Source organism: Anabrus simplex, chromosome 2 (genome assembly GCF_040414725.1).
Source record: "Anabrus simplex isolate iqAnaSimp1 chromosome 2, ASM4041472v1, whole genome shotgun sequence".
Taxonomy (NCBI): Eukaryota; Metazoa; Arthropoda; class Insecta; order Orthoptera; family Tettigoniidae; genus Anabrus; species Anabrus simplex.
This window is the reverse complement of record NC_090266.1, coordinates 581122800-581194888: the sequence shown is the minus strand read 5'-3', so window position 1 is coordinate 581194888 and position 72089 is coordinate 581122800.

The window sequence follows — 72089 nt, the reverse complement described above, 5'->3', positions numbered from 1 at the left end:
ACAGACATTACGGAAAAGTAAAAAATGCATTTTCTTGTTACTGTGGACTTGACCGATACAGAAATACCATTCTTTTCAAATTCTGAGCAATGTACAGACAAAACTCTTAATTTTTTATATATAGATGGTGTGTGGCCTCCGGAGAGACGTGGTGCGTAAGTCACTGCACACCTCATCCCTCCTGCGGTCAACGCAGGCACGCGCTGTCCGGATTCGTGAATTTTGAGACTCATTAGAATGTTTATTTATCTGCCAGTTTGTATTCGAGTTTTGATACTATTTGCTATTTATTTTAGCCCGTGACTTTTAGGAATCGTGAGTATTGAGACGTTACCGTTTCATTCAAATATTTGTCAGTTTATTATTTTTAAATAATTTATTTAATATATCGGTGCACTTATACTCCAAGATACGTTTTGTGCAATGTATCACTCATTTACACATATCTCAGGGACTATTCACTCTAGAAGGCTGTGGTTTAGCGTGTTTTGAAGAGAAATATATGTTTTATTAGTTGGTCACCCTGCTTGAGCAGCAGTCGCAAGATGCAGTGTTGTTTTGGTGGAGGATTTTAAAGCTTCTCTTCTGCAGTAAGTGACATTTACCGAAAGTTTTACTTTTAAAGGCAATTTACTCAGAATCACTTTTCCCGAAATAAATGCTCACTTTTGTAGTAGGTGTGCCGTACGTAGTAGATTAATGGCGCAGTAAACAAATACAGAGCAAGTATGGGACGCAGAGAGCAGGTGAGGTGCCCAGAGGATACAAAGGTTGGAATAGAGAGGAGTAGAATATTAACAGAACAGATAAGTAAATTTAATGATCAACAAGAAATATAAGTTTATGTTAAGATTAGGACACCAACATAATGAAGCGAGCAATGAAAATTGTAGGATCATCTCTGAAATCAATAGTTACGAAACAAGAATATGCCACATTTACACTGCCAAACGCGTTAAGAAATCTCAAGGAAACGTGTTAATTTGCCTTTAACAGATGATCCGTAACAAATATTGGAAATGAGATCGTGAAACATCCGATAAGTAAATATAAATTTAGTTGTGACACAGATTTAATTACAGACTCGTAAATATCTATATATATATAAAATAGGAGTTTTGTCTGCACATTGCTCAGAATTTGAAAAGAATGGTATTTCTGTATCGGTCGTCTCCACAGTAACCACGAAATGCATTTCTTTTACTTTTCCGTAATGTCTGTCTGTCTGTCTGTCTGTCTGTCTGTCTGTCTGTCTGTCTGTCTGTCTGTACATCCACCACGAGAAAACGGCTGAAGAGGATTTAATGAAAATCGGCATGTAGAGGAAGGACTGAAATTTAATTCTCAAATATTTATGTTATTAGTGGTCGTGCCTTAATGAAAATCGGTATGCAAAGTCGGGGTAATATGTCGATATAATCTAGGCCATAAATAATTGTATTCACGCTGAGTGAAATGGCAGTTTAGGGGAATGCCTAAAATTTAATTTTCAAATATTTATGTTATTCGTGGTCTATCTTAATGGAAATCTGTAGACAAAGACGGTAAATAAGCTGCTACAATATAGGCTATACATAATTGTATTTTCATGCTGAGATAAATGGTAGTTTAGGGGAAGGCCTGAAGTGTAATCTATATATATAAAAAAAGAGTTTTGTCTGTACATTGCTCAGAATTTAAAAAGGATGGCATTTCTGTATCGGTCGTGTCCACAGTAACCACGAAATGCATTTTTTACTTTTCCGTAATTTTTGTCTGTCTGTCTGTCTGTCTGTCTGTCTGTCTGTCTGTCTGTCTGTCTGTCTGTATGTACACGCATCACGAGAAAACGGCTGAAGAGAATTTATTGAAAATCGGTTTGCAAAGTCCCGGAATAAGTCGCTACAATCTAGGCCATACATAATTGTATTCACGCTGAGTGAAATAGTAGTTTAGGGAAAGGCCTAGAATTTAATTCTCAAATATTTACGTTATTAGTGGTCGTATGTTAACGGAAATCGGTAGGTGAAATCGGAGAATAAGTCGCTACAATCTAGGCTACAAATAATTGTATTCAGGCTGAGAAAAATGGTAGTTTAGGGGAAGGCCTAGAATTTATTTCTCAAATACTTATGTTATTAGTGGTCCTATCTTAATGACAATCGGTACAAATGTAGGGGAATAAGTAGCTGTGATCTAGGCCGTAAATAATTGTATTCACGCTGAGTGAAATGGTAGTTTATGGGAAGGCCTAAAATTTATTTCTCAAATATTTCTGTTATTAGTGGTCATATCGATAAATACCACATAACTAAAGTTATATAGTATTACATTTCCAATCGTCTTATACATTGCTACCGTATCGGCTATTATCACAGATATATTCATGAATTTGGATTTTTGTTACTAAGTCCATATCAGCACCGAGCCGCGAGAAAATGGGTAAACAAAGTTTAATGAAAATCGGTATGTAAATTCGTAGAATAAGGAACTACAGTCCACGCTACAAATAATTTTATGAGAAGCCCTAATCTCACATAGTCCAAAGAAAATCAAATGTGAAGGCCTACAATGTATAACAATACGTTGACTATTGTTTGTTTTGATGTGCTTTGCGTCTTCTGTTGCCACTCATCTTCGATATATAGGATTACTGCTGCGTACCGAGTATTTTTTAATTTGCCTGGAGGGTAAACAGATAAAGAAGAAGTTTTATGTTCAACCAGTAACAACCGAGCTCGATAGCTGCAGTCGCTTAAGTGCGGCCAGTATCCAGTATTCGGGAGATAGTGGGTTCGAGCACCACTGTCGGCAGCCATGAAGATGGTTTCCCTTGGTTTTCCATTTCCTGGTCATCCCTTTTACACATTTTCTTTTGCTAGGGGCTTTACGTCGCACCGACACAGATAGGTCTTATGGCGACGATGGGATAGGAAAGGCCTAGGAGTTGGAAGGAAGCGGCCGTGGCCTTAATTAAGGTACAGCCCCAGCATTTGCCTGGTGTGAAAATGGGAAACCACGGAAAACCATCTTCAGGGCTGCCGATAGTGGGATTCGAACCTACTATCTCCCGGATGCAAGCTCACAGCCGCGCGCCTCTACACGCACGGCCAACTCGCCCGGTCTTTTACACAATTAAAGGTGAAAAATGTTACTCGTATGTCATATTATAACACTTAAAAGAACTCAGTTTTACATGCGAAAGTACTAACATTGAAGATCTAATAATAAATTACCATTCTCTTCTTCTCTGATCTTCCTTAAGCGCTCCGACGCGTACCATTTGCGTAAGATTTCGGAAATATACGTTTTTAGAACGAATCTCCTCCCAAGCAAGGAAAACTGAGCGAGTAGTCCCTGTCAGTACGTTGTTTAGGGGGTGAAAGTTTACCTGTTCTGTACAATGACATGGGTTTTGAATGGTGTATGTGTGGCATGCCGGGCTGTGTGGGTCAGACGGTTGAGGCTCTTGGCTTCTGATCCGAACTTGGCATGTTCGATCCTGGCTCAGACCGGTTGCTTTTGTAGGTGCTCAAATACGTCAGCGTCGCGTCGGAAGATTTACTGGCACGTAAAAAGGACTCCTGAGGGACTAAATTCCGGCACCTCGGCGTCTCCGAAAACTGTAATGTGGTTAGTGAGACGTAAATACAATAACATTATTATTATTATTATTATTATTATTATTATTATTATTATTATTATTAATATTATTATTATGATTATTATTATTATTATTAATATTATTATTATGATTATTATATGTAAGTAGTCTGCTGATAAACATATACAAATTCACGAGGTACTAATAGGAATAATGATTTTTTTAGGAAATATTATATTGCAATATAGCCTCCGTGGATCAGCCAGCAGCGCCCCGGCCTCTCACCACTGAGTTCCATGGTTCAAATTACGGTCACTCCATGTGAGATTTGTGCTGGACAAAGCAGATGCGGGACAGCTTTTTCTCCAGGTACTCCGGTTTTCTCGGTCATATTTCATTCCAGCAGCACTCTCCAGTATCATTTCATTTCACCTGTCGTTCATTAATCGTTGCCCCAGAGGAGTGCGACAGGCTTCGGCAGCCAGCACAGTTCCTATCCTCGCCGGCAGATGGGGCTTCATCCATTCCATTCCTGACCCGGTCAAATGACTGGAAACAGGCTGTGGATTTTCATTATATTGCATTATATTATATTATACATACAGTACATATATCGTCATTATAGACCGTTATACCTTTCAGCGTTTAGCCTGCAAGCCTCCGTGAATTTACTAAATGTCGCCATAATGCTTTATTTGCAACTAGTGTGTGGCCTCATGTAGTTCTATACCTCTTATCCTTAAACCGTTAGAAACTGAGTCTAACCATCGTCGTCTTTGTCTCCCTCTACTTCTCTTGCCCTCTGTAACCGAGTCCATTATTCTCATTGGTAACCTATCCTCCTCCATTCACCTCACATGATCCCACCACCGAAGCCAGATTATGCATTCAGCTTCATCCATCGAGTTCATTTCTAACTTAGCCTTTATCTCATCATTCCGAGTACTCTCCTGCCATTCTTCCCACCTGTTTGTACCAGCAATCATTCTAGCTACTTTCATGTCTGTTACTTCTAACTTACTAATAAGATAACCAGAGTCCACCCAGTTTTCGCTTCCATAAAACAAAGTTGGTCTGAAAACAGACCTATGTAAAGATAGTTTCGTCCGGGAGTGACCTCATTATATTATATTATATTATATTATATTATATTATATTATATTATATTATATTATATTATATTATATTATATTATATTATATTATATTATATTATATTATATTATATTATATTACGCAAACATCTTTCTTTCATAATCTGTTTACCCTCCAATGTCGGATTTTCCCACGGACTCAGCCAGGGATCAAACCCCTACCACATCAATGGCAGTTCCTGGTGCGCGAGACATTGGATCGGGGGACACATAGGGAGGAGGACCAGTACATCGCACAGGCGGCCTCACCTACTATGTTGAACAGGGGCGTATGGGAAGATTGGAAGGGACAGGCAAGGAAGAGGAAAGGAGGTGGCTGTGGCCTTATGTTAGATACAATCCCGTCATTTGCCTGGAGGAGAAGTGGGAAACGACGGAAAACCACTTCGAGGATGGCTGAGATGGGAATGGAACCCACTTCTACTCAGTTGGCCACCCGAGGCTTAGTGGACCCTGTTCCAGCCCTCATACCGCTTTCTAAATTTCGTGGCAGAGGCGGGAATCGAATCTAGGCCCCCGGGGGTTGGCAGATAATCACGCTAACCACTACACCACGGGGGCGTACATTACGTAAACATATTTACTTTATAATGCTTTGGCTAGTAGAGAGAAGGATCTCGAAAATAAAATCATCTTTCGGTTTGTTATCGTTCGGTGAAATACATTTAATGCCCTGGCTCTGTGTTTCAAGACATCATTAACTTTAATGAATATACCCAAGTTCACGCACTCACTTCATATATTCCTTAATTATGTCCTATTTAACGTTTGTGGAATGAGGTACATCATGGAAAACCTCATCATCCGTTTTAGCAGTTCCAGAGAACGCGAAACAATCGTATAAGGGTAGTGCTCTCTTTGGAAATACAATTCTCTCTCACCGATTCACGAATGAACTCATCATACTGGCGAAGCGAACTTGTTTTGAGTGCGGAATTTCCACATGGGTAATTCCACGCCATTAAAATTTCCTTTTCCCTTTGCTTGTGGTTAATCACCTAAGTCCGGCTGCCTCATAATTCAAACCCCACCTCTAAAACTCACGCAATACGCACATTTGTGGTCGTTTATGTGATTGAGTTTTATCCGACTTTCTGGTCAGAAGACACAGCTTTAATTAATCCTACCAAACGGTCAAGAATTTGATAAAGGGTATGTACTATTCCTTACGTCCTATCTTGCGTGAAATATAATATGCCATTCCATTAAATACCTTTAGGCCTATTATTGCACTATATTAATTATGCAATAAACCTATAACACCACACATACTGTAGATCAATTAGTTCCTCTTTTACATTATATACCGTCCCATCGTCCTTCATTGCACAGTGATGTTTTTTCTTTGCGAAATTGACTCTTCAGGCGATTAACGCATAAATTACGTAGTCAAACTGATTTGAGGTTTCATTTGAAGTCATGTTTGTAGATGACCTTCTGAAATCAGTAAATAATAATAATAATAATAATAATAATAATAATAATAATAATAATAATAATAATAATAATCAGCGGGCCCTGCATCAGCGGGAAAACGGCAGGAAGAGGAAGAATACAATTAATATAATACAATGAGCTTTATGTCCCAACGTCGGAGGTTGAAATAGCGGACGGAGAGTTCACGGGCGCAGTTACTATGGAACAGAAGATAATATCTCGGAAATAGCCTATTCTGTGTCGTGGCCCTTCTTTTGTGCGAGGCTGAGTGGCTTGGACGGTTAAGGCGTTGGTTTTCTGAGCCCAAGTTGGCAGGTTTGGTGCTTAAATACGTCAGCCCCATGTCTATAAATTTAATACTACGTAAATAGAACTCCTGTGAGACAAACTTCCGGCACTTCGGCGTCTCCAAAAACCGTAACAGTAGTTATAGTGACTTAAAAGAAATATTATTACTTTCATTACCTTCTTGTGTTCAGGTGGCTAGGACTACCCAATCGACTATTGGTCCCAAAAGCCATAGATAGGAAATTCTTGCTGGGACATTGTATATTTAGGACTAGTACCATACTTCACAGCATTTTACCGAGCACCTATGGGAATGATAGAATCAAGGAACAACTTTATTCTGGGGGCACAGAGGCATAACCGTCTACAATGAAAACGTATCTATACCTGGTATATATTATACGTTACTAGCAAGATACCCGTGCTTCGCTACGGTATTATACTGAAATTTATGATTGAATGCTTAACTTTTTATATGTAATCCTCCAAAATTCGCGAACTGACTCGTTTTCTGAGAGAATCCGCCAAAATTTGCGATCTGTGTCGTTTTCTGAGAGATTACGGCATAGTTCCTCACATTTTTCAATCTTTCTTTCCAGCAATCGATTTCGTACTTCCCGGGCTAGGCCCAGGTATTCCACGCGGTCAGTTAGGTCCCTAAATCTTTGCCATCTTTTCTTATAAGCATTTTTAGTATGGATCAATTCCTGAAGGAGATCCGGCGTTGTGTCGTCTTGGGTGCCTTGGCGGTACTGAACCCGCGGCCGGACTGTATTCGTAGATATTACCAGGCCAGGACCCGTTTCCAGCGCGGTCCGCACAATTTGACGACGGTCCAGAACATTATTATTATTATTATTATTATTATTATTATTATTATTATTATTATTATTATTATTATTATTATTATTATTATTATTATTATTATTATTAGATGTTCTGGACCCCGCAGAAGGATGCAAGACCGTTACCTGGCGGTAAATTACATATGCTGCCATTGTCATTGTTGAGAATGTGACCAGCACCATTGTCGCGCGTAGGCAAGTGTGCGGGTTTTCTGGCGATACGAATGACATACTTCCGTGCTTTATTGAACTTATTATAGAGGTGAACAATTTGACGGTCAATCTCATTCCTATCGCTTATTTCAAATGTGTTTAAATTTTCATTTATATGCCAGGAGAGTCTACTGTAATCTAAGAACGTTCTCCGAAGGAAAAGATGGCTGTTGAAATCGAACCCAGGAAAGATTAAAAATGATCGGTTTATGATCAGAATAAGTACATCGAAAATCTACAGCCTGTTTCCAGTCATACGACAGGGTCAGAAATGGAATGAATAAAGCCCCATCTAGCGGCGACAATAGGAAATGTGCCGGCTGCCGAAGCACTCCTCTGGGGCAATGATCGATGAATGACAAATGAAATTAAATACTGGACAGTGTTGCTGGAATGAATGATGATAGGAAAAACCGGAGTATCCGGAGGAAAACCTGTCCCGCCTCCGTTTTGTCCAGCACGAATGTCACATGCAGTGACCGGGATTTGAACCACGGAACCAAGCTGTGAGAGGCCGGCGTGCTGCCGCCTGAGCAACGGAGGCTCCTTGTAAGTACATTATGAACAGTAATATCAAATGGTCTCACCTCCTTTTACATCCCACCGCCGTTAAGTTGATTCCCCACCCCAAAAATAAAAGAAAATTAAATAAGGCGTGTTTCTTTATGTTTAAAGGAGATCCCAAACACCAATGTTCACGGCTATTACCTTCAGTTTTGAGATATAAGTATCCCTATAAGAATAATTTTTTCACTTCCTTTCAGCCCCCCACCCCACCAAGTGAATTTTCCAGCAAAAAATAATTGTTTCTTTAATAGTAAAGGATCTTCTCAATACCAATTATCACGACTCTAACTTCTTCAGTTTTTGATTTATGTGTCCTCATGAAAGGAATTCAACTCCTTTTCACTCCCGCCCCGCAAGATGTCCCCCCCCCCAAAAAACGCGTTTTTCTCTGTTTTTAAAGGAGATCCAAATACCAATTTTCACGTCTGTAACAACCTTATTTTTATTAGATGTATGTATTCTCATACAATTAAGTCAATTAATTTTTCAATTATTTCACCCCCGCTCCATCATTGGATTTTCTGAAAATGCGTGTTTCTTTACTTTCAAAGCAGATTTCAAATATCAAATTTCACGTCTGTAACATCTTCATTTTTGAGATATCAGTAGCCTAATTAAAAGAAATCAACACCATTTTCAGTCACTTTTACCCCCCCCCCCTCCTCCACCCAAGTGGTATTTTCTAAAAATAAAAATACACGTTTATTTATTTTTAATAGAGGTAAAAACACCTTTTTTCACTTCTGTAACATGTTACGTTTTTTGGGATATACTGTAGAAATTCTCATTTGATAATTTCACCCCTTTTTACTTCCCCTTAAGGGGAGTTTCCAAAAACAAATCATCTATGTTCCTTAACATTTACAGGAAATTCCAAATACCCACTTTTTACGCCTGTAACATTTTACGTTTCTCAGATATTCTGTAGATATAGTCTTTCGAAAAATTCACCCCAATTTGTCACTCCTGTTTAACCGCCATTAATTGGATTTTCCAAAAACGAAAAAATACCTGCTTCTTTATTTTTAAGGTAGATCCCGAATACCAATTTTCAGCTCTGTAATATCTTCAGGTTCTGAAATATAAGTAGCCTCATTAAAGGCATTCAAACCCTTTTTCACCCTTTTCCACATTTCCCATTGGGATTTTCCGAAAACAAAAAATACGCGTTTCTTTATTTTTAACGGAGATTCTAAAATACCAATTTTTACATCTATAAACTTTAAAAGTTTTGGGATATAATACACTCATTTTAAAAATTCACCCCTTTTCACCCCTCCCCCCATTAAATGGATTTTCCAAAAACAAAACATGCGTACGTGTTTCTTTATTTTTAAAGGGGATCCCAAACACCAATTTTCAGGTCTGTAATATCTTCAGTTTCTGAGATATAAGTATCCTCAGTAAAAACATTCAACCCATTTCCCCCCCTTTTCCCCCCTCCTATTGGGATTTTCCGAAAATAAAAAAATACGTGCTTCTTTATTTTGAATGAACATTCTAAATACCAATTTTTACATCTGTAAACTTTAAACGTTTTGAGATATAGATGCACTCATTTCAAAATTTCACCCCCCTTTTCACCCTCCCATTAATTGGATTTTCCAAAAACAAAAAAATACGTACAAAAGTTCCAATTTTCAGGTCTGTAATGTCTGCGATTTCTGAGATATAAGTACCGGTATCCTGATTAAAAGGCATTCAACCCCTTTTTCACCCTCTTTCACCCATCCTATTGGGATTTTCTGAAAATAAAAAAATACGGGTTTCCTTATTTTTAAAGAAGATTCTAAATACCAATTTTCACATCTGTAAACTTTTAAAGTTTTGAGATATAGATACACTCATTTTAAAATTTCACACCCCCTTTTCACCCCCTTAGCGACGGAATATCCAAAAATCCTCTCTTAGCGAGCACCTACATCTTAATATGAATATATCCTCAAAATTTCATTCCTTTATGTCCAGTAGTTTTGGCTCGGCGATGATGAATCTGTCAGTCAGTCAGTCAGTCAGTCAGTCAGTCAGTCAGTCAGTCAGTCAGTCAGGACAAGTTACTTTATATATATATAGATTACGTTGGTACAAGGGGGAGGGCCTCCGTGGCTCAGGTTGCAGTGCGCCTGCCTGTCAGCGCTGGGTTCCGTGGTTCAAATCCCGGTCACTCCATGTGAGAATTGTGCTGGACAAAGCGGAAGCGGGACAGGTTTTTTTTTATGTACTCCGATTCTCCCTGTCATCTTCCATTTCAGCAATACTCTCCGGTATAATTTAATTTCATCTGTCAGTCATTAATATTTGCCCCAGAGGAGTGCGACAGGCTTCGGCAGCCGGTACAGTTCCTATCCTCGCCGCTAGATGGGGGCTTCATTAATTCCTTTCCTGACCCGGTCGGCTGACTGGAAAACAGGCTGTGAATTTTCATTTTCATCTTAGTACAGTGGGATAGAGTGGATGGACTTAATGATGCTTTACAAGTATAATGGTCAGCGTTGTGGCCTCTGCTTCAGAGGTCCCCGGATAAATTCTCCTGGGATTTTAAGTGCATCTTGTTAATTTATCTAGCACAGAGGCTGGGTGTTTCTGTTCGTGTCAATAAACCTCTCCATTTGAATACAACATATCAACCTACAAACAACAAGAGGAACACGTAATCGGGAATACAGCCCTCCAAGTAGGGTTGGGGTCAGCAAGGGCATACGGCCGTAAAACTGAGTCAAATCAGTACAAAGTGCCAACGCCAGGTAATTTGATAAAAGGACGTAAGAAGAAGAAGAAGGAATGGCAATGTCCGTTTTGCAATTAATAATGCATTAGTATTTATCAAGTATACGTTCGCAATTTGTCCTTGGCGATGTTTCTTTCTACCTTAGTGATAGGGCAGTTCTTCGTTACAAAGTTTAGTTAAATATAGAATAGTACGTCTTGTCAACAGCAGCACAGCCATTTGATCGGTAATCAATAAAGAAGTAAACCAAATAATAAAAAGAATAGGTTTAAGTGAAGGATAAAGTAACATAATGCTCATATCTATGCGAACTAATTGTATTTGCAACGGTAATTAGGAAGTTCGACCAATAAAACTATCATAAAATAGAAGCGTTCACATGGTACGAGGATCAGCGTCCGATGAAACAGAATAGTATCAAATAGTCAGCAATTATTTTAGTGCATTACACTTAATTGATATCCTGAAAGAAATTCTTCATTCTTAAGTAATTTTTAGACTGCAAATCATTGTATATTGTGTACCTTTGACAGGGGAGAAAATTTATCAATAGATCAAGGTTGTAATCTTAGCACTGACCTTGCTGATAACGGAGTTTCCCTGGGTTTTATTTTACTCTTTCTAAAAAATTTCAGTGATAGGGTGCAGTTGGGAAGAATAAACAATGTAAGTTTTAAACGAACACACTATACCGTGCGTTCGTGATTACGAAGTACTGTATATTACACACAGAACTTAAACTTCAGTCAGAAATTCTTCCAGTTCTCATTGGGTACAATACTAACTGGGTAGCAGGCCAGTCAAGACGAAGGTTACTGGATTGTAATACAATATTTGTCGGTGATACGTTCTGATCTCATTCATGATAAGCAATAGTTGGACGAACGACAGCGAACGGACATGATGTCTTGTCTGTCTGTCAGGTCATCAGCCCAGAGGCTGGCTGGATCTTCAAATAGCACCACCAAAGGCTATGCAGTTATAGGAAAACTGCAAAAACCAATGGCAGAGCTCAAATGAGGCGTACTAGGCAGGATGAGGAGTGAGGTAGTTTGCCATTGCTTTCCTCACTGGACCAGAAGGTGCCACTGCATCACGACTGATCCTATGAGCAACACTCGAACACTAGTTGTGCTCCAAATGTCATTACTCAGCACCACCCATACCACAGCAGCTTCCATATTGTCACAGCCATGGATGAGACTGGGACTTCGGAGGAAGCTACACTTTGCTCTAGCCTGTGCCAAGAGACAGATACAAAAATACTGCATCCATCAAGAAATGGCAACAGGCGGAGATGATGTCTTAGTTACTCCTAATACATTGACAAGTATATAGTTCCTGTTTACGTGACCTAAACAAGAGAATGAAGAATTCTTGAGATGAGTTGGTGAGTTTATAACCCATAATCCCTCAGACTACTTACAGATAGTCGCAAAAGTACTCCTACACCTGCTTGTGTGATAAACACTTTGGTTGAAGGGCATTCAAACGCCTTCACGAATCTCCGAAGATAGTATCTAGCAAAGCAGCATATAGGTGGAAAAGAATATATGATGTGTACCTTCCTTTCTGTTAATAAACCATTAACGTATGAACGTAGCGTAATAAATTGTTACCCAAAAGTATCCGTCCACTAAGTTGTCTGTTATGTCCAACATCATAACACGGGAAAGTATACGAGTCAGGGGTCTTGCGATCAGTAGCCTACGTGCTAATGGTGCAATATGTAAACATCGCGTAAACATCATGAGTAAGGCAAGGGGAAACAATCGTTAGACGGAAGAAAATTGTTGAAGTCCATTAAGAAGGGCCTTCGCGACGACAAACTGCTGAGAAGACAGGAATACCACGATCAACAGTAGAAAGTATAATTCACAGGCTCAAAACCATTTCTGCCGGGCTGAGTGGCTCAGACGGTTAAGGCGCTGGCCTTCTAACCCCAACTTGGCAGGTTCGATCCTGGCTCAGTCCGGTGGTATTTGAAGGTGCTCAAATACGACAGCCCCGTGTCGGTAGATTTACTGGCACGTTAAAGAACTCCTGCGGGACTAAATTCCGGCACCTCGGCGTCTCCGAAGACCTTAAAAAGTAGTTAGTGGGACGTAAAGCAAATAACATTATTATTAAACCACTTCTACTGTGATAGATAAATCAAGAACAGGATGCCCTAGGGAGCTCACGCAATGTTCATGAGTGTCCGCATGTTTCTGTCCCTTTACTGTGAGCAGATCTACTGTAGAATCGTAAAGTGCGAAGGACATCAGCACCGATACTGTAAGATGAGTGTTACACAGAGCGGTATCAAGGTCCGTATAAGCAAAAATGAACCCTGGATATGTTAGGTGAACAGACGGAAGAGGTTGGAGTCTGCAAAACTACTGTTAGTAATCAACTTACATTCTGAAAACGAAGGTTATTTGCGGATGAATATAAATTCAGCTTGTTTGATACGTCCGCAAAGCGTCGTGTGTGGAGAATTAAGAACGAAGTAACCCATAGTAAAATACTTTGGTTTACAGATAAACATGCGAGTGAATCCATCGTGATAGTGGGATGTATGTCAGAGGATCTACTACATAAACATGATAATCACCCGAATCATACTGCCTTGTTCGCTAAGAACTGGCTGCTTTACAATACACCTTATGTGTTGCAAACACCACTCCAGTCACCAGACTCAAACGCCATAGAGCATTTATGGGCGGAACTAAACCAGAGACTGCAGCAAAAGAGTAAAAAATAGGGAAAGCCGGAAGCCAACATTTATTGAAGAGTGGCAGAAGATAGGGTCCATGCCCGAGAGGCTTCAAGCTTTCATTGCATGCAATGTAAAGTCGACAAGATACTCGAGAGTTACTTGCTATGTGAGTTGAGTGCATGTGAAGTTCACGCGGACGATTACTTCTACTATTGTCGGAACAGACAGCTTCAGAATTTTAAAATATGTTGCTTTATTATTTGATCGTTTTTATATTATCACGTTTTCATTCTCAAATAAAGGTAACTAAGTATTAGGACATGAATTTCCTTACCATCCTTCCATTACTGATAGTTGTTTCCTGTCACACCGGTGAATGGACAGATACTATCTGTATTTGAGGAAGATAATATGTGGTGTACTCTGCCTGAAAGTAACGTTCACGCAGAAACATCACGCTCTTTGTGCGGATTTGGCATATTTTTACGGTGGTATGCTCTTTTTGACGCCAACACTAAGGGGAGGGTTGGATACATTACTGCATAGTTGTACGGTGCCTTGCAGCGTGACGTGATGCTTGTAAATAAAGATGTACTGTACATTTAGACGAACACCCTTCCTATGAGCTACAGGAATTAGCTATGCACATTTAAAATAGCCTACTCGATAAGGCTGTGAATCGAATCCGGGTTACCCTGAACCGAAGGCCACTACGCTGACCATCCATCCAAGAAGCCGGACTCTAATAAAGCGATCTGTGTACTGGTATCATTGAATACGGATGTTCACATCTCTCCGCAGACAACTAAGCTAAGGGTGTATTCTGCCCGAAGGCAGGTCCGAACCTCCGCAGAGGTGTGCCTGAGCCGGAGTTTACGTATGGTAGGGAGACTAGTTCCTTTCCGCTCCTCCAATCTCTTACCCCACACCAACAGCGCGTGGCAACCTATCCAAATCTTGACCTCGCCCAAGGTTGCTAAACTTCGGAGATCTCACGGGATCCGGTGTTTCAACACGGCTACAGCCGTTTTGCGCAAAGAACTAAAAATTAACAGTTAATGCCGTGTGGTGTCCGGAGATGCCTGGTGGAGGTCTTTCGAGTTGAAATCGTATAAGCGACCTGCACGTCTGTGAAGACGTGGCCCTACTTATGATGAACATCGGAGACATCGGAATTAACCGATGAAGGTCATAATTTCTGACCCTGCCGGGATAGCACCCAGAACACCGTGGATTAAAGGCCTGCACGCTAACCATTAAACCATTGTGCGGAATATCCAGTTCACCTGCGAATGGCAATCCTGTACATTAACAAACGCTACCCGACTTTAACGAGGAATTAAATCATAAACTCGATACTGTGTTAGAATGCTTCCCCTGGCGGTTGGTAGAAACGTAACTTGCCGACGTCTGCAGTGTATCATGCGCACGTCGACAGGTCGTGTGGAGAACAGCTCCCGGCCTTCCACTCGGTAAATATTTACACTCACAACCTCACCACTGATACATTCCGCGGGAATACATTTTAGAAAAGAGCTTCTCATTCAACGGGTGAGTTGCTGTTGATGCTTGTATTGGTACAAGTAAAGGCGATTCCTGAAAGAAGGCTGTGGAAAATCTAGGTGTTGCCAGCTACGGTACACATTGTGCTTCATGAATTGATTATGATGCTTTCGACGGTAATAAAAGCAGAAGTCCCTCCAGAAAGCGTGTGCAATGTAAATCATACAGGTCTACTCATAGATTGCTGATGATTTTGAAGGTACAGTATATGCTTGAACGTCATTTTGGCTTGTATAACGCACTACAGTAAAATAATACAGATGTAACAATCACACATACGCATACATATTTAAATTTAGGGTTCAGATCTCCCCTAGATATTAGGTCCCTTTAAAAACAAATAACATCATAATCATTATAAAAATTTATTTATTTATTTATTTATTAATGATTTTCTGAACACGGCGAGGCTCAGACTAAGAAGCCTGCTATTCTGCCAAAGCATATAATTATATACACCTGCATAAACATAACATATTGCGCATTAGAACTACTGAATTTTTTATTTTTTTTGCTGGTTGCTTTACGTCGACACAGATAGGTCTCATGGCGACGATGGGACAGGAAAGGGCTAGGAGTGGGAAGGAAGCGGCCGTGGCCTTAATTAAGGTACAGCCCCAACATTTGCCAGGTGTGAAAATGGGAAACCACGGAAAACCATCTTCAGGGCTGCCGATAGTGGGGTTTGAACCTACTATCTCCCGAATACTGGATACTGGCCGCACTTAAGCGACTGCAGCTATAGAGCTCGGTCTACTGAAAATTAAAAGTAAACGTACATACATACGTACATACATACATACATACATACATACATACATACGTACATACATACATACATACATACATACATACATACATACATACATACATAAATACATCATTATAGACCATTATGCCTTTCAGCGTTCAGTACGGAAACCTCTGTGCACAAACCTCTATTTGCAGTTAGTGCTGTGGCCTCATTTAGTTATATACCCCTTATTATCTTTAAATCGTTAAAAACTGAGTCTAACCATCGTCGTCTTGGTCTCCCTCTATTTCTCTTACCCTCCATAAATGAGTCCATTATTCTCTTAGGTATCCTATCCTCCTCCATTCACCTCACATGACCTCGACCACCGAAGCCGGTTTGTGCGTACAGCTTCATCCGTCGAGTTCATTCCAAACTTAGCCTTTATCTCCTCATTCCGAGTACCTCCTGCCATTGTTCACACCTGTTTGTACCAGCTATCATTCTCGCTACTTCCATGTCTGTCACTTCTCGCGTATAAATGAGATGTCCTGAGTCCACCCAGCTTTCGCTCTCGTAAAGCAAAGTTGGCCTGAAAACAGGCCGATGTAAAGATAGTTTCGTCTGAGAGTTGACTTCCTTCCTACAGAACACCGTTGTTCGCAACTGCGAGGTCACTGACTACGTTACCACCCTGGGAGAACACACAACTAAAATAATTACAATTATCTACCTGCTCCAGCTTTGTATCACCAATCATACATTCAGTTCTGTTGATTTTCCTTTCTACTGACATCAATTTATTCATCGAAAGGCTAATTTTTATACAATACTCTTTGCACCTATTTTCAAGTTCTAAGATATTAGACTGCAGGCTTTCGGCACAATCTGCCATTAAGAACAAGTCGTAAGCGTAGGCCAGACTGCTTACTATATTTCCACCTAACTGAACCCTCCCTGCCACTTTATACCTTTCAGCAGATGATCCATGTAAACTACAAACAACAAAGGTGAAATATTTACAGCCTTGTCTAATCCCTGTAAGTACCCTTAAACAAGAACTCATTCTACCATCAATTCTCACCGCAGCCCAATTGTCAGCATAAATGCCTTTGACTAATTTTAATAATCTACCCTTAATCACATAGTCCCCTAGTATGGTGAACATCTTTTCCCTCGGTACCCTGTCATATGCTTTCTCTAGATCTACGAAACATAGACACAACTGTCTATTCCGTTCGTAGCATTTATCACTTACCTGATCATGACAGCCCCTCTGTGGTCTGAAACCACACTGTTTTCCATCCAACTTCCTCTCAACCACTGATCGCATCCTCCATTCCAAGATGCCAGTGAATACTTCGCCACTGATCAATAAGATACCTCGATAGTTGTTGCAATTCTTCCTATATCCTTGATTACGTATAGCTGCAGTTACTGCTTTTGTCCAATCTGAGGGCACCTTATCAACACTCCATGCTAATCTTACTACTCCATGAAGCCATTTCATCCCTGCCTTCCCATTATTAAAGTAAAATTAATATAATTTAAAGTTAACGTAAAATGTAATTTAACAGAAAATTTAAAGTATCATGAAAATAATTTTAACATTATTAAATGAATTTATATTGTTTAATATTGTTAAAAGTAACTCTCGAAACAATTAAACTATAATGTTACTAACTTATATTAACTTTTTATTTATTTTACTAAATCTATATATATATATATAATAAGAGTTTTGTCTGTACATTGCTCAGAATTTGAAAATAATGGTATTTCTGTAACGGACATGTCCACAGTAACGAGGAAATGCACTTTTTTTTCCTTTCCGTAATTTCTGTCTGTCTGTCTGTCTGTCCCTCTCTCCGTCTGTCTGTCTGTCTGTCTGTCTGTCTGTCTGTCTGTCTGTCTGTCTGTCTGTCTGTCTGTCTGAACACGCATCACTAGGAAACGGTTAAAGAGAATTTAATGAAATTCGGTATGCAAAGTCGGTTAATAAGTCGCTACAATCTAAGCTATAAATAATTTTATTCACGATGAAAGAAATGGTAGATTAGGGTAAGGCCTAAAATTTTATTTTCAATTATTTGTTATTAGTGGTCCTATCTTAATAAAAATTGATATGCGAAGTGGGGGATAAGTCGTTACAATCTAGGCTATAAATAATTTTATTCACGCTAAGTGAAATGGTAGTTTAGGGGAAGGCCTAAAATTTAATTCTTAAATATTTACGTTATTAGTGGTCCTATCTCATTGAAAACTGATATACGAAGTAGGAGAATGAGCCACTACAATCTAGTCTGCAAATCATTTTATTCACGCTGAATGAAATGGTAGTTCAGGGGAAGGCCTAAAGTTTAATTCTCAAATATTTATATTATTAGTGGTCGTATCGATAAATATTACATAACCGAAGTTATATAGAATTAAATTTCCGACCATTCATGTCTTATACATTTTTACCGTACCGGCTATAATAACACAGATATACTTGAATTTGGATTGTTGTTGTTAAGGCCATATCGACGCCAAGCCACGAGAAAATGGGTTTACAGATTTTAATGAAAATCGGTATAGAGAGTCGGGGAATAAGAAACTACAGTGTAAGATATAAACAATTTTATTCACCCTGGATGAAATTATACTTTAGGGTAAGGTGCCTAAAGTATAATTTTTAAATATCTATCTTTTTGGTCCAATCGAAAAGTACTACATAACAAAAGTTACACGTAATACAATTTCCGATCATTTATGATTTATTCAGTTTTACCGTACCGACTGTGGTGAATGGTATTTCAGAGTCGAAAGAAAACTAAATTTGAAGGTCTACAATTTCGAAAGCGCATAACACTGATCAACAATAACATTACATGGACCATTGTTTGTTGTGATGTTATTTGTCTCCTATGCTGCCTCTAAACTTCGATAGATGGGATTACTGCTGCGTACCGAGTATAATAGCCTGTCTGAATATAGGCGTGAAATAGCCGGGGAGTTAGAAAACTTTCTTCTTTAGCATGCCATTCCTCTGATTCATAGATTTTCTGATACAGCTGGTACGTAACACATTGGTTCTTCATAGTATTCCAGTTATTCGATCCCTATTCTGACGCGCTGTTTTGAATGAGCAGCGTGCATACTTAAGGCAGAGCCTGACTTAGTAGTAGTAGTAGTAGTAGTATGGCCTCGTCTAGAATAACAATTTAGGCCTATTCCGAATTATAGCACCACAATTCACTAAATAACCCGAAATTCAACCCTGAAAAGAGCCGTTTCTTAAGACAAGCTTCTTCGTCTTCCAAACCAAACCAAACCAAACCAAACCCCATGGCACTACAACCCTTGAAGGACCTTGGCCGACCAACTGACCGCTAATCAGCCCGAAGGCCTGCAAATTGCGAAGTGTCGTGTGGTCAGCACGACGAATCCTCTCGGCCGTTAATCTTGGCTTCCTAGACCGGGGCCGCTACCTCACCGTCAGATAGCTCCTCAATTCTAATCACGTAGGCTGAGTGAACCTCGAATCAGCCCTCAGGTCCAGGTAAAAATCCCTGACCTGGCCGGGAATCGAACCCGGGGCCTCCGGGTAAGAGGCAGGCACGCTACCCCCACACCACGGGGCCGGCTTCTTCTTCTTCACTTTTATTAAATTCTGCATTCATTTCATTCCAAATTATCAGTGAAGTGGGGATTTCTCCTCTGGCTTGGAGGAAAAATTTGCCTCCAATTCAGATAGATTTTTCCGCCGCCAGTGTAGTGAATTGATATTTTCCGACTTGTCGGGTACTCCTAGGAAACAGATTAGTAAAAAGGCATATTTTTTGCCCTGGGAATCTCTACTATTCGACCCTTTCCCCACCGAAAAAAGACGAAATGATTTCACGAATCACGGCCGTCTGCGGCTTGGTCATTCCAGCTCTGGAACTTTGGACTGTTAGATCGGCAGTGTAGTCCTGTTCGTTGAAAGTGTGAAACTATGTGGTGTTTCATTTGATCGAGTATTTCATATGAAAGCATTGCTTTTAATCGCGTTAGACGGTTAAGGCGCTGGCCTTCTGATCCCAGCTTGGCAGGTTCGATCCTGACTCAGTCCGGTGGTATTTGAAGGTGCTCAAATACGTCAGCCTCGTGTCAATAGATTTACTGGCACGTAAAAGAACTCCTGCGGGACTAAATTCCGGCACTTCGGCGTCTCCGAAAACCGTAAAAGAGTAGTTAGTGGGACGTAAAGCAAATATTATTTTTATTATTATTATTATTATTTTTAATCGCGCCATTCGTACTGACGTCATTGTAATGTATGTTCATTTCAGTTCGGAAAACCACTAAGACAGTCTTTCTGAGGATGTAAAAAGGCAGGTAGAGAGTTTCTACCATTACAATGCAAACTCTCCAAACTGACTGTGATTGATGGGTTGCAAGCGGGTCTACCATTACAGTGAAAATTCCGTAACTCAGTCTTCATATGAGAAAAGATGCTTGGTGACTTCCCCGTCGCGTTTCTAGGGTAACGTTAAGAGCTATGCAATTTAATACAATCTTGCTCACAATGTGTACACTAGAATTCCGTATACAATGTAGAATTCCGTAGCGAAGCACGGGTACATCAGCTAGTAATATATAATTTGAGGGTGCTTCGTAGAGTAAATTAATCTCATTGTAGGTAAGATTTCCAGCACATACTTCTGAATAGATTTAGGTTACTTATATCTCTAATTTCGGCCGGGAAAGAATTCCAGGAACGTATGGTCCACGGGACAAATGAGTTGTTATACGTACTCCTGTAGTGAGGACGAACAGCAGGGTCCGTATTGATGACCTTGAGGGTGCTCTACCTGAAGGAGAGAGGTAGTTGAAATCTATTCTGAGGTAATCTGGTTTACTTGTTCGCAGTATTTTGAACAAAAGAGAATCAGCATGGTACTTACGTCTATCATATAGGCATAATCTTAACCAGGGCAGCTGATGGAGGAATGGGCTGATGTGGGAATGGAGCGATACATTTAGAATTAATTGAATGCAAGCATTATGCGCCCGTTGGAGTTTTGAACCAAGTGAACAACTGATATTATTATAGACTACATCACCATAATCAAATATTGGTAGTATTAGTCCCTGAACGAGCAGTTTCCTTGTTTTGACCGGTAGAATGTCCGTCATTTTGTAGAATGAGTGTAATGAACAGAATACACGTTGACGAATTTTTGTTACGTGCACTGACCAACTGAAATAATTATAAAAATATTCCAAAATTCCAAACGGAGTATTTCAATGTTACAAGTGTTTTCTTGATCTTGATAGCCGATATACTGATGCTTTCTAATTTGGCATGCGATTTGTTAGATCATATTATGAAGGCTTGCGATTTTAATGGGTTTACCTCAGGCAGTGGCCACTAGTCCACTCGTTAATGTTACAAAGGTATTCGTTTAATTTCATAGTTGCTTCTTGTATGTCATTCGGCTTGGTATGAGTATACAATTGGATGTCGTCTGCGTATAAGTGATATTTACAATTCGTCAGTTGTTCTGATAGGTCATTCCTGCATAGGCAGAATAGAAGGGGAGATAAAATCCCACTCTGTGTCCCCCATCTCAGTATTTCGCCATCTAGACATTTTATCTCCAACTGACACACATGGTTTACATCCACTGAGATAGGAACATACCCAGCATAATACATTATTAGAAAATTTCATAATTTCTAATTTGGCTACTAAAATGTCTTTGTCTGCTTATTCAAACGCCTTCGTAATGTCGAGAGGAATTAGAACTGTCATTTGTCAGTTATCCATTGCTAGCTGAATGTCGTTAGTTACTTACTAATGCTGTGTTGGTACTGTAATTTGATCTAAACCCTGACTGATATCTGTCGAGTAAGTTATGTTGTATAAGGTTGTCATTTCTTTGTGTACTAGTTTCTCCAGTACTTTTCCTAGTACAGGGAGGAGAGTAACAGGGTGGTGATCTGCAAGGGTTGTGGGGGTACTATGTTTTTACAAGGTTCGGATGATGGCATTCTTCCAGTTCACAGGAAAGATTCCCGTCATAAGAGAGGTGTTAATAATGTGAGTTATTGTAGGAAGAATGTTGTATAGTATTTTTCTTAAAAGGGACAGGTTTATTCCGTCGTGTCCAGAACACCCTGATTTTCTGTCCTTGATAGCGCTCTTTACATCACTCGGAGTCACATGGGAGAATTATGATGTTTCTCCACCATGCTTTACCTTTGAATATATTCCGTCAATAGTGGCTTCCTTGGTATCTCCGTTCATGTGGATGGTTATTGAGCTAATGTTTTCATTCGGATCGTCCAAAGGTACATTACAGTTACTATCCTCTGTCTTTGTTTTATTTAGACCAATATGTCGGAGCGTTTTCCATACAGCGGCAGAGTTATGTGTATTTAACATTTCGTACGAGTAGCGTACTTTAGCGTTTCTTATCATCGGGGTTGTTTTATTTCGGAATCTTTTATATTTCTCAAAATTGACCTCTACTGGGTGTTTTTTATTGTAATTATGTGCTGCGTCTCAGTCTTTCATTTGATCTCGAATTTCTTGATTGACCCCGGGGTTAGAGGGTCGCTTTACTCGATCAGTACGTAATGGGTCATGTATGTCGTATAAAGTTAAGAGAAGTTAGTTAAAATGAGGTACTTTGTCGTTAATGCCCTTTACATACTGAATTGTGTGCTATGGTATGCCCAGAGTGTCCTAAATGAGAGCTTCTTCGTTCAAATGTTTGAAATCCCTGTAAGTGATTATCTTAGGCTTGCATTTTGGACACTTCAAAGAGTATGCAGCGAAAGCATATCATGGCGGGAAAGGTCTGGCACGGGCATCTGTCCATGTGTACATCGTCTAGAATGATTAGGTCAAGGAGTGTGTGAGAGGTTGCAAAATTTTATGTGTGTTGTAGGGGCAGAATTGTCAAAATAATGGATTCAAACATGCATGTTATTCGCCTATTTTCAGTAGTTTCATTTGTCACGTCAGTATTAAAGTCTCCCATTAAATTCATATGTTCATACGCGAATATCAAGGTAGTTAGAGTAAGAGGTAGGGATCACGCGCAGGTCTCCCCACCACGCTTGGCCGTCGGTGACGTCAACGTGAACCCTCAGCGACATGTCTTCTGTATGAGGTAGGCTAATACACAGCTGTAAACTATTCTGTTTTAGCCACAAGTTAGAGATAAGAGAACTTCATTAATATTTCAACACCACCTAAGAAAGGCATTCCACTTTAGTGTTACAGTAAAGTAATAATAGGAGATCAAATACAGTGTGAATCCGGCAGCGTTTCTGAAGTATTTCGATCTGTGTAAAAGGTTGTATCAAATGCTAACACTGCGATCGCAGTGGAATGGCCATTCCATACGTTCATGTTCTCAACACCTATGATAAAAATAACAAGGGGCTCTTATTGTTACTGACTCGAACATTAAAGCTTGATGACTGCAAGAAATATGTCCGTTGTTACAAGCATTTTGGGAAACTATATACACTGTCACTGACAAATTCCACGTTAACATTAGATAGTCCATATACATTAATGAGCCTGTATATTAACATTCTTAGCACTTTTTTCATATACAACATAATAAATTGCTTTTCATGAAAAAATAAAAGGTATGTATAACACGAAGAATAATGCTGATATAAAAAAAAATATCAAACACACTTATCCATAGCAGCAGTGGAATTTCTTTGCTTTCCTTCTTTCTTTATCGGTATTGCATTAACTGAAACCCAGTCTCTTGAATGTCTTACTTTTGTTTAAAGCGTCCATTCGAATAAAGGAACGGCTTCTCACGAAGGAACTTGCAAGCTCATAAATTTTGGGGAATTTCTGCTTCAGGATATTCGTAAGGTTTGTGATGATAATAGAACCTTCTTTCAGTTCTTTCCCGTGGTAAAATTGAAAATACCGAGCACGATAGCTGCAGTCGCTTATGTGCGGCCAGTATCCAGTATTCGGGAGATAGTGGGTTCGAACTCCACTGTCGGCAGCCCTGAAGACGGTTTTCCGTGGTTTTCCGTTTTCACACGAAGCAAATGCTGGGGCTGTATCTTAATTAAGGCCACGGCCGCTTCCTTCCCACTCCTAGCCTTTTCCTGTCACATCGTCGCCATAAGACCTATCTGTGTCGGTGCGACGTAAAGCAACTTGAAAAAATTGAAACTCTTTTTGAAATCTAATTTCCACCCCTAGTAGTTTGACCTGTTTTCTCTCTGTAGTTGCTTTCTATATCGAGGTTCTTCTTCATTAGCCTAAAAGCTAAATAGCCAGTGATGTTTTCAACAGTTGGAATTTCTTATCGCCTAGGAAGCATTTGAGGCTAAGAAGCAATGATTTCACATTTTGCGCCACAGCTGTCGGAAGAGGATGGCCATAAAGCCTTTCGAACCATCGAGGCTGAGAAAGATAACTTTCGATAATGTCTTGATTACTTCTGTCACCATTTATTTAGGTCAGGGGCTTTAGGGAATAGATGGAAGTGTATGTTTCTTTCCTTCGCGTGCCTGCTATGATTTGTGCATCCTGCAATGGAATGCATAGCATACTGAAAAGTGTACCCTATTACTGATTTTTACGTTTTATCACATAAAATAAACACACACCGTTTCTTATACACCACAGATATGTTACTATCGTGTATTATTAACACCTAGCTTCTGCGTGCACAGCGATTCCTAGTCGAACTACCTCCACCTCATTCAGAGCAGATTCAACGCGAGGGTCCTGCGTGACGTCACAGCTCTGCTTTGCTACTGTGCATCTCTCTCGTGATCTCTACCTTGTATTCTACGTACCTTGCGTGGATATTAAGTCCTGGTTCACTTCCTCTAGATCCTTGGTGTTTTCAGTCTTCGGTGGGAGATGCACTACACCGAGTAAACACTTCTTACCACGAACTTCAATTTCTACGAACAAGAACTCAGCACTGTGAGAGTATTCACTTGGCGATTTAATATATTTCCACCTTCACGTATGAATATCCCGTCTCCGCCTCCAGACTTTCCCTCTCCATCGTTACTAACTAAAATATGTCCGCTAATTTTAAACAGTGCTGAGTGGATGGACTGACGCAGCCATGACTCTGAAATCATAATAGCATGAGAATTATAGACTGAAAATATTTCGGAGAATTTTGAGAAATGTAGGACACTGTTCTGTGTATTGACATGTGCTATTTGTAGGGAAGCAGAGTAGGGTGCAAGAATGTCTTTGAGACAGTTAGCGGTAGTCTGCAAGGGGGCTGGCACGAGGGCATAGTGACCTGCCTACGACAGTAGTGAAAGGAGGCTGAAATTAGGGACATCTGTTTCGTGGTTGCTTAATGCTGCCAACTTGAAAGTTAAATTATGATAACTGATAGTAAGAAGTACCAACTACAACTGTAAGATTAGTACCTAAATCAAAACTACAACTATGTTGAAAATTATAAATTAACGTAAGTGAACTAAAATGACTATGGCGGTCCTTATATTGTAGATGATTAGCGAATATTGTTCAAATATGAACGATTAGTTATGGCTATTTTACGGTTCCCCTGTTTTACATATATGATCCCACGTCTAGACAATACGTTCTGGAGGGTAAATTTAAACTTTGCGACTGCGTGTAGGAGAAGTCGGAGTGTTGCTGAAATTAGGTCCTCGCGGAAGGTTTCATTGGAGCACTTAAGATTCTTTTTTGTTCGTGAACATAGCGTTTCTATTGCGGTGTAATATAAACTTGACAATTATAGGTCGCGGACGCCAGTTTTGGTTTCTCCCAGCCCTGTGAGACGTATCAATGTCATCCACAAAAAGACTGACCTCGATTTCTTTCGCAATGTCAAGAACTAAGTTGTCAGTGTTCTCGTCCGCAGTTTCAGGTATACCGAACACACGTAGGCACTGCCTTCTTTGATACTCTTCCAAACAGTCAGTTGTATCCTGAAGTTCAGTTTTTAAATCAGTGATTGTTTTGTCCCGCTCCTCTAGAGCCCTCCTAAGTTCTTCAATCACACTCGTATTAAAATTAACCGTCTGGTTTAATTGTTCAACACCTGACATTGTTACCTTGTCCTGGATGAGGTTGGCAAGCGTGCCAAGTGTCTCCTTGCTGATCAGTGCTTCCTGTACGGCCTGCTTAACTATGGCTTCCATTGGCACTTGCTTCACCTTGCGTGCCATTATTCATTTAATGAATTTTTGCCTTTCGCTTTCAATAATCAGTTCACTAACACTATCTTCGAATCACTGCACTGGTAGAGATTATGTAATACACTCTGAGTTGCCACACTAAGAAAATTCACCTGCTAAATTCACGTTCGCCACGAGCCTCGTATTCTGCGTCTATGCACTGTCCGCCAATACTGATGGATATACTGTATATCATGAAATTAATGCTTAGTGTTTTGCTTTAATAATGAGGTAACATTCTGACTGACCGGTTTAGCTTAGTGTGACCAACACCCAAAGTCTCTGGTGCCAATGTGATTTTTCTCCCGTCAGCATCTTCAAAATCATTTTCATGGATACCTCCGGTTACTTCAGGAAAGTAATGAGATAAAAAAATGTTCATGGCTTCGCTCTAGTCCCAATCAATTCCTAATAGTACACAGATACTGATACTATAACATATCGGGGAATATCTGCACAGGAAGTGTAACGAAACGAATTTCCATTAATAGAATAACTATAAATTGCATTCATCATACACCGGCACTCCTTAACGTTATACAGATATTATCCTCAAAACTAGTTTTATGTCACCAATACATTTTTAAACCCGTAGCACATTCAGTCCCTTATAAGCCTTGGACCGTCAAGACAACTGCTGCCCACAACGAAGGCCAACCATGGAACACCACTTGATATGCGTAACGGCTTCCTCCGCTGTGTTACTTCGCTTCCATGATTCCCCCGTTGACTTTCATGTCTCAGGAGGCTGCGTGAACCTCGTTCCAAACCTCCACCCAGGATTAAACTACAGTATTTGCGAGAGTCAGAAATCGAACCGTAGTCAGTCAGGTAAGGCTATGGGTCTGGTCTGCGGTACTCACAACGTTACACTCAAGTCATATGTACTTTTCTGTACCAGATAAACTATTTTTCTGCTACTACTACGGGTCTAAAAGAATTGTGAGAACTACAACTGCTATGTGAGAACTGTGTACTGCCCTTCAAAATAATGCTGACGTGCTGCTAATGGTGTAAAACAGTCACGTGGTATTAAAGTAATATGTTAGTAGTGATTACTTAAGACACCTACCACAGTTTAAATAAATGCCAACTCAACAAATCGGGGATAAATAGATCTGCAATGCGGACTGTATCGATTTGCAATAATAGGCTTACAAGGTGCAGCGCAGTGGGAGTTACTGACTAGAAAGAATAGAAAGATACTTTCCGGCTGTTCAGGTACAACTAACTGGGGATGTGTCTAAGAAGCTGCCCTCCTATCAACTGTAGAGAGATCAGTGAATTAAATAGATGAACTCCTAAAGCAATAAACCTGCCTCCAAGAATTTTAATTTTCTGAAGTACTTAACCATGAATTCAACGCTGGACTCTTGCTTGGAATTTCTTATCAGCAGCACGTTCAACTCTTAAAACAATAGATATAGTTGGAATGTAACTGAGGCATGTGTAAGGGGAGTGGAAGCCATATTTACTCTCACAATGTTGACGCTCGTTATACACGGAATTCAGTCGATTACTTTACGCTCATTTGTTTACACAGATAACCGAATGGCCAGCTTCCGTCTCGTTTTAAATACGTGCTTATGGTAATCAGACGAATTGTACACAGGCTTTGCTGTGTGAAATCAATAAGGGTTTCTTCACTGTGGTATGCATAGCTAATCCCTAAGTGTGAAAACGAAGAATAGTTCCTGGCCAGTAAAGACTGAACTAGGGCCTGTGCTTGAAGTACTTTAGCAGTAGTTGTGCGGTCGCTCACAAAAGGAATGATCGCGTTGTAGATTATAAGGTATAGGTACACTTTTCTCTGAGACAATTGAATCTATAGGTATATTGTGTTCACAGTGCTTGTACCTGTATGGTAAGCGGATTATATTTTTATAATAATTAATATATAACATAATATATATGAAATGTGAGGATCGTACAATACTATATCCTCATTTTTTTGGCGGTGTTGGGGGATTACACACGACTCTTTCTCCAAATTCAGTTCTTTTTATGGCTAAAATCCGTTGGTATGAGATATGCCTTTTAATAGCTGCATTTACTAAAATAGTGTGCTATTCCCAAGTATTTGTAATAATAAAAAATATATATTGTGAATAACTTATTTCACTGCACTATTTTTATTTAATTATGTTATACTGTATTGTGAATAATGATTTTACCTGTACAAAAATTATTAAAGTTACACAGCGGTTCTATGAGCATAAATCTTGTGTATTACTGGCAGTTCTTCTTCAGGATGTAGGCCTATACGTATTAACTAGACAGCAGCTAAACGCAATTGCTCGTTTACTTCTGCAGTGCATTTAGTGCGTAAAAATCTTCAAACTGCAAGGCAGAAAATACAATAAACACTTACTACTTGCTAGCAGAAGACAATGCAACATAACTGTAATTAGGCCTAAATTTTGTAGAGATATTGCGTTAAATTATGTGACAGAAATAGTGAGGAACGGAAAATAGCATACTCGCGACAGCGCTGTCTTTACTAAATTTCTCTTCCCTAATGCATATTCTATAAATTCCAATCGGGCTTGAACTAAGATGCTCAGGATTTGTTTCATTATTACAGTTATATAAAATGAGAGAACTTCTGGTGGAGCAGACAAAATGCTTAGTTTGAGAGCCTGATGTATTATTAAAAGGAATCATCTATACAAAGTAACATTTGCTTCCAACAGTACATTTAATTTTGCATGTGGCAGATCTCATCATCAACACCTGCCTCTTTAAAAAGGCTAAGCTCCACAGATTCCTACAAATCCACTCTCTACGTATGCATACAGTACAGCCAGACATACTCAGCTGAGTTACGTACATATTATGAGCCTAGGTGGTGGACAGATTTCTAAGATTACTGTAGTGTACAGTATATAACGTTACAATTTTTCTAATCAAAATACAAAGTCAAAGGCGCCAAACCACGGATCATGATAAAACAGCGAATGTTAAGTTGTGAGATTTGATCTTTTACCATGGTGGATTAGGCTACTGGAGTTGTAATATACGTCCTACGTAGCTCGCCTTACTCACACTGAAGATAGATAAATGATGGAATAGTCCAAGAAAACCTATAGCCATACTGAGGTCAAATATATGTAGAGTCTCATAATAGTTTTGCTTTGCAAGAGAACATATTTCAGTCGATAAGAGATCTAACTCCATAATTCATACATGGTCTCTGAACATTTATTCCTCTCACCGTGGTAAAGGACACTCATGTAGTTAACCCGGCAACGGTCCCGACTTCGGTGTATCTACATGTGGTCGCGGTGGGTCACTATGACCCAAGAATTATTATTTGATTTGCTTTAATAACGTATTATAGGCCTATTTTATCAAGTTCCTTCTAGCGTATCAATTAACAGTATTTTAATATACGAAAATGTCCACATTTTTATTTTAATATTTATAATACAGTTACAAATTTGTATTTGGAAAAAATATTACAAGAATACAGGTGTTTCAGAAATTCACCGTATTTTCTCGGAAATTTAAAAAGCACGTAAATATGACACTGCAATGTTTTCTGGGATATTGTAGACGATACCTAAGTTCATTTCGAAAGGGGTATAATTACCGACCTCGATAGCTGCAGTCGCGTAAGTGCAGGAAGTATCCAGTATTAGGGAGACATTGAGTTCGAATCTCACTGTTGGCAGCCCTGAAGATGGTTTTTCGTGGTTTCCCCTTTTTCATACCTCGCTGTACTTTAATGAAGGCTGCGGCTGCTTTCTTCTCACTCCTAGAACTCTTCTGTCCCATCGTCACCATAAAACATTCCTGTTGTGTCGGTGCGACGTAAACAACTTATAAAAAAGGGTAAAATCCTAAAATGTTCTACCTTTTTCAGAGATGAACGTTTTCAATACAGGACATCTGCGAAAATGAACTTAAGTTTACGAACTTCAAAACCTTTTTACAAAAATGGAGAAATGGATATGACAGACACTTTTTCACTAATCCAGCTTCTTATTAGGACTACATTGTAGCACTAATTTAACCACATTCCGGCTACTCTAGGCAGGTCAGCTTCCTACGGTTTCCACACACGTCTCCTTGCGGATCGCACAGGTTTGGCAACATTTTTCCCTATTCTTGGACGTAATGCACATCTCTTTCGTTTCAAAGCACCTTCACCTGTTTGAAGTTCTTCAGTGACTAGATATTCTCCTATTGGGATATGTATTATTTCTGGTCTTAGCTTACAGCTAAGATTTTCAGACTTAAACGAGACCTCATGCAAGGAAAGGCCAGTTCATTGGCAAGTTGATTCAGGAGCTGCCTCCTTATGAGATGCTTGCCTCTGTTATTCCAAGCCTAGAAAAATGAAAACCTACAACCTGCTTTCCAGTTGTTGACCGGGTCAGGGATGTAATGAATGAACCAGGTTTGGCAACATTTTTCCCTATTCTTGGACGTAATGCACATCTCTTCCGTTTCATAGCACCTTCACCTGTTTGAAGTTCTTCAGTGACTAGATATTCTCCTATTGGGATATGTATTATTTCTGGTCTTAGCTTACAGCTAAGATTTTCAGACTTAAACGAGACCTCATGCAAGGAAAGGCCCGTTCATTGGCAAGTTGATTCAGGAGCTGCCTCTTTATGAGATGCTTGCCTCTGTTATTCCAAGCATAGAAAAATGAAAACCTACAACCTGTTTTCCAGTTCTTGACCGGGTCAGGGATGTAATGAATGAACCAGATATAGGCTATTATTACAATGGGGTCGCCACTCCCAAGGTGATATTAATGACAGACAAATGATATGAAATGATAATGGAGAGTATTGCTGGAATGAAATATGACAGGGAAAACCGGAGTACCCGAAGAAAAACCTGTTCCGCCTCCGCTTTGTCCAGCATAAATCTCACATGGAGTGACCGGGATTTGAACCACGGTATCCACCGGTGAGAGGCCGACGCGCTGCCGTCTGAGCCACGGAGGCTCTTCCAAGCATAGACAACTTATTAATTCATAGTTCATAGTTGTGACATCCATATGTCAAAAGAACGTTGTTAGGGGCCATCTGTTGGATATTCTTCCCTCAGAATACGTTTCCACAGACATAAAGTGAGGAAAATTTACTCCTACATAAACGGTCGCAGTGGTTCGTAATGACCCGCAAACAATTTCCTCAACAACTCGTAAATTCGAACTGATTGGTGACTACTGCGTTGAGTAGAGGGATGAGCGTTAGAAAGTTGTTTAGAAGGGTCGGGGGTGGGTTTGGGGGTGGAGGCTGCAGTGTCACCTTTGGCGGTGGTGGGCATAACGGAAATACAAGCGTGCGGGTCATAGTGACACATCGCAACCGTTCTCCAGGTACTGTGTCTGTTAATTTACTCATTTGACTCACATAGTCGCAAACAACACCAAGCACTCATCCGTATGACAAGCTGACGTACTATGAAGGAATGCTGCTGTTACTAAGGAATTCATACGAATGATACGGACCAAAGGCTACACATTTTCCGATTTAAGAAGAGATATTGTCCGCCTCTGTGGTGTAGTGGTTAGCGTGATTAGCTGCCACCCCCGGAGGCCCGGGTTCGATTCCCGGCTCTGCCACGAAATTTGAAAAGTGGTACGGGGGCTGGAACTGGGTCCACTCAGCCTCGGGAGGTCAACTGAGTAGAGGTGGGTTCGATTCCCACCTCAGCCATCCTGGAAGTGGTTTTCCGTGGTTTCCCACTTCTCCTCCAGGCGAATGCCGGGATGGTACCTAACTCAAGGCCACGGCCGCTTCCTTCCCTCTTCCTTGCCTATCCCTTCCAATCTTCCCATCCCTCCACAAGGCCCCTGTTCAGCATAGCAGGTGAGGCCGCCTGGGCGAGGTACTGGTCATACTCCCCATTTGTATCCCCCGACCAGGAGTCTGAAGCTCCAGGACACTGCCCTTGAGGCGGTAGAGGTGGGATCCCTCGCTAAGTCCGAGGGAAAAACCGAACCTGGAGGGTAAACAGATGATGATGATGAAGAAGAGATATTGATCTGTAATTGTAATTGTAAGACTACGCACGTATATTACAAACAAAAAACAAGAAAAAAGGATCTCGTTGTCAGCTGACATACTAAGGAAAAGAAGAAAAATCAATGGCTATTTCTCTGTGATATTTCTTACTCGTTTCGACCCTAAATTACCGAAAAACATTCAGTCTTTTAAATATTACTTGCAGACACTGCGCTCCTAATCTGAAAAAGAAATCATACGTCATCGTTTTATATACTGTTATCACTGATCGTCTGTGTCCGACTCCATGGCTAAATGGTTAGCGTGCTGGCGTTTTGCCACTGGGGTGCCAGGTTCGATTCCCGGCAGGGTCGGGAATTTTAAACATAATTGGTTAATTCCACTGGCCCGATGGCTGGGTGTATGTGTCGTCTGCATCTTCATTTCATCCTCATCATGACGCGCAGATCGCCTACGGGCATCTAATCAAAAGACCTGCATCTGGCGAGCCGAACTTGTCCTCGGACACACCCGGCACTAAAAGACATACGCCGTTTCATTTCACTGATCTTCTGTAGCAATCCTCTCTGAAACTTATATTTTTAACTCATTCCTGTGTGCTGCTGGCTAGTGATTATGTGTAATCTTGAGGTTAATTGAACTGATGCATTGTAAGGAAGATAGTGATGGAATTACGGAGATATAAAAATATGAACTACTGTCCAGGCCAAGTTTCGCTGTGAATAACAGTATATCCCACATCATTAATCGTGATTGACAAAGGTCATTCCACTCGATTCCATGCGCATTTCAATGTATCGTTAAAACGCAATCTAGTGAACCACACACAGCTCTTGCATAATGTACCTTGGCAGGCCGCTCGCTTAGTTAAGGAGATCAGCCGACCTGATCGATACGTTTCCACAACACTCTCCACTGTCACAGAATCAACTACACAAATTGACTTTAATTAGTGGTGATTTGCTCTTAATTTTACTCACCGTAGCTCGAGAATTCGTGCTAAATATTTAAAAATGGATTGTACGTATTTTTAGAGAAAAAGTATACATATTTCGCTTCCTGAAATATGCCATAATCTTTCCATCTCCATGTAACCTTTAATTATCATCCATAATTTAATAATTCAGTGACATAAGATGAAGCTTCCTTCATTGTAATTTTATTGGAGTTCTGTCTGTCTTCAAATATTTTACCTCCGAGCCGTAGGTGAATGTAGGAGAGGCATTTCTACACAATCAAGCAGTTATTTTCTCTTCAAGCAATAATCATGGCGAACACACCCACTTTCATTTGTAACTCAAGAGTGGTTGAGAAGTGATAATTTGAATGAGGAAATTTTCTCACGGAAGTCTACTGTTTATCGTGGAGACTGGATAGGAACAGTTGGAGGGGGAGTATTCATACCAGTGAATGAAGAATTTGTAGCTAGGGAAAAGTTAACGATGAGGAAGCTGAAATCCTGGGTGTAAGGATTATCTCTAACGAAAATGGGCAACTTGAAATTTTGGGGTATACAGACCTGATAAGGGTGGCGCTGAAGCTGATGCGATATAAATTGATAAGATAATCAGCTATGTGCGAAACGACACAGAAAGGAGCGTGATAGTAGCAAGGTGATACCAATTTACCAAATGCCATTTCGGAACGAAACAGTGACTAAGTTATTCCGAAAAGGACAGTTGAATTAGAAAGTGATGGGACCAACTAGGGGGAAGAGTTTTCTAGACGTGTTGCTTGTAAATCCAGATGATGTCTATAGAGAAGCGGAAGTGATAAATGGAATAAGAGGTCACGATTCAGTTTTCGTCGTTGCCAAAAATAGATGCGATAGAAAGGAAGGCTGTGAAAAAGAATTATTAGGCAGTAACATACGGTTAACAAGACAAGCATGAAGGAGATTTTAGATAAAATGTAACATAAAAACTTTCCAGTCTGTCAAGCACACACATTTTAAATAAATTAGAGCACTACAAACGTACTTGTAAAAATACACACTATTATACAAAGAATGACATATTTCGTTCTGCAATAACGTCCTCACATTCTATCAAATTACTTAATTCATGCGTATATATGCACAGTATTGTTTTTCGTTGCGTAAACTTGTCAATCAGAGAGAGTTAGGTGATAATACGAACAAGTATTAACAAATAATGATCTTAAAAGTATTCAGCACTACCGTATCAACATAATGGAAAACTTCTGTACTTATCTAGACTGCTGAAGTTCAGTCCGTTTTCTTTTACTAAGTCTATTCTGTAAAATATGACTTCCAAGAAGGAACATGTGAAATAACATTGAAGATTCACGTATACTTGTTAAGTGTTAAAATTTCCAGTGTGTAGAATGTAAGAAAACTGAATAACGTTGTTAATTCAGAATCTTCGAGAAGAAATGAGTGAAATGTGCATAATATGATGCAACATGGTGTGTTAATCTATAATTGAGCGTTCAGCGAATGGCCATGTCTGAAAACATGCCAGTGCTCTGCAAAAATCCAGATGGATGACATGATTTGCATTCTCTAATGTCTATTCTGCATCGTTAGGGTCTATGTAAATAAGGGCGGAAGTTTCAGGCCGATAGTTTGTTGCCTTTCTTTGCGTTTGTGTAAATATTAAGTTCTGTGTGGCACAGAGATGTTTCGCCCGTGGTCAGTAATGAGAAGTTTACGTAGATTTTGTGTTAAAATCCCAAAATTTTAGACGATTATTTAAATCGGATTAAAGGAGGTATCAGTTAAAGGTAAGTTTTAAGGCAGTTTGCCGTTAAAAATTAGTGTGTCAAGGTTCCTTGTCAAAGTATAATGTAAAATATAGTTGAGTGAAAATTGCTCTGATATCAAATATAAATCCAAAAGCCATGAGACGAACCAGTAAAGACAGTGTTAAATAAGTGAGTGGAGTTGAATTTCCGGATGATAAAAATAGTGAATGGATTCCGAGATGATGTGATATCTAGAAGAAACAATGTGTTATTGCCCCAAGGAAATAATAGTGAGAGTTCCGGGATGATGCCCGAGGAAATATTGTGTTAGAATTTTATGAAAGGCATTTGCAATGTCCAGGGTTCGATGACTGGTTCGAGGAATTGTGTGATCCCAAAAGGTTAGATGTTCTGAGAAGTGAATTAATTTGAAATGAATATGTTATAATCTAGCTTGTTTCAAAGTGATTCTTTCCATGCAGAATTACCGCAGGTATAAAAACGACAGGTGTTATGCGGCTAGAAGAACTGGCAAGCCGTTATCCCGAAGGGATGGTATATTTTTAGAACACTGCTGGCCCGTTATCATACGTTTGGGAATATTTAAGAAGGTCGAAATTAATAATAATATTAAGAAAACCTCGTAAATGTTAGACACGATATTTTGTATACTGGACTAATGGTTTTCGAGATCTGGAAGAGATTGTTACGGTGAAATCTTGACATTGTTAGTTTTGTTGTGGCAGTAAATTATTAGTGTGTGATGTGGCGAAGTTATCGAATGGTACAGGTAAATGGCGGCACTCGTCTGTCACGCACCAACAGTTGGGATTTGTGTTTTAGTTATTAGATAGTATCAGTTCTGGTTGTCTGATAGACCATCGTGTTATTTGAGTAGTACGGCAGTGGTCTGTTAAAATTTAGTGATTGCGTCTAGACACATATGTATTTTTGTTAGTTGGATAGTAGACCACACGTATAGTTGTAAGTAATATTAATATTCTTAGGTTTAGAAGGACGTAAGGACGCAGAAAATATTTTGTCATGTCATTATTTCCATACCTTGTAATAGCAAATAACTAACATCCAGCACGGGATAGGTCACTATTTTACAAAGTTGGTTTATGTTTTAAGATTATTGTTTTAGCGAATCATAAATTAGATGGTTATCTCAGTCTGAAATTATTAGTGACCGCTTTATTTCAATGTTCTTTACCGAAGGTAGATGGTTAGCTCAGTCTGCGAGAACTTTTGATTAGATTATTTCATTGAGAGTTAACATTTTGTGGATAATCATTGCACTATCAGTTGAGATAAAATTTGATTATATTAATGACAATGTTGATCATAGTATTTGAGTAGCACATTTCTCAAATGGTGCAGATGATTGTTGTGATTATTGAAATAAATAAAAAATCGTTATTTCATATGAGTGAGACGTTTCTCCTTGTTTCATACCACAGTAGTGTAATTATTATTGTAATGAACTATGTTTTCCACATTTTGATGAAGATCATTTGTTTAATAAATTTGATAACTTGGTGATGCTTATTATGACACTGTTCATTGACGTTACTCCTTTCAGTCAGTTTGTTCGTACCGTTCATAAAGGGTTCGGATTAAATTAATTTAATTATTACTCAGTGAAGCGATAAGAGTAATTTGCAGAAATCCGTGCTATTGGTTTATTCAATTTAAATTTGTCTACTATAAACTTACAACATGAAAGTTATTTGTATGTTAATTTAAATGTAAACTCAAGTTTCAAAATACATTTTTATAAATATTGCAGTTTAGTGGAACATTATTCTATATAATTTCCAATAATTAATTAATAAATTAACTTTATTTCTGTTTGTCCGGTTTTGACAGAACATGGTGCGATCATTTATTTTTATAGATATATCAGGGATTGATAACATTGAATTTTGGAGCACCACGCCTTGCCAAGGAGCAATTTAACCTGTGGAGTAAATGCATTTTTGTGTATAATTAAACGGTTCAAATGTAACCGGAGGTTGTTTCGGTTCGAATAAGTGTCCATGTGGTCAGCTGATGATACCCTACGTGGTATTTTGTGGTCGGTGGATAACCCTAGTTAAAGAAAAATTCGGAGTCCAGTAACGGAAAGTGAATCTTCATGATCCTAGTGAATCGACCAACGGCGTTACTTGCAATCCGATAGTAATTTTCAGGTTTTTATGTTTTCATTTTTTGTTGAATTTTACTCTGGAATGGCAATTGCTGTTTAACTTAAGTAAATGACAATAAAACTAACTTTTCTGGTGTCTTCATTTTTATCCACATTTATGTCAATATTTTGTCATCTGTTTCCTTAGTACAATTTTTTTAATTGGATGCTTCACATCTACTGGACTTAGTATTTATTCTTTTTATAAAAAATCCATTTCAGTCCACTTTTTGAAATTTATTTCAAGTAATAACTAGATTTTCTCATGCCACCCGCCTATTCATGCCGTCAAGTGACTGAAGAACCCGGAACCTCCTGATAATGGAAGAATCCACATTCAAAAGAGCCAGAGGCAGATGTTGACAATCGGTAAGCAAGGGTGAGCTATATATACAAATTAATGATGTGATGAACAACTGGAATCAGACAGTAGTACCTTTTGCGGATGATATTACACTGTATTGAGCGATAAATACGTCAAAGGATTTGAGTGACTGCAAAAATACGTAGACAGTGTTGTGAGATGAACACCAGGCAGTGAAATGATGGCAAGGGGGGTGAAAAGTCAGGTTGTGAGTTCTACCAAGAGGAAAACTCCTCTCACTTCTAATGACTGCCGTGAAAGTGTGAAGGTACCTCATAGTTATCATTACACATATATAGGTATTAACATACAGAATGCCCGGCTTCATAGCTAAATGCTTAGCGTGCTGGCCTTCATATTTATTATTGAACCCATAATCCTACAGATTCAAAAGGACCGCCGTGGGAGTCACCGTATTTGGTGTGCGGGAGGGTGAGGCCCCATTTTATTATAGAGCGGGCAAGAAATCGATAATGTAGATCCATGACTGTTATTATCTTCGCTACGCGTCAAGTGACTTCGATGAACGCGGGAGATCTTCAAAATTATATACGGATGTCGCATATGTATAAATCATTAATAACTGATGATCAGGAGACTTTTCGGCGTACATGAAAAAGGAAATTGTTAGAAGGAATTTATCGGAAAACTTTTACAAAATTTTATCTAACGGGGAGGTATAAAAATATATTAATTGCTATGACCATGAAAGTAGTTCATCGGTCAAACGCCAGGGGAGAAGCCACAAGTGTTAAGACTGCATCACCAATCCGATGGAAATTTAGCAAAATCTCTGAATGAATTGATATTTTTGTGGCATCCCTGGAGTTAAAGTCTGCGAAAAAATAAAACGATGTAAAAGATGACCTAATATGGGGCAAAGTAGACGCGTTGGGTAGCGTTCTCGGTAAAATTTATAAATATCCCCCCTCTTGTGGCCCTATGCACTCTATTTGGGTTGGACAAATATGTCGGTCCTACGCCGCTTATCGCCAGGAGCAGAAAGAGCATGTGTAAGTGATCAAATATATAACATGTAAAGTTAGAATAGAAAGTTTACTTTATACGTTGTTGTTGTTGTTGTTGCTCTTTTTCTTTACGTCGCACCGACACATATAGGTTTTATGGCGACGTTGGGACGAGAAAGGCCTAGGAATGGAAAGGAAGTGGCCGTGGCCTTAATTAATATACAGTCGATTGGAGCCCTGAAAACGGAGAAGACGTGTGTGCGGAGTGCTGAGTGTTCTGGCGTAAGCGAAATTGGAAAGAGCTTAGAACGCTACCGAGCGGTCATCGGCCGATGGAACAATCGCATAAAATATCAGGTATGTGGTTTATTATTTGATATAAAATACTCTGAAATCGTGCTGGCAGCGATAGTGATTGCTGTGTTATTAGTAACTGCAGGAGTGGAAAGCAACCCTGGGCCACTGAATTGGGAAGATATAGAAAAGATTAAGGAGTTAATAAAAGAGGTCAGCCAAACAGACACAACGAGGGAGCTCATCGTGGTACAGAACAAGGACATTCATGATTTGAAAGATAGTGCAAGGGGTGACATGGCAGGTATAAAAGAATCTCTGAATAAATACAAGGAAGAAATGGAAATCGCAAAGGAACATCGATTGGTTTTGGAGCAGCGTCCACGGGAGCTGGAGATGCATGTCTGGAGATCATTGTTTGCCCAACGTAACAGATGCCTGGTTATACATGGGATTAAGGAGAATAGGAGCGAGGACAAACTGGCTTTACTAGCTTCTGTGTTGGAAGTGTTCACGCTATGAGTGAAAGTAAATTGCATGGAATCCGATGTGGACGACGTGCAGAGAATAGGAAGGACCCAAGGGAACAGGCCGATTAAAGTACAATTGGTATCCGGGATAAAACCTACCAAATTCTTCGGAACACCAGGAATTTAAAAGGGATGGAAGTTAGGATCCAGAAAGACCTGGGAGTTGAAGAAGGAGATAAGAGTTCTCCGATTTCACATATGGAGAGCAAGAAGAGGGGGACTTACAGCGTTCATAAGGGGCAAGAGACTATTCATCATAGGTGATGGCTTGAGAAAGAACTATTCGCCATCCGAGTTGGAAACCGAAGGAAGTGCGGTACCAGCACAACGCGGAAGAAGGAATGATGACGTGCAAGAAACAGGAGCAGAGCTCGTGCCGACAAGATTGCTGACACCTACTGAGAGTGAGGGCATAGCCACCAGTGAGGAGAGACGACCTGTGAGTAAATGTTTAACACCTGACGCTGAATCGGGGAATAGCTCTTGTACTACACCGGTAGCCGTAAATACAGCAGCATAATAGAAGACCATAAGAAAAAGAAACAAGGACAGAACTTGAAAGGCATATGGGCTAAGAAGGGGGTTCTGGCAGATGGAAACGTTAATAAACGGGAAGGAAATATGCTAGGGGAAATTCATAGTTCTCTTCATGAAAGTATGGTCCAAATTGATAAAACAATAAATACACGTAACAAAAGAGGAAGTGTCTCTGATAACAGGAGAGAGAAATAACAACATTGAGAATTGATTTTGTTAATATGGAAGGCTTATTAAGTAAACTGGAAAATGATGGAGTATCTGAGCTTGTCAAAAATTTGGAGATATTTGCCTTTTTAGAAAAAGATCTTAGAATGTGCCGGAACACATCATTCCCCGGTATCTGTTACCCTAGAAGCATATGGAAAGGAGCAGGAGGAACGTAACATTGTAAGAAATAAGGAGAATAATATGATAATTAATAAATGTAAGTAGTGCGAGAATACCCCAAAAAGAAATGAGGCATAATTAAGAGAGGAAGAATTTCAGATAATTAAGAGTGGAATAGATGTAGCGTTATTGAGTAATAATGTGGACATAGCGGTAGAACTAGTAGAGAAAACCTTTAAAACTATAACTCACGTGAAAAGAAAGCATAATAATTATAAAGATAAGGGGAAAGGATGGTATAATGATGTGCGAAAACTAAGAAATTGGACGTGATTAGAGCCCTAAAGGCATATACAAAAGCGAGGGAGTCTGAGGTTCGGGCACGGTATTGTACATTAAGAAAGGAATATAAAGTGTTGTTAGTAGAAAAAAGAGGATATGGCAACAGGAGCAGTCTAAATTAATAATCATACACTGTAAAAATAATCAAAATGTTAAGGTATGGAATAGAATTAACAAAATAATTAGGGGTGATAGAGGATATGCTAATGTTAAAATTACTAATGGAGTTTGGATTGATTAATTTAACAAATTGCTAGGAGGACAGGATACTTGGATAAACAATAGAACATGTATGGATATCTCGAAGGGTTTAGAGATATGTATCCCCTGCTCAGATGAAGAAATATAAGAATATGAGGTTTTAGAAATGATCAGAAAAGCCAAAGGTAGGAAAGCAAGTGTTTCAGTGGTATAACTAATGAGTTTTGGAAAGAAGCACCTAAAAGTCAACAAATTCTGGAAATATTAGTAAAATTGTTCAATAAAATATTTGATACTTCGGAGTTTTCTAAGGAGTGGCAGATAGGTATAATATTTCCAATCTACAAGAAGCGCGGGGAGAGAATTAATCCAAGTAACTATAGAAGTATAACACTATTGGACTCCCTAAGTAAATTATATACAGCAATTCCGGCAAATAGACTGACGAAATGGGCGTAAGAATTCTCCATCTTCTCGAGATATCAAAGTGGTTTCAGGAAAGGCAGAAGACAGTAGATAACTTCATGATTTTAAAAACAATAATAGATAAGTATATAAAACAGAAAACAGGAGGACTATATAACGGCTATAGATTTTAAAAAGGCCTTTGTCACAGTCAGCAGGGGCGCATTGGTCGCCAAATTACGCCTATTAGGGATATCGAGTAAGATGATACAAGCAATGGAGGCGATTTATCGAAGGGTGCAATACAGTATTGGGGTAGGTGATGGGGTAGCATGTGGTCAAATAGAATCTAAGTTTTTGTTTTTTATAAACGATACATTAAAGGGACATGGAGGTGATAAGTGGATGAGTCTAGCTTTAGTAAATCAGGAAATACCAGGCCTAATTTTCGTGGACAATGTCCTGCTGATCACGTTAACAGCCGGAGCCATGCAGAAGAGTATCAATGCTGTGACAGAGTTTGCTAAAAAGTGGTCATTAAAAATTAACATTTCCAAGACGAAAGTTCTGATTTGTAAAAAGGGCTGTAAGCGAGCGGAAAAAGAACAAAGGACAATAGATGGATGTCAATTGGTTGTCACCAATAGATTAGAGTACCTGGAGATATATATAGAAAATAACGGGGAATGGGTACACCAAATAAAACAAGCAAAATGGAAGGGTCTTACAGCATTACCAGTAATTAGAATTCTTGAAAATAAATTCCCAAATATAGATTGTAAGGTTCAGAGAAATGTCCTGCAATCCGTAGTAAAAATCAAATGTTATATGGAGCTGAGCTATGGGGTGTACAGAAAGAGTGTAAGATGCTGAACCAGGTTATATGTAAGTTTTGTAAAACTGTAATGGGGTTACCAAATTGTACAGCAAACTGTGGAGTAAGATTAATATCTGAAGAAAATATCCAAGTAGATATTCTTAAGATAATCTCGAAATATTTGTTGAGACTGAAAAGAAGAGAGTGTGGCGAGCTTCTGCAGATTGCATATCAACACCAGAGAGAAAATATCCAGGGAGAGCACTGGCTAACTAAAGTTAAAAGTATATTAGACAGGTTGGGATACGAAAATTATTGGGAGAAGGGCCTCGAAAGTTTGGAGAGATCGACGGGTAAACTAATCATGAGACGACTTAGAATTATTTAAAGACAGTGGTTGTTATCCGAATGTAGGAGCAAGACGACCATCTCAGAGTTCAATAGGATAAGGCAGGATATGAACATAAATATTGTGAATGTAAATAGACGAGAAATCCAAGGTTTGATATGATGGATGATGGGAATTTATAAGAATAGAGGATGGATTAGGGGGAAGGATGCAACAATGTGCCTTCTCTGCAGTGAAAACAGAGAAGAATTTCACATGTTGAAATAATGTAAAGAAACCCTAGCGGTGAGAAGGAAATTTTTGAATAGCAAAGAACAACATATGATAAGACAGGATGAGAATGGCTATATTATTATTAGGATGATAAGCAAAGATTGGTATAAGCCTGGCAACCTCAGTAAATCATTAATTGCAATTAGAAATTTATATAGAAGGGAGTTGAAAGAGCCTAAAATGCAGTTAGGGCAGATTAAGGATGGATGATTGTGTTATGAATCTGTTGTTCATAATTTGTCAAGAGGGGTATTTAGTATAAGGAATATTAGTATTAGTATCACTGTAAGGACGTTACTGTTAGTGAGCCATAACGTAATTAACTGTTAAATTGCATGTAATGAGACAGGGTCCAATAGATATAATATTTCCTCCACAGCTGCTGGCGATTCGTAGCTGTAGATTGATAACATTCATTATTCGTTCACCCATTTATTATTCATTCAGTCATTCATTTAATTCAGTAATAAGGGCTCTCTCCGCAGTTATTGGTTATCCGTTACTGGGAGTGAAGAGTCTCCTTGCTTATCTTGCATGCATGAATGCCATTCATCTTCTCTGAAGGGATTATTCTCTCCGTACCCGCTGATGGTCTGTAGCTAATGGCTTAGTGCATTTAATCCATTTATTCATGTACCCATTCATAAATCCATCCTTATATTTATCCTCAATCCAGTCATGGATTCATTAATTAATTCATTCATGTAGGAAAAGTAATCATTAATTAATTCATTCATCCATTCATTCATTCATGTAAGGATATAACCGCGGGAGGACGGGGTAGGACGGGCCTATCCCTATCGAATGGGGTAGAGTGTCTACTAATGCAACAGAGAAAGAAGAAAGGGAAGGGGCACATGGGGAGCAGGATTTCCGCTTACAAGTGCCCTGCTGAAATTAGGGAATGTAAGAAATTAGTGTTTGACAGCTGTTATAGCAGGAGCCACTTTCCTTCCGTTTGGGCCTCAAGAGAAAGGGCCGGGCGTGTTTTCCATGGGAAGGTGGCTCCTTTTCTCATCAGGGGCGGATAACACGACCGGGCAGTTGTTAAGGTAGATAATAGAGTTATTCATGCATTCATGCATAAACCCACCCATGCATTTATTCAGCGAGTCGAATGCTCTCTCGTCAGTTGGTGGTTATCCGTGACTGGGGAGGAAGTGATCATTCGTTCATGCATTACGATTCAATTCACTCATGGAATCACTCATTATCAACTCATTCATGCATTCATGTAAGCCATATGCATAGTGTCTGTGAAGATGGAGGAGAATTCTGTACAGACTTATTGCAAATAAATAATAAATAATAAATAATTAATGTACAGCCCCAGCATTTGCCTGGTGTGAAAATGGGAAACCGCGGAAAACCATCTTCAGGGCTACCGACAGTGGGGTTCGTACCCACTATCTCCCGGATGCGAGCTCTCAGCTGCGCGCTCCTAACCGCACGGCCAACTCGCCCGGTGACTCCATACGACAGACGATATTTCTCAACAGCATAGTGTAAAACTATCTACTCTTAGGGCCATTTTCCACTGCGTGTGAAATTTTTCAAGCCTTTGGTTCAGGTCATTTATGTCCACGTCTTGTGCTAATAAAACGTATCCCTAAAATGGAAGTTAATAGTCGTGGTAAATTTACGTAATTTCTTTGTGTTAGCAAAAATTATGAAGAACATAATAATAATATAAATACTGAAAATAAAAATCGTGAGTGTAATAATATTATTAATAATAATGTTGAGAGGTACTTCTCGATATCAAGGAATTGGAATTTCAGTAAGTAATAATCTTCTTAATCTGCTTACCCTCCAGGATTAGCTTTTCCCTCGGACTCAGCGAGGGATCCCACCTCTACCACCTCAAGGGTAGTGTCCTGGAGCGCGAGATTTTGGGTCGGAGGATACAACTGGGTAGGATGACCAGTACCTCGCCAAGGCGACCTCACCTACTATGCTGAACAGGGGTCTTGTGGAGGGATGGGAAGATTGGATGGATAGGCAAGGAAGAGGGAAGGAAGCGACCGTGGCCTTAAGTTAGGTACCATTCCGGCATTTTCCTGGAGGAGAATTGGGAAAGCACGGAAAACCACTTCCAGGATGGCTGAGGTGGGAATCGAACCCACCTCTACTCAGCTGACCTCCCGAGGCTGAGTGGACCCCGTTCCAGCCCTCGTACGACTTTTTTCAAATTTCATGGCAGAGCCGGGAATTGAATCCGGGCCTCTGGAGGTGGCAACTAATCACACTAACCACTACACCACAGTGGCGGACATAAGTAGTGATAAAAATTATAATCAGTTTGGTATGGAACAGCGTGTATCCCAGAATCAGAGCTATGTCATTTCTTGACGTCCAGAATAATTTGTCTATTTTAAATGTTTGTGAAGGACGATTTCTCGTGTCGCGGAATCACTTGTAGTTAAAATAGACGAGCTCTGAGATGTCAGGATGAAGTAGAATGACCACTGAATGGTTGATGAATGAGATTTTTGGGACAGGCTGTGCTATGGGAGGTTGACGAAGTTTGGAGACAGGCTGAGATATTTGGGACCCCTGTAATGCGAGATGCTTGTTAAGTACCAAGCTAACTTAAGAACAAAGAAATGCCTGTACTATAAGAGTGCCTTTTGGTGCCAGTTTAAATACAAGTGATGCTGATCCCCTATTAATTATAACATGAAAACCCGTACATCTAGGTCGTGTCGAAAATGAAAAATGAACACCTACTACCTGTTTTCCAGTCATTGACCGGGTCAGGTATGGAATGAATGAATCCCCCAACTTGCGGTGTAATTAGTAGGAATTTAAGAAAGCATAAATGATTCCAATGCATGTTTTGGTCATTATATTCCTGTAAGAATGTACTGCGTCCTGTCAATTGGAGCATACAGTACTTACCAGTGTCCTCTTAAGTAAAAATGAGTACTCTGTTCCTACATTCTTGCTTAATAGCCTTGAAAACTTCTTAACATGTCAGACATTGCCTGGAATAAAGCGTTCCAAGGAAATTTGTGAGAAGGATACCTTATTTTGCTGCACGTTTGTTCCTCCAAATTCTGGATGCTTATTTAGTGTATGGTTTCTTGGAAGTCATTTGCTGTCGTTGGTAACATTATTCTTTTTACAGATGAACGGTCATCAATTATCGAATTCAGTGACTTGAATTTTCATAATTATTTATTAATTGTTTGCTTAGTGAACGCACTTCTTTAATACTTCAGTACCGAGCTAGTGGCTGCGTGGTTTACGTCACGTAGCTGTCAGCTTGCAATCGGGAGATAGTGGATTCGAAACCTACTGTCTTAAGCCCTGAAGGTGGTTTTCTGTGATTTCCCGTTTTTACAGCAGGTAAATGCTGGGGCAGTACATTTATAAGGCCACGAACGCTCCCGTCACGCTCCTAGCAGTTTCCTGCAAAATTGCCGCCATAAGACCTATCTGTGCCGGAACAAGGTAAGGAAGAAAACACTTCTGGTTGCTTTTAACACTCCAAGATACAATATGCAACAACGTATATATATATAGAATGTAGCAAGAAATCTGTGCAGATCACAATGCTGGAATGAAATGCGAGATACTTCTTACATTTGTGACATGTTTAACTATGTTGAGGCTAAAATAGATGTTGATCTGAATACATCATTAACACCCACAAATTATTCCCGCAGTCCATATCATGAATATTCGTTTTTGGTATTCTTTTCAAGTTTCGTGCGTGATGGTGCTTTCACACATTTTTGTCTTACTGCTCGCAGGCACTTTAGTGTACGTTACTATGAGTGGTGGATCAGTTGTTTTGGCCTCCAAGTTCTCCTCATTGAAATCCACTGGACTTTTTGCTGTGGGATTACTTGAATTATTTGGTGAATTCGACTGCTGTAGATGATGCTGCGACTCTCTGTGCTCAAATTGTGGCTGCTGTCACGCTGTACTACTACACAAGGCATTTTTGAGCTTATTCGGAATACGAAAGGAAGCAGTGGCCTGTACTCAGTCAGGAGGTGTACATTTCGAACATTTCAAGTACCATGTCAAGCAAAGTGTTCCAGCGGGTGTGAAGGAATTATTCAGCGCAACGTCATTCAAGGCACGTATTCACAATTGTAAATTGTAAAAGTAGGATGTGCTTGAGTGCGCTACGAGTAAAGTCTGAAAAGACCAAAGTTTTTAAAGAATAATAACTCAATAATGATGCATTTGCGGGCCCTTGTTTTAATACAAATTATTCTTCTCTCTAGATAAGGGAGCACCGAGCAAGTGGCTGGGCGATTTGGGTCGCGTAGCTAACATCTTGAATTCGGGAGATAGGGGGTTCGAACTCCACTGTCCGCAGCGCTGAAGATGGTTTTCCGTGGTTTCCAATTTTCACACATGGAAAATGCCGATGATGTACCTTAATTAATACCACGGTCGCTTCCTTCCCACTCCTAGCCCTTTCCTATCCCATCATCGGCATGGGACTTATCTGTGTCAGTATAACGTAAATCATATTGTAAATAGAAAAAATTGTAAGGAAGCTTCATCCAGTGGGTTTCGCTACACTCTTCGTATCGGTGCGACGTAAAGCCCCTAGCAAAAAAAAAAAAAACACTCTTCGTAGGTAGGCTACACACCGAGCTCGATAGCTGCAGTCGCTTAAGTGCGGTCAGTATCCAGTATTCGGGAGATAGTAGGTTCGAACCCCACTGTCGGCAGCCCTGAAAATGATTTTCCGTGGTTTCCCATTTTCACACCAGGCAAATGCTGGGGCTGTACCTTAATTAAGGCCACGGCCGCTTCCTTCCCACTCCTAGCCCTTTCCTGTCCCATCGTCGCCGTAAGACCTATCTGTGTCGGTGCGACGTAAAACAAATAGCAAAAAAAGGTAGGCTACAGGCATGCCAGTGGCGTATACTGAGGGCTACCAAGGCTATCCCAAACCTCAAATGAGAACGATGAAATCTAGAGCACATTTAATGTTAGCATCTTACATATTTTTCAATTTACAAAATTTGAAAGCAATCAGAAAAGACGTCGCACGTATTTCTGAGGGCAAGGCATCGGAGACTGATATTGCAGTCCAAGCGCTGCGACCCTCTCCCATCGCGTCACTTCGTACGGCTTGCAGCTGAGTGTCCGATAGGTTCGGGTATCGTGGGGATAGGTGTGCTAGGCTTCGCTCCGTCAGATCGCCACTGCTAACGAACAACCATTAGTCCAGCTTGAGCTGTGGCAGGAGGCGGTTCGCGCGACTCTGCGTCATTGCTTGTGACGTGCAGTGTTCTATTATTCTATAGTGTAATTCAGTAAAGTGAAAATGGCAACCAACGGTATCGGGAAAAATACAATTAAATTTGCTTTCCCTGACAAGGCAAATAAACCCGGCCCTGCGGAAATACACGAGTGGATACAGCAAACTTTAAAGTTGAATGTCGACCAACTGTAGGCCATACAACTTGACAATTTGGAAACGGCAGTCTACATCAAGTTAACCAGTAAACTCTTAATGGAGAAGATCCTACTCACGACCAATGGACACTCACAGGTACGAAAATTTAATGGCTCTATATCTGATGTGGTGATAACATGTGCAGACGTGGATAGCAAATTAGTGAGAATAATGAACCTCCCCATAGAAATGCCCAATGAAAGAATAATGTCTTTCTTTAGCAAGTATGGCAAAGTAAGAGAAATCCGGAATGAGAGGTGGTCCTCCACCTATATGTATAATATATACAGTGGAATTAGGGCCATGCGCATAGAGTTAAAACTGCCATACCCCCCATTGTATCTATAGAGGGATACAGGGCGCAGGTAGTTTACGAAGGGCAACCGAAATCCTGCTTTTTCTGTAATGCTACAGATCATTTTCGACAGGACTGTCCCATACGGCGCGGAGAGAAAGAAAATAAATCGGGGCCTAGACTCCTTAGTGAGATAGTTGCCGATAATGAATGTCACAGTGACTCCCTGGCTGTACTAGAGTCAGAACGGATGTCCACAAGTACCACACACGTAGAAAACCCGGTCCCGGTCCAACCACAAGTTGCAGAACAACAACACACGGATGACTCACCTCACGTCTCGCAGAAACCAGTCAGCCGGGTCGACTCCCCAACTGCAATACGTACACAGCCACAACAACAACAGTCAAAGCTGGACACACATGAGCAATACCAAACATCTGCCAATACTCAGCCACAGATAGACAGCCTTGTAGGAACAGACAGCTTGATTATAAACAACATTCCAGAAGGAACTAGCAGCGCACCTACCAACAATGACGTGGAGAGTGTTTTGCCTGCTACGGTACTAGAGACAGCTGGGGAGGGGGACATAAATGTCCCACCCCCGAATCAGAACCCCACTCCCGATCCAGTGACCACTAGCATGGAGTGGGTTGCAGAAATAGAAGACGATACCTCTACCCTTATGGAAACTCAAGACACGGGGTCAGGGACCCCAGCAAGCATACAGGTCGATGAACCACCACTAAAAGACGCCGCCATGGCGAAAATCACACCAAAATTGAAAACACAACGACACTCGCGGGAAGAAACCCACAAGCCCTACACGACAAGAGATCCGCTTCTACACGGGAGTAGAATTGCAGAAAGAAGATAGTTTCTCCCTGACACCCCCCCCCCACCCGCCCACCCCTCTGTTCTTTTGCCCTATCAGGAATGTCACCTCAAATGCTGAGGCTATCAACCTATACAATGAAGACAACACTACTGAATGGGACGCCAGCTAGTAAACATTCAACACAACGGTCCAAGACTGCGACGAATACTCGCCACTTTCCTTCCCATAATTACTAGGAAGACGACATACAATGGTCCCCGTTAGGATCATGCTGCTGACTTACACGATATTATCTGTTAACATAAACTGTATCCAGGCTCCCAGTAAGCAACTTCTGTTCCGGCAACTTCTGCGTGACCAGGATGTTGACATTGCCTTCTTCAATACGTAGCTACGGAGGAACTGCAATCAATACCTGGATATGAGAAAATCTTAAATGTTAACGAAGACAAACATGGTACTGCTATATACATCAAAGACCACATCCAATACACCGATACAGTTCTGCTTCTAAACTCTCGCGGAATTAGTATTCGTATTAACGATCTATTAATAGTAAATATTTATGCACCATCGGGCTCGAACGCAAGACTCGAACGAAGGACCTTTTTTACGACAGAAATATTACCCCTTCTTCAACAATTTAAGGGTAACATGACCCTTGGAGGCGATTGTAATGCAGTACTTTCGCCTAAAGACCAAGCAGGTAACTTTCAGGGCTGCCCTGCGTTAGCTGCGCTGATACAAGGTTTACAATTGAAAGATACATGGGAACTGAAGAAACCCCACAGCCCTGGCTACACATATTTTTACAACACGGGAGCACCTCGCTTGGACCGCATTTACATAAGTACACAGTTGCAAGACGAGCTACGTGAAGTTGATTTATGCCCGGTGGAATTTTCGAATCACTGTGCTTATATTTGTAAGGTCAGACAGCCGGCTATGGGGCCGGCACGTGGAAGGGGTACATGGAAATTAAACTGCAATATTTTGCGTGAAGAGGAGTTACAGGACCGCTTCTCCACTGAATGGGAAAGATGGAAACGACATATACACCAATATCGAGATATATTAGATTGGTGGTTGTTATATGCTAAACCTCGAACAATAGGGTTATTGAAGGCCTACAGTTCCCAACGTCGACGGCTACTCAACCAGACTACGGACTTTTATTACAGATGTTTACGGCAGCTCTATACTGCAGATCCTACCAACCCGCGAACGTACCAGCGCATTAAGCAGGTACGAGCCCAGCTATTGACACTGCACAGGCGATACCAAGAAGGTTTGAAAATTCGCGCTCGAGACAACCATTATAACAGCGAAGAGGCTCCTTCCATATATCACTTCCTTCGAGAATGTCGCAGGGGGCGACAGAAATATATTCATCAGCTTACTACCCAGGACGGCCAAATTGTTCAAGACCACCCACGAATACAAGCAACACTTGAAAACTTCTTTCAAGACTTGTATGGAGAAGGCGAGGTAACCAATCTTGATCACCAGCACACGTTTTTCGATGGAATTCGTGGAAGGATTCAGCACCGTGAACAAGACAGTCTGACGGCTGAGGTAACGGAAGACGAAATATATCAAGCAATCAAGCATAGCGCATCCCATAAATCGCCAGGAATAGATGGACTGGGGAAGGAGTTCTATGTACAGCTATGGCCCATCATCAAAGCCGAACTTGTGCTGATACTAAATAACGCCCTGCAACCTGACAGGAACATTACAAAGATGAAGGAAGGCCAAATAGTTATAATTCCAAAGAAAGGGAAACCAACGACCCCAGCCGAATTTAGACCTCTCACACTCCTCAACTTTGATTACAAGTTACTTACTCGCTGCTTGAAACAACGGCTCAACAATTTCTTACCAGACGTAACCTCCAGCCAACAGTTAGGAGCTATTCAGGGAAGAAGTATTTTGAACACTGTCTGTGCCATTCGCGATATGATTAGTAAATCACTCGTAGAGAAGCAACGGCGACAGCTGCTCTCTTTGGACTTTGATCACGCATTTGATAGAGTTAACCATGGTTATTTGATCGAAGTGTTTAAAGCATTAGGTTTCACTATGCCTTTTACCACTCTGATGGCTAAGATACTGACTGGCGGCTCTTCTAAAATAACTGTGAACGGTTACCTTACAAACCCTATCAAAATTACACGAGGAGTACGGCAAGGTTGTCCCTTATCGATGATGCTTTTTGTGCTATCCTTGGAACCCTTTATTGTCAATGTATTACGTACTTTCCCCCCTGGTATGATCGATGTCTTTGTCTACGCTGACGATGTCACATTAATTCTTGATCGCAATGCTGACTACCAGCGTCTTTTCACCGAGCTTGACACTTATGGACACTATTCCGGTGCACATCTCAACTTCCAAAAAACTAAAACTATGCGGATAGGATATCGAAGCAGGACTTCCGAAATTGTTCCCTCATGGATGCAGGTAACTGATGAGATTAAGATACTCGGCATCCAGTTCTGTAATAGCATACATTACATGATTAAAAAAATGGTCCCTTGCCCTTGCATCGGTGAAAAGTATACTGCACCAAGTTAAATATAAATTCGTGGTGTTACAACAACGAGTGCAATATGTCAATATGTATGGTCTAAGCAAAATCTGGTATCTAAGCCAAATTTTACCAATGCCAAGAGTAGTTGGCATCCGTATAGTTTCAACAGTAGGCTGGTATATCTGGCAAGGATCACCTTTCCGCGTCGCACGACCTACACTCATGCTCGCTAAATCTGAAGGTCTTGGTCTTATTGATGTACAGCTTAAAAGTAAAGTGCTCTTCTTGTTACGGAATCTCAGAATGATGCAAGCAGCAGACAACCGCAGATCCGGCAATTTTTTACTGGGTATGTGTAACCCGGAAGATATTAAGAACCCGCCAGCATTTTACGATGTCCACCACCACGCGCCACATGCACGATATATGCGATGTGAGATGAGATACGTTCCTCGTAGTCTCCTCCTATCTCCAGACATAACAACGAAGAAACTTTATACGTATGTGCATACACAGCAATATCAAGCCCCGAAAATAGTTCGGACAGCGATGTTAATAAACTGGAACCGCGTCTGGCGGAACATCTCAAATCACATTCTCCCTCAGATAATATGTGATACGTGGTATAAATTAGTTGATGATATCATTCCTACAAATAGCAACCTCCATCGCATCCATATGCAGGACAACGCCGCCTGTGGATTTTGCCGAGCTCCTAGGGAAACAATCCAACATAGACTGACGGAATGTGACGTCACCCAACAAGTGTGGAGTGAATTTAAAGTGAAACTACTTTCCATCATAAATCAGCGCAAGATCTATATTGCCTCTGAGTGGACAATTCGACCTACCTTTAGCTTGCGACCGGTTCAGTTAAATAATACTGTAGTGCTCCTCTTAGGCACTTATGTACATTGTGTGTTACAAGCCAAAAGACCCTACACCAAACATGAGCTCTTCGCAGACATCAGTGTTAGTGTATACAAAGCCCTCGCGTCCCCCCAGAAGAAGCTCTATATTGGAGACTTTATTAATAAACTGGTAGCAGTCATCTAAATATGCAACTGTGTGAATAGTGTAACTACTAAAACTTCTCTCTCTGTCACAAGAGTGTCGTTTCCTTCGCAAACGTACACAGTGGTGCACGCGTTATATGGGTTAGCTTGTGTTAATTTTTACTTCTTTAGCTCCGATTACTGTGACGCTGGTTGGTTGGTGTGTATTGTTGTAGGCAGGGAATGTGTATCTGATGTAAATTCTCGCTCCTTTATTCACTTATTGTATAGTATATTGTGTTCGCTGGCATAGAATACTCCAGTTAGTCATTGACTCACAAAAGGTGTGTGTTTGTTGTTTAGCAATCTTCTCGTTTGAAGTATCTGTATTTGAATTATATGTATTGTAATATACTATGTTCACAATAAAAAATATATTTAAAAACAAAAAAAACGTACGTTCCTCATCGTGTGTACTTCCCCACCTCATACTTCTGACTTAATTATATAGAGAACAGAGTGCTGGTATTTCACTCCCGTTTACTTCTACAATCCTTATAGGAAGGGATTGCAGGGCTGCTGTTGTAGGAGTAATACCATTCTAATTATATACGTAATTCTGCATAAATGAAATGCAATCTTTCAGGTTTAGTGTTCTCTTTTGTTAGTTGGAATCGAACCTGTGATCATGGGTCGGACACCACCACAGACCTTTCAAGCAAGTTAATAAACGAGTGAACGATGAGTACGACCACTGGCAATACTGTAAAATTCTAAATAATAATAATAATAATAATAATAATAAAAGTAATGGTGCATGGCATCTGTATAGGCTTGGTGGTAACCTAATGAGGATCAAATGAACTACGAAGACATCATAAACCCCAGTCCCCAAGCCTGGGAAATTATGAGTACGAGGGCTTTGATTCTGAAAATTGAACCGGGGCCATCGGAACAAAGGCAAGCCTTCTATCCGTTTAGCCACAAAGCCGGCTAAACCTTACGCTACCATTTTCACTGATCAGGTGTTGATCATTGACAGTAGCACAGGCCAGGGCAGTAGCCCGTGAAACAGCCTTGACAACAAAGCAGGCTACTCCGTTGGCTATTGGCTGCAGCTCAAAACGCTTTAGGCTCAATGTTTACTAAACCAACTACCAAAAAGGCGTAACGTAAGTCTAGTTTAACCCACGTCTTGATCCCAGAATATGCCACTGAGTCATGCATATAATAGGAATTCAGGTAACTTCCACTGTTAAACGATTTTCAACAAGTTTATTCCTCCAAGCATGGTTTGTACTTTACTAACAAATTCCTCGAAATAAGTTCTACTAAAATGTTACATTAGAAAGGAACTGTGAAATAGCTGACTTGAAACTAGAGAGAACTATTAAGGTTGAGCAGGAGAATATTAACTAGGCCTATATGACTAAGTTACAAAGCAACATTTTGAAAAGAGCCTTTACAGAGACACCGATATTCTGAGTGAGGTTACCTAAAGGATTTCCTACGCTGTCTTAGGTAAGGACTGAAAAGTTACCTCACGTATACTTTCTGACTAAGATTTCATACATTAATTAAACATTATTACTTTAGCAGGGACACCCCTGTAATATAAATTCGAAACACGCTTTTTGCACTGGCCACACCACATGACCTTGTCCAAATTCACTAATTCCGAATCTAAACCAATGTTGTTCTACACGTACCAAATGGTTATTATTTTTCTTTTTCTTATTATTATTCACAGATGTTCCCAAACATTCTGACATAGTCACACAGAGTAAGTAATAGCCCGGAGGTTTTTTATTATATTGACACCGGCCGTGAAAGCCTTCATACTTTAAAGAGTAAGTTCTGTTTTCCATTTTCCTACTTTTTTATAACTAAATGCCGTAAGAGCTACATTTAATAATTCTTTTATGAGTTTTCGTAGTCCTTCACCAGGATGCCAGCGTGCATTTCAGACACTATACTGTAATTCTTAGTTATGAATATCGCTACACAGGGATAGAACAAAACCTCTCCACGAATGCTTCGGAACGCCGAAGGTCTACTTACCTCTTCGAGTATATTGTATGTGATGTATGTCTTCGTATCGTCTGTTCACACTTCCCAGAAAGTATACATAAAAAAAGAAGCTCTAAACCCAAATATTTGTCACCACTATGTAGGGTTCTCTATCTTTCCACATAAATATTTGTCCAGTTTGAGACTAGAGTTTTTCTTACACTCTCCATTTTCGTTCTTCCTCTCTTATTTCTCTCTGCCTCACTTCGTATAAAAAAAATCCTCCGTTGGCGCCTTCAACCCTCCATTCACCTCCCCTACTCTCGTGACGTTGCTCACCGACAAAACCAGCCCACTCCACTGTCTACTGTTTTTATCGCCAGTCCCAAGATTTATTATTTTTAACCAGGACAATTCAAACGGTCCGGATGATAAGCAGATACGACCACTGCAAGCTTCCACCTCACCGCGGTTGTATTTAAATCTCACTAGGAGCAAACTGGCGCGGTGCAGTGGCTGGGCAGCCCTCGGCATGACACGTGGGTCCCACTTATTTTACCTTCATTACCGACTTCCTTCAAGCCTCCAATTTGTAACGGAGGCTTGTTACAATTTTAGTTATTTCTGTAAGTAAAAACTGGCGCAAGTCCTCCGGAGAGGCCTGGTGCAGATGTTCCGAGTTGATGCCATATAGCCGGGCTGAGTGGCTCAGGCGGTTGAGGCGCTGGCCTTCTGACCCAAACTTGGCAGGTTCGATCCAGGCTCAGTCCGGTGGTATTTGAAGGTGCTCAAATACGTCAGCCTCGTGTCGGTAGATTTACTGTCACGTGAAAGAACTCCTGCGGGACTAAATTCCAGCACCTCAGCGTCTCCATAAAACGTAGAAGTAGTTAGAGGGACGTAAAGCAAATAACACTACTGATGCCACATAGGCGACTTGCGAATCTGTGGGAACGGGGCACAACCTAAGATGAATCCTAATGATGAACACAAGACAAACACCCAGCCCCCGAGTCAGAATAATTAACCACTGAAAACTAAACTCACCGAACCGGCCGGTAATTAAACCGAGGACCCCTTGGGCATAAGGCCAGCGCGGTAACCATTTAGACATGAAGCCAGATATTTATGGAACTAGGAACACAAAGTAAAATGTAAGTGTACATAAGGTGTGGGAAAATTGCTTCCCCGTAATCACAGAGAGTGATGAATTGAATTAGGATATTCTGTTCAAAATTGCAAGGGGTTGTTGCAAGCCTCGTGCAGTGCTTGAAAAAAAAGACCCTGCGATGATTGTACGGGGTATCTGTCGTGTATAGGAACTGCATATTGTTGTGGTACAGCTTAGTGTAGTGTATGGTATAAGAGCTTGAAGGAATGTTGAAGTCAGCAGAGAAACCCTGTTCCAGAGCCAAAGAAATTAACTATTTAAGGTTAAAATCTCCTACCCAGACGGAAATACAACCCGACGTTCTCTGAACCACAGGCCATTACGCTGACCATCTAGTCAAGGACGGAACATATTCTGGATATTTATTACGACAAACTCGCAATTTTCGCACAGAACCTGGGGGAAAGGAAGATAGTTCAGTTTTGCTGTTATAGTTTATTAGCTGAGATTGATTCTCCAAGGTCGTTCTGCTTTCTCTCACCGAGCTCGATAGCTACAGTCGCTTAAGCGCGGCCAGTATCCAGTATTCGGGAGATAGTAGGTTCGAACCCCACTCTCGGCAGCACTGAAAATAACAAATCATCATTGATCTGCATTTAAGACTGTCGCCCATGTGGCCAAATGCCTTATCGATAGTTTTCCTAGTCTTTCCTTTAATGATTTAAAAAAAAATTGAAATCGTACATATTTTCCCTTGGTAAATTGTTACATTCCGTAATTATTGCTCCCAAATATGAACAGTTTTCACAATTTATCCTCTTGTATCTAACTTTATTTTCATTTTTTGATCTTTCTTGCCTATGAAAGCTCCACTCAAGCTTCTTCGTCTAATAATGTCATTCCACGCCATTCATCCACTCACAACTCGGAACATCCCACTTACTTGGGCAGCTCGTCTGCTTACTCCCAAGTCATTCCAGCCCAACATCTTCAATACTTTATTAACATTACTTTGATTTCGGTAATCACCCAGATCAAACGTACTGCTTTCCTTTGGAACTTTTCCGTGTTCTAGTAATCCTAATGTGGGGCCTATACACTGGACCATACTCTAATTGGGGTCATACCACAGACAAATACACACCCTCCTTCATATCCTTACATATCATCATATGCAGAGATAAGTAATCTGTATTTAAAGCACCGTTAATGTTAACACCTAAGACTTACACTGATGGCCATGAAGAGCGTTGCTAATTTAGCCACTTTATAGGTCAGGGCCTCTCAAACGCTGAAAATCTCACGCGTGTAAACTGAGGCGCAGAGATCCTGTGCTCAGTGCATCGGTCCAACTAAGCTCGGCTCGGACCAGTGCGTCATCACGGGGCGACTAGGCTAAGCTCGGCTCAACTCGGCTCGGATATGGAGCGCTACGGAGCAAGTGAGGAAGAGGGAGACAGGCGGAGCGAGCGAGACAGGCGTGGAGAATGATTGTGTTACACTCCCAAGTGAACGCTAGTCAGACCTCTGTTAATGTGCTGCTTTTTCGGATAATAAATTTTCTGGCATTCGTTTGCACATCACTAAGTGCACATTTAAGACAGTGATAGCCCCTAATTTTAATCAGGAACTGATTGCAGATAAAGGAAATCAGAAATATAGTCTGCCGTTATTGTGCATTATTTCAGTCGCAGTCTCAGCAAAGTGGTATCCACATTCCTTGGTTGATAGATAGTTACATAGATTTATTTACCATCAACAGGGTTATTCAACCAATTATATACATTATGATTCAATAAAACAATGCACACAACAAATGCACCTTAAATAAATAAAACTAAACGGTGAAAAAGGTCCACTGATTAACCCACCTCACTCAGTGATGTTAGTGCCCTCAGAAGCAATGGGTTCACCCGAGCCACAGTTTTCAGTTTAGGCAGATAGACCTTTGCCTCGTATTGCGACGAGGAACATGTAATGGAATCAGCTCCAGTAATGTTGAGCGATCCGCTCTATTCGTCAGACACTTACAAAGAAACAGGGCATTGGTACATCTACGGCGTGAGTGCAATGTCCTCACACTCATAGTCTCACAAAAAGATTCGCAATCGGACGAAGAGAGAGAGAAATTCCTAAACCTTTGTAGCAGATCCATTTCATAAACCGTATTTGGACTCCTCCCAAGTTTTTATTCAATACTGCTGAGAATGTAGCCACACCTCCCAACAGTATTCTTGGCATTGTGGAACTTGAACGTAGGTGTGCTGGTAGCATGGAGAAAAGCATAGTACGTCTGCTCTGTGAAAGGAATATGAACTCTAATAGGTTAATAAATTGGTCTAGGGACAGACAATGCTAATGTTGTGACTGGAGCAAATAACTGAGTGTTACAGAGCGAGCTGCCCGTGTGGTTAGGGGCGCGCAGCTGTGAGCTTGCATCCGGGAGATAGTGGGTTCGAGTCCCACTGTCGACAGCCCTGAAGATGGTTTTCCGTGGTTTCCCATTTTCACAGCAGGCAAATGCTGGGGCTGTACCTTAATTAAGGCCGCGGCCGATTCCTTCCCATCGTCACCATAAGACATATCTGTGTCGGTGCGACGTAAAACAAATAGCAAAAAAATAACTGAGTGTTTTCTCAAGTCAGAGAAAAGTTACAAAATCGTTGCATGTTATTTTTTGATATGTGTGTCATGTCCTCCAGTTTTCAGTAAGCCACGCTTATGGGTCGGCATTACCAAGTAAGTTATATTATTTAATAACAGAAACTTATTACTGGTTTTCATATTCAACTACAAGGAACACTGCGTATAGACAAATATATAAAATAATGAATTGTGGCAATGAACCACTGAAAATTCCCCAAATGAGCAATACTCGCTTGATTTCTATACAGCTCACTGTTAATCGCATTTTAAATCAATACAACGAACTTAAATTACATTCTGGCTTGTCGAAACAAAGAGAAAAGTGCTAAACTGCTCAAATGCGTTCTGCCATGTACAGTGACCCACAGAATGTATTGTGTCCTTATTTCAACCTAACATTTGTGGAAATACAGAAAAACTTCTATATTTGCAAGTTGCTTTACGTCACACCGACAAAGACAGGTCTTATGTCGACGATGGGACAGGAAGGAGGTAGGAGTGTGAAGGAAGCGGCCGTGGCCTTAATTGAGGTACAGCCACAGCATTTACCAGGTGTAAAATGGGAAACCACGGAAAACCATTTGAGGGCTGCCAACAGTGGGGTTCGAACCCACTATCTCCCGAATACTGGACACTGACCGCAATTAAGCGACTGCAGCTATCGACCTCGGTACAGAAAACCAATGAAGCCTTTGAGGAAGAAAATATTGTCACAGTTTAGTTAATAAATGAAGTAACTGAATCACTACAGTCATTGGTAGATATGACTTGATTCTTCTTTATTTCTTAATCTGTTTACTCTCCACGGTCGGTTTTTCCCTCGGACTCAGCGATGGATCCCACCTCTACCGCCTCAAGGGCAGTGTCCTTGAGCTTCAGAATCGGGGTCGGGGGATACAACTGGGGAGGATGACAAGTACCTCGCCCAGGCGGCCTCACCTGCTATGATGAAAAGAGGCCTTGCGAGGGGATGGGAAGATCAGAAGGGATTGAGAAGGAAGAGGGAAGGAAGTGGCCGTGGCCTTAAGGTATGTACCATCCCGGCATTTGCCTGGAGGAGAAATGGGAAACCACAGGAAACCACTTCGAGGTTGGCTGAGGTGGGAATCGAAACAACCTCTATTCAGTTGACCTCCCGAGGCTGAGTGGACCCCGTTCCAGCCCTCGTACAATTTTTCAAATTTCGTGGCAGAGCCGGGAATCGAACCCGGGCCTCCGGGTGTGGCAGCTAATCATACTAACCACTACACCACAGAGGCGGGCTGACTTGACTCCTACAACAAGAATTTACCAGTTAGTCATCTCAGTATAAGGCTATTTGGACCCAAAACGACACCTTGTATCTTATTTTGATTCAGTTCTAATTTAACATAAGCGTAGTATCGTAAATGACATTGTGTTTAAAATTAACAAAAAAATGAAGATACTCTTCTGTAAAATTGGCTGATGAAATGCAGTCACGCCTTTGACACACTATGAAGATGACAAGCATATTTTACTTTGGGGAAATTCTGGAAGTACAGAAATATTCAATTGATGATAGGCTATCGCACTTGACCTTAGTGTTGTTCTGATAACATAGACTTGTTGGTAACCCAGTGGAAAAATATTACTTACACCAAATAGGAGAATACTTAAATACAATAGAGGCTAGATGATAGTGAACAAAATTCCTGTCAAGAACTTGTTTTCTTGGCATTTTCTATATTCAAACTATCATATTCAAATGCTGATGTAAAACGCGTCTTTGGTCAAGTTAAAATTGTAAAATAAAAACAAGGAGCAGAAAAATTTCACACAAATATTAGATGTCATTCTGCTTGTATGTTTTGGTCCCAGCAGAATCAATAGATGCTGCCATTCACACATACTCCCCACACAAGTGTGTTTAAAAATTTGGCACCAAACAGCATATTCTTTCGCGGGTGCTTCTATTACTGCTGCATCAATTGCAATTCTCTTAGTTTTAGTTTCAAGAAATTTATCCACCCACTCTTCTGTCTAGTCCAATAGCCTTCATTTTCGTCAGCAGTCTCCCATGGTCTACGACATTAAAAGCCTTGGATAGGGAAACAGCAATAAAGTCTATTTAACCTCATACTTGTAAAATATTTGCTATACCATGCTGGTGTTCTACAAGTTGACCTTCACTGGAATAACCTTTACTAAACCTGAGTTGCCTCCTAAACCAATTAATAATTTCTCAGACGTGTCTAATATATGTACGTATGTATGTTGGGTATTCAACACGAAGGCTGGTTTGATCCTCCACAGTTCCGCCAACAAGTTGAAGACGAAGAGCAGGATGACGAGACTATATTGTAATCCATATAAATAATAATAATAATAATAATAATAATAATAATAATAATAATAATAATAATAATAATAATACAAAATTGTCATTGCAGTATGATTAAAATAATCAAATATGAATAAAATTAAATACGTAAACACCTCACGCTTGGGCGTCAATTGTAATTTAATTAATTAACACATATTAATAAATAACTGAAATAAATTAATAAAATCGTTAAAATAAAAGAATAATAATAATTAATGGAAAATGGGCGCCAGTTTTCACCAGAATGGATTACTCAAATTTTAATAAAGCGTGATAATTCTCTGTCCCAGGGGGTGTACATCTGCTTAGGCCTTACCTAACCTTCTGAAAGCAATTAAATGAGTAGGAACGACAGAGATTCATCAATAACTCCTCTTATTTTAAAGTAACTAACTATATTATGAATAATATCCGTCCATGAGCACCTCATGAACAAGCCAAAATATACATAAAATACGTTCACAAAATACTGCTGGAAGATTTCATATTTACATACATTTCAAACAACAATAACAACAACAAAACAGTGGGAAACGAAAAGCTAGGATCAAGCTACCATATGCAGTCAGTCCGTTGAACATTAATTACGAAGCACATCTATATATTGAACCCTTGGGCCATCATGAAGGATACCTACCCTCCTTACCTATCAGCAAATTTCATGAGATCTGTCTCTTGCGTCGTTTTGGTTCATCGTCACTTGCTGAGGTAAAAGGTAGTGTTCAGTAATCCTAATCTATCTACTCAAATGAAAAGTCTATTCGTAAAATAAAATAAAATTTAGTGAAGAATTAATAAATTTAAAACTCAATATAATTTGGACTCTATCTTGTCCACTTGACACCACAATAAACTAACACAGAGGAGCATAAATACTGGTTGAGCGTTTGACTTAACCGTCTGAAGGGCATCCTTACTAGAAACCATTGTCTCAATTATTAACAAAGAAAAGAAAGTCTGGAAATCCTTAAATTTGGATTCCATGTGAGACTACATACACCATCATAATGGTTATTGATGGTCCAGCCCTCGTAACACGAACTCTGGACTCTGGGTATAATTAAGGCAGTCCAATCGATGTGTGCCACACAGTGGTTGTACGGCATGGACCCTTAATTGAATCGATGTGACCTGCGACTATGTCATGGACCGACATCTAAACTTCTAAGTTATTTTAAAGTCATTGTGGATGATGACTGCAAGAAAATGATGCTACAGTGGCGTATGGCCCTAATCTAAATCACTGAGTTTGATGACCCCATGTCCATCCAGGTTTCTATGCTGAAGGCTAAACACAATTAAGTTATATCGGTTAATGACCAAAGTTTCCACTTTACTGACCCCAGCACATTTAATGCTCAATCACTCAAAGTCAAATAATACAACAAAAACAATGCTCACAATACCTTGTGGCAGTCAAATCCATTACCTTCGGATATGTCCCCTTAATCGTTACGTTAACATTTCAATATTCCCAGAAATATACACTAAGATTTTCAGAATGCATCTTCAAGTTATTCACTTGGTTTAAAGTTATTTCACAAATACGGTTTCCACTGAATTTAATAAGTAAATGATTTAATGAATCTAAAAAACAACAAATTCTATCTCCGCGAACGAATGGTTTCTTTCATAAGTCCCTACTCAAATTCTGACGTAATTAATTTTAATTCGTTTGATGTTTATCATCTGTTGTTATTGTGCAGCTGGAAAAAATTACATCATTTATTTGCAGTATTATACCTTGTTCCATGAATTCACACTTCCAATCTAATCTAATACTAGCCATTATTATTACTTGGATAACCCTAATAATTAAGTACAAACCATAAGCAACTCGCCGTACAATGTAAGCCGATTACGATGTCTTATCTCATCATAACATTCCATAAAGTTTTGTGCACCCTCACAAACAAATCAATCATTATTACCATCACTCTATATTTTGGACAACCCTGGAATTGGCTAACCTCGCTCATTATACTCTAACTTCGTGGTTTCAAATATACATTACGATCTCAATTAAACAAATTCACATTATCTAATAACCTAATAATCTAATCTAATAATCTCCGTTGCCAAGAAATGCAATCTCATTTTTACACGGAGCGAGCAGCGCAACCCCCGTTATTTGACTGCCCTCTTTCGATCATCTCGCGGCATTGAAAACACACAACCCTCCTGGCTGTCAGTTTTAATATGAAACACATGTCTTTCGTCACGCTTGACAGGCCTATAAGAATGAAACCTTCGACTTCGCAAATAGCATTAAAATACGATATTCCTGACCAAAGAGATATGCACATAGATTTTACTTTTAAATGTCCTACAATAATTGTACACGTCGCAAATTAATACCTGCGTGGATTCTCACGCTCATTTCCATCCCAAACATTACACAAAATCTTCCTCGGGCTCACACAAAAGTCCCGGGTTCACTACAGGCTTCCAATCACCTGATTAAAAAATCGTATCTCAACTCATACGACAAATCTAACCTCTTGTCTCAAACTCGACGACTCTCACTGACAAAAGAACTGGAATAAAAATCCTTCGAATCCACGACGCATAATTACGTACCAATACCTTAATAATGAACAACTTCGCATAAAATGGTTTCGTATTTTAAAACTGGATTTTCAAAAAAATGACTAACTAACTTTTCTGTTACTTATTGTCAGTCAGACACAGTTTAAACGGACATACAATAGTATTACAATTCGTGACAAAATTCACCGATCTGCATTACTCAACACTACAGCGCTTCCATCCGATTGAAAATGGGTAACCACGGACTCCTTTTGCACCAATTCCACCAAATTCAAACAAAATTTTACATCGAATAAACATCTTAATTTGACATCACAAAATATAGGCAATAAATTCACGGAAATGACGATCCACATTGGACGTGATATCACTTAGAAACCCTCACTAGTAACATTTTACAACATGTTACACGGCACTCGCAATATTTTAAAAATTTATCCAAGCAGAAAATAAAACAAATGACCTTTCGTCATATTTCTGACGTTCGCAAAAACATATCTGTGACCAACTGAGTCATAAATACCCATCACAAGTTCATATAAGTTTGACGTCATAAAACAAGATATAGTAGGCGGTAAGATGGCATTTTCACCTACCTTAGTTTACGTCAGTTTCCATTTTTGGGCTCACCAGTAACCCTTCTATATTTATTTAGCCATTTTTACATTTCTGGCTTTACATAGCGTGTTATTCATGTTTCCTGAAAATAAAGCATAACAAAAAAGAAATACCCTTCACTCAGCGTTTCGTTGATCGAACTCGACTGATTGTATTTGTTGCCCGCACACGAATTACTTCTATTTACAATATCACAAATTTTACAAAAACTGCTTCGGTATCTTGACCGTCTCTTGTCAGATTACTTCTGCTCTGAACAACTATCTCCACATGGAGTCAAGACCCAGCCACATCAGCAGAATCTAGGTTTGTAGTACTTAGTCTACTTTTTGAAGAACGATTTACTTGCATATTTCAACCCTCTCTCTCACGCTTCAATGATACAAATGCAGGGGTTTCAGTATGGCGTCCCTTCTTATTTTAATGGCACTACCCCCTCTCTCTACGCACTTCTCCCTTACCGCCAAGAAATTTGTATACTTTTTCCGACTTAGTGGAACTGTATTTAAAAGAGTTTTTGGCTGTAAGCACGTACTTGCTACGTTGCTAGCGACAGTGTTCATGAACATTTAAAATTTATTCTTACCAAATTAACTGGTTAAATGATCCCATTTGATAGGCACTATTTTCTGTCGACTTAGCGTGTGTAAAATAGACATGCGCGTCTCTTCTGAAATAATCCACAGAAACGGCTTAGGAGTCTCAAATCCGTCTCACTAAAGACCAAATATCTTATAGATAAATACAGAACCCTCATTATACTGCGTTCACTACTAATTCTTTCATTTAAATATATTTATTCAACATAAACTTTCTTCTGTATCCATCCACTGTCGACACGTGCGGATGACGTCACATCTCGTAGCGTGAGATGGAATGTAGCCACCACCCTTTGCCACGTGTCGCCTCTGAGATATATAAAAATTCGAGCTTCCATTACAACTGACATGGGACAACCTGTAATAATATTAATTATTAAAATTCTTAGAGCACAAAGGTCAAGGGTTCAATATGTAAAATAACTTGTCCTGACTGACAACTACTGGACATAAAGAAATGAAAGTTTGGGAAAAATTCATATTAATATGTAGGTGCTTGCTAAGGGAGGATATTTGAATATTCAGGCGCTATGGTTGTGAAAAGGGGGTTGAATATTTAATAATAATAATAATAATAATAATAATAATAATAATAATAATAATAATAATAATAATAAATAATACTTCCTTAACGTCCCACTAATAATTTAGATGAATTTAGTTGACTCACTCACTACTAATTTCTTGGTATTAGATCATTTAATTTAACTTATTTTACTTTCATCAGTGCTCTTAATATACAACGCAAAAGTTCGAAATTAACTTTAAATAAATTATGATCAGACAAAGTTTTGTTGAGAAGCTGTTGCACATCCGGTTTAACGCAATTTTAAAAAAATTCGGTGCTTTGAAACTTCTGACTAGTACGAATTCTGCAACTAAAAATCCTACTTTTAAATGCAGTATTAATTTCTTCGATGTTTGTATTACTACCACTTCTACAAGCATTGTTTTTATGGGCATTACTTCTTAAGTGACCCTGAAAATGTGAAGATAGTGTATAGTTTGAAGTTCTTCAGTAACTTCATTTTTCTTGGTTTTTTGTTACTACAGCTTTCTACATCTACATCAGTATTTACACGCTTTCTTTGCGACCCGAGAGTTATCGTCGCAAGTAGATACCTGATGTTCTCCTACTAAGTGAGCCTGGTATTGCTCTACATTATCGAAATATCCCCACAAAATTTACATAAAGCAGATGTTATGCTAGAGTGTTTTGTTTTAATATGACGTGCAAGGTTATCCCGTCTTGTAAAAGTAGCCTCACACTGCTCGCAGGGGAACATAGTGATATTGTGTTTAGTATCTTTATGTCGCACAAGGTTGTCACGCCTTGCAAAGCTCTTAATGCATAAATCATACTTAAACATGGTAGGTGCGGATAGAAGTACTTCCGTTAACTGCTGCAGCTTGTTAAATCTCTGCGAAAAACAAATACATTAAATTAATTATTCGCAGGCTAATTTATGAAAGAGAACAGCTATTTATCGATAGAGATTAGAGTAAATAGTTGCAAAGTTCGGAAGAAACCAAGTTTCAACCTATAGAGGTCAGATATTGTCGTCAGTTTGGAGTTACAAGATTAAATGTAAGAGTGACGGAGACACACATAGATGTAAAGTTAGGAAGAAACCACGTTTTAACGCACAGAGGTTATATATTATCGTAAGTTTAAAGTTAGAAGAGGCAAACAGAGAGATGAATGTTCCATACCTAACAAAGTAGAAGCACTCTTGCAGATAACGATCGATCAGGGTGTTGCCGCTGTTGTTAAAAATGTGTCAACTCAATGTCCTTCTCTCGAGTCGCAAGGTTAAAACTTGAAGAAACGAAAATTCGATTAATAAAAGTCAGATACAGTAACCAGTTTAAGGTTTGAAGAGAACAACTAATTATCAATAATCTTACCTTTTGTTTTACTACTAGACGGCGGACGATGATGAAATTGAATCAGAGCACGGGAATTGAGTAAATTAGTTACATGCACACACTTTACACACACGGAGAACTGCAACTGCCATGCCTCACTACATCCGGTGGACTGCGACTTTTTACTAGGCAGCGAAGCGAAGTGCATACGTCTGCAGTACTGTTGTAACAAAAGTTCATGCACTGACTTTCCAAGCGATCGGCTGGAAAACACAGGCCTTCAAATTAAGCAGTAGACTACCTCCCCGTGTTCGTATCCCAAGAAAAGGGGTTGTTAACAAGGAGCGACTCTACGTTAACAACAAGGGGCCGTAAAGAAAAGGGGTGTCATCTACGGTATCCCCTACCGGATCGAACCTGATATGTTAGCAACACAAGACGCCGAAGTGTCGGAATTTAGTCCCACGAAACTAACGTATATGAGCACTACCGGACTGAGCTAGGATCCAACATGCTACAGTATGTTGACAACACGAGACGCCGAGGTAACGGAATTTAGTTCCTTAAAAGTTATTCCAGTAAATCTACCGACATAAGGCTGAAACACCGGACTGAGTCAGGATCAAACCTGCTATGTAGGGGTCAGAAGGCCAGCGCACGATCCTCGAGCTCTGTGCTTAGGGAGCGTAGACGGGGTGCTGAGCTGAGTTTTGTGTGTTGGAAGAACACTGAGTTGAGCAAAAAATGAAGGAGCTAACATCTATGGTATCCCTTGCCTGTCCCTCAGGAGTTCTTTCTTAAATCTAACGAGCACCCTCAAATACTACCGAACTGAGCCAGGATCGAACCTGGAGAGGCTGAGGTGCCGGAATTTACTCCCTCAGAAAATCTTTGTGAATTTACCGAGCAGTTTCAAATACTACATGACTGAGCTAGGATCGAACCTGCTGTTTTCGGAGACGCTGAGGTGCAGGAATTTTGTCCCTCAGGAGTTCTTTGTATATCAACCGAGCACCTTCAAATACCACCAGGCTAAGCCAGGATCAAACCTGTTTTCGGAGACGCCGAGGTGCCCGGATTTTGTCCCTCAGGAGTTCTCTGTAAATCTACCGAGCACCTTCAGACTGAGCTAGAATCGAACCTGGAGACGCCGAGGTGCCGGAATTTTGTCGTCAGATGTTCTTTGTAAATCTACTAAGCACCTTCAGACTGAGCCAGGTTCGAATTTTCTGTTTTCGGAGACGCCGAGGTGTTGGAATTTAGTCCCTCAGAAGTTCTGCCGTACACGACCAGACTGAGCCAGAATCGAACCTGCTATGTTAAAAACACGAGACGCCGAGGTGCTGGAATTTAGTCCCTCAGAAGTTCTTCCGAGCACTTTCATACTGAGCTAGGATCGAACCTGCTGTTTTCGAAAACGCCGAGGTGGAAGACTTTAGTCCCTCAAGAGTTCTACCGCCATGAGGCTGACGTATTCGAGCACGACAGGTCTAAGCCAAGATCGAACCTGCTATGTTAGAAAGACAGCGCCTGAACTAACTGAGCTACTTAGCCCGACCCAGCAATAGAGAGCAGGCCTAAAGTCTGCTGCTGTTAATTATGGCACAGGCTGTAAGCGTGCGATGGACTTTGCACCGGGCGAAACTCGCTGATGCACTACATTCCAGCGAGTGTGCTCTCGATCTGGCCGACTCTTGCAGGAGCTTGAAGCTCACACTAAAAAATATTCATACAAATTTCAGTAAAACGCACACCCACGTTATTTTTCTTGCCCCGAGGACTTACGCATCTCAGACTTGGTGCATTCAACAGATATACCCTTACAGCTTCTCAACATTTAGCTTACTACAGTCCGGTGCTAGCACATAGCCTACCGACAAGGTGTAACGCCTAAATAGCGGGGTTCGAACTACACTGTAAATGCTAGGAGGCGGCTGGCCGCTTCCCTGCTCCTAGCCCTTTCTTCTCAAGAATCTGTTTTACGGCCGGATGCCCTTCTTTTTTTTTGCTAGGGGCTTTACGTCGCTCCGACACAGATAGGTCTTATGGCGACGATGGGATAGGAAAGGCCTAGGAGTTGGAAGGAAGCGGCCGTGGCCTTAATTAAGGTACAGCCCCAGCATTTGCCTGGTGTGAAAATGGGAAACCACGGAAAACCATCTTCAGGGCTGCCGATAGTGGGATTCGAACCTACTATCTCCCGGATGCAAGCTTACAGCCGCGCGCCTCTACGCGCACGGCCAGCTCGCCTGGTGGATGCCCTCCTTAACTCAAAATCTAAGGACAGGGGTTTTAAATAGAAATAATATGTTTTACGACCAAATACCCTTCCTGACGCTAAAGGTATAACGACTGGGATTTTAAATCGCAAGAATCCGTTTAACAGCTGGATGTCCTTCTTAACACTAGGACTGGGGATTTTAAATCGCAGTATCCAGTGTAATACTTCACGAACAACGTCATGTGCATTTTGTTTACAAGCAGAGCAGACAGTTAAAGCATGTTGTTGTTGTTTCTTTACAGCCGGATGCCCTTCCTGACGCGAAAAGTATCAGGACTAGAATTTTAAATAGCAAGAATCTGTTTTACGCCCGGATGCCCTTCCTGACGTAACAGGATCGGGATTTTACAGTAATGTAAATTTTTGCTAAGTCACTTCCGTTAGTAGCAAAGAGGCTGCTTGCTTTGACTCCGAGTTCGTAGGAAAGAGGGCAGCACGATGCTCTGTTGATTAAAGATGACAGCTGTTAAAAAGCACGAGGCTTTGATGAGCATGTGGAGTTTTTCAAATTGCCCGCTACCAATTTTCAGAGGCAGTAGCTAAAGATGGTAGCACGTTGCTCTGTTGATTAAAGATGACCGCTGTCAAGAAAAGCATGTAGAAATTGCCGCCACCATATTTCAAAGGTAGTACTGTAAATATAGCAGCACGATGCTTTGTTGTTTAAAGAATGCGGCTGTCAAAAAGCACGTGGCTTTAAAATGGACGCGGAATTTCGAATTTCCCTCCTCCGCATGCATGAGGATAGGGTTATTGCCATAGAGATGGCAGCACGATACTCTGTTGATTAAAGATTGCAGCTTGTCAAAAAAGCACGTGGAAATTGCCACCACCACATTTCAAAGGTAGTGCCGTAAAGAGGGCTGCACTAAGGTTAGCGATTCAAGATGGCGGATGATAGCTATCAGAAAAGCACGTGGCTTTGTTTGCTCTTTTAGTTAATGATGGCGGATAACAGCTGTCAAAAAAGCACGTGGAATTTTTCAAATTGCCTGCCACCACGTGCTTAATGCAGTAGCCGTAAAGATAGCAGCACGGTGCTCTGTTGATTATAGATGGCTGCTGTCAGCTGTCAAAAAAGCAGGTGGAATTTTTCAAATTGCCCGCAGTGCCTTAAAAAGGGCAGCACAAAAATGTTTGCGATGCAGGATGGCGGATGACAGCTGTCAGAAAAGCACGTGGATCTTAAATTACGCACCACCACTATTAGGTTTAGTGTCGTAAGGATAGCAGCACTGAGGTAAGCGATGCAAGAATGCGGATGACAGCTTAAAATAAGCATGTGGAATTTTTCAAATTGCCCGCCATCACGTGCCTAAGTTGGTAAATATAAGGTTTAGCTCCGTCAAGATGGCGGCACTGAGGTTAGCGATGCAAGATGGCGGATGACAGCTGTCAAAAAAGCACGTGGCTTTGTTTACAATAAAGAGCACGTGGCTTGTGGTGGACGCCTCTGCGGAGCGTCCTGTGGAGGTGGAGGAGGCCTCTGCGGAGGGGCATGTGGAGGAGGAGGTGGAGGAGGAGGAGGAGGAGGAGGAGGAGGCCTCTGCGGAGGACCGGAGGCGGAGGCGGCGGCCGAACTGTCCACTTATACTACTGAATTAATACGTGTAGTGAATCTTTCTATTGAAACTGACAATGAACGCGTGGCAACTTATTTTTTTGCTAGTTGCTTTACGTCGCACCGACACAGATAGGTCTTATGGCGAAGATGGGACAGGGAAGGGCTAGGCGTGGGAAGGAAGCTACCGTGGCCTTAATTAAGGTACACTCCCAGCATTTGCCTGGTATGAAAGTGGGATACCACGGAAAACCATTTTCAGGGCTGCCCACAGTGGGGTTCGAACCCACTATCTCCCGAATACTGGATACTGGCCGCAGTTAAGCGACCACAGCTATCGAGCTCGGTGCAACTTATTTCAGTAAAGGGAAACTGGTAATGAAAAATAGTCTTCTATATACATATTTAATGTATTTAGTGGAATTAGGGCTATGCGTATCGAATTACGAAGTGCTATCCCGACAATAGTGGAAATTGACGGAATTAGAGCTCATGTACTTTATGAAGGACAACCATAAACATGCTATTATTGTAGTGGTAGTTGCCATCTCCGACAAGACTGCCCGGCAAGGCGAGGAACAACTTCGACCGCTGAAGCAGGACCTGTGTAGGCTGATGAGTCAGGTATTTGCAGGGAACTCTACTGCCCCATCTCTCGCGAGCGACACAGTTGTAAACCTAAACAGGAGCGACAAGCTAGAATAACAACAGGTTATAGGTCCTGAGTCACAACATTAACAGCCCAGGCCGGGTCATAAACAAGATACACTGGACGAAGTTCAGGTTACCACAAAGCAAGCGGAGATACATCCCCCACCAAATAACCTTGTAACAGATGACCAAGGCAACTCAGTCGATGTGAACGGACGAGGGATAGATCCACAATCACCTCATTTCGAAACTGTAGGACTGGAGCATCCTACAAATCACCTTCAAGTTGAAGAACTCTCATCCCATCCAAAAACAAATGTCACGGAACTTACGACAAGAAACGGAAATCTTAATTCTGAACTCGCAAATACAGACTTTGACGTAACCCGTTAGTTGGCAGACAAGCTAAATACGGTATCTAGTAACCCCCAAACTAGCAGTTGTCCGTAGGATGATATGGAACTAGATACCTATGATAGTAACACCACCGAAATGTTGACAGGACATAGTCAGACTCCTAAACAGCTGTGGCCAGATGACCTTGAACCCTCGTCTCATACACTGCTTATAGACACCAGTGAAATTCCCTCCAGTCAGATTGTTCCGACAGAGAATGACGTTGAAAAGCTAAAAACTACTCAGTCCAACAATGATGGCGTCCATAAGTCAGTACAAGCTTACATCAGCCCAAAGGATCCTCGAAGACAATGAGGGAGGATAGGTGAGAGACGGTAGTATGGCAATGTCTATCAGATCAAAGGGCTTGACAGTTAAGTTTAGTATCAAGATGAATGTTATATTCACCATGCCAATGACGTACACTACAATGACCTTAAACATTAACTGTATACAGGCAGCCAGCAAGCAGTAGCTTCATAAGAAATTAATTCGTGAACAAGGTGTTGATATAGCACTGTTATAGGAGGTTGCCTCAGGTGACTTAATTAATATATTTGGGTATGAAAGAATAGTAAATATCAACGAGACAAGAAAAGGTAGAGCTATACGTATGAAAGATACAATTCCCCATACAGATCCCGTAATTCTTCCTAGTTCCCGTGGTATGAGCTTCAACATAAAAGGAATTCTAATTGTAAATATTTATGCACCTTCTGGTTCCCAGGCGAGAGCCGTACCAAACGATTTCTGTACCAGTGATATCATACATCTAATTAAAAATCATAGAGATCGAATTGTTATTGGCAAAGATTTTAATGCAGTTATTAATACCAGAGATCAGAGCGGGAGTTTTCAGAACTGTATGGCCTTAGCAACCCTAGTGAAAGGGCTCAAACTGGTAGACACCTGGGAATTACAAGCATCATCCTTCCCAGGCTACACATATTTTTGCGCTACAGGAGCATCAAAGTCTGCAAGTGTATGATGAGAATGATGATGTGTGCCCCGTCGAATTTTCGGACCATGCAGTATATATATGTAAAATAAAGCAAT